This window comes from Bos mutus, chromosome 8 (genome assembly GCF_027580195.1).
Source record: "Bos mutus isolate GX-2022 chromosome 8, NWIPB_WYAK_1.1, whole genome shotgun sequence".
NCBI lineage: Eukaryota > Metazoa > Chordata > Mammalia > Artiodactyla > Bovidae > Bos > Bos mutus.
The window spans coordinates 100,233,151-100,305,239 of NC_091624.1; the positions used below are offsets into that span (position 1 = coordinate 100,233,151).

General features: G+C 41.6%; 3 protein-coding genes across 4 annotated transcripts; 1 reads left to right on the plus strand and 2 right to left on the minus strand.

Moving 5' to 3' along the window:
* Positions 1-13,276: 13,276 nt before the first annotated feature.
* Positions 13,277-24,281, minus strand: TOPORS (TOP1 binding arginine/serine rich protein, E3 ubiquitin ligase). 2 transcript variants are annotated; one of them, XM_005909141.2, is made up of 3 exons: positions 23,966-24,281; positions 22,125-22,319; positions 13,277-16,811 (listed from the first exon to the last, which is right to left on the minus strand). In XM_005909141.2, the coding sequence occupies exons 1-3, from the start codon at positions 23,966-23,968 to the stop codon at positions 13,896-13,898; spliced, it is 3,114 nt and encodes a 1,037-aa protein (XP_005909203.1). In that variant the 5' UTR covers positions 23,969-24,281; the 3' UTR covers positions 13,277-13,895. The 2 variants fall into 2 exon arrangements, with proteins under 2 accessions (XP_005909203.1, XP_070232084.1); XM_070375983.1 differs by lacking the exon at positions 23,966-24,281 and adding an exon at positions 23,620-23,752.
* On the plus strand, positions 23,833-24,559 carry SMIM27 (small integral membrane protein 27). Its single transcript, XM_070375986.1, has 2 exons — positions 23,833-24,011; positions 24,338-24,559. The coding sequence occupies exons 1-2, from the start codon at positions 23,967-23,969 to the stop codon at positions 24,458-24,460; spliced, it is 168 nt and encodes a 55-aa protein (XP_070232087.1). The 5' UTR covers positions 23,833-23,966; the 3' UTR covers positions 24,461-24,559.
* Positions 24,560-25,201: 642 nt separating this feature from the next.
* Positions 25,202-41,572, minus strand: NDUFB6 (NADH:ubiquinone oxidoreductase subunit B6). Its single transcript, XM_005909138.3, has 4 exons — positions 41,275-41,572; positions 37,251-37,343; positions 28,724-28,768; positions 25,202-25,372 (listed from the first exon to the last, which is right to left on the minus strand). Exons 1-4 carry the CDS (start codon positions 41,452-41,454, stop codon positions 25,304-25,306), a joined length of 387 nt encoding a protein of 128 aa, XP_005909200.1. The 5' UTR covers positions 41,455-41,572; the 3' UTR covers positions 25,202-25,303.
* Positions 41,573-72,089: the final 30,517 nt, after the last annotated feature.

Here is a 72,089-nt window from a genome sequence, read left to right on the forward strand (position 1 = left end):
TAGTCATGTATGGATGTGAGAGTTGGACTATAAAGAAAGCTGAGTGCCAAAGAATTGATGTTTTCAAACTGTGGTGTTGGAGAAGGCTCTTGAGACTCCCTTGGACTTCAAGGAGATCAAACCAGTCAATCCTAAAGGAAATCAGTCCTGAATATTCATTGGAAGGACTGACGCTGAAGCTGAAGCTCCAATACTTTGGCCACATGATACAAAGAACAGATTCACTGGAAAAAGACCCTGATGCTGGGAAAGACTGAAGGCGGGAGGAGAAGGAGACAATCAAAGGATGAGATGGTTGGATGGCATCACCAACTCGATGGAAATGAATTTCAGCAAGCTCCGGGAGTTGGTGATGGACAGGGAAGCCTGGCATGCTGCAGTCCATGGAGTCGCAAAGAGTTGGACACGACTGAACAACTGAACTGAACTGAATGTGTATCATACGAAGTTTGGGCTGGTGACTGGTTTTATGTTAACAATCTATAGGGTTATCGATTTCCTTCAGGAACACTTAGCAGGATGTATGTAGGGACAAGTCTAGAGATGGGTTCACCCAGATTGAGATCTTGCTAGATAACAGGTTAATAAGCTATTACTTGCAGGACAAATCTAGCATGTGGCTTGGTTTTTACAGGCTGCAAGCTAAAAAATGCTATAACATTTTTAAAGTGCTATAGGAAAAAACTATAGATCATACTATTAAAAACTATACAACAGAGGCTACATATGGCCCCTAAAGCTGAAAATATTTACTATTTGACCCTTTACAGGAAACAACTGCCAACCCCTAAATGATATGAATGAGGACAGAAAGTTGGAGGGTATTGCAATGAACTGATTTAAGTATAATCCAGAAAATCATAGCTGGGTATGAAGGAAAGTGTAGCAAAGGGTGACTTAGTAAGGTCAAAAGATGGTCACTCCTAGTCCTGAATTCTGTCTAAGTCATATTAGATATCCTCAGAGGCATTCTAACTTGATCTACCCAGAGCAGTAGTTTCTGATATAATGATCACATGAAGGTACAGTGAGGTACTCTCAAGAACTTGAAAATAAAAGACACTTCTTGTGTTGTACCGTGTGTAGGACACTGTATTTATTTGTCACAGGGGGTACCATATAAAATTGGAAACAAAGTATACGAAACTAGAGGAAACACTTCTTAGTCTCTTTGGAAAGCATCTCCTTTTATCAGCCTCCTTTAGTGTGTATTCTCCAATACTTTGGCCACATAATGCAAAGAACTGACTCATTTGAAAAGACCCTGATGCTGGGAAAGATTGAAGGCGGGAGGAGAAGGGGCCTACAGAGGATGAGATGGTTGGATGGCATCACTGACTCAATGGACATGTTTGAGTAAACTCAGGGAGTTGGTGGACAGGGAGGCCTGGCGTGCTTCAGTCCATGGGGTCACCAAGAGTTGAACATGACTGAGCACCTGAACTGAACTTTAGGTTGTATTCTCTAGATTTCTCACTGATCTCTCTTCTTGCTCTGCCTCTCCTCTCTGGGAGGTCTCATCCATCCCCACAGCCTCATTACTACTCTATTACCAGTGACTCTTCAATCCTGTCTCTAGCCCCAGTTGTTCTTCCAAGATGCACACTCCTACTTCCAGCTACCCACTGGAAATCTTCATCTGCATCAGATCAGATCAGATCAGTCACTCAGTCGTGTCCGACTCTTTGTGACCCCATGAATCGCAGCACTCCAGGCCTTCCTGTCCATCACCAACTCCCAGAGTTCACTGAGACTCACGTCCATCGAGTCAGTGATGCCATCCAGCCATCTCATCCTCTGTCGTCCCCTTCTCCTCCTGCCCCCAATCCCTCCCAGCATCAGGGTCTTTTCCAATGAGTCAACTCTTCACATGAGGTGGCCAAAGTACTGGAGTTTCAGCTTTAGCATCATTCCTTCCAAAGAAATCCCAGGGCTCATCTCCTTCAGAATGGACTGGTTGGATCTTGCAGCCCAAGGGACTCTCAAGAGTCTTCTCCAACACCACAGTTCAAAAGCATCAATTCTTCAGCACTCAGCCTTCTTCACAGTCCAACTCTCACATCCATACATGACCACAGGAAAAACCATAGCCTTGACTAGACGAACCTTTGTTGGCAAAGTAATATCTCTGCTTTTCAATATGCTATCTAGGTTGGTCATAACTTTCCTTCCAAGGAGTAAGCGTCTTTTAATTTCATGGCTGCAGTCACCATCTGTAGTGATTTTGGAGCCCAGAAAAATAAAGTCTGACACTGTTTACACTGTTTTCCCATCTATTTCCCATGAAGTGGTGGGACTGGATGCCATGATCTTCGTTTTCTGAATGTTGAGCTTTAAACCAACTTTTTCACTCTCCACTTTCACTTTCATCAAGAGGCTTTTGAGTTCCTCCTCACGTTCTGCCATAAGGGTGGTGTCATCTGCATATCTGAGGTTATTGATATTTCTCCCGGCAATCTTGATTCCAATTTGTGCTTCTTCCAGTCCAGCGTTTCTCATGATGTACTCTGCATAGAAGTTAAATAAGCAGGGTGACAATATACAGCCTTGACGTACTCCTTTTCCTATTTGGTACCAGTCTGTTGTTCCATGTCCAGTTCTAACTGTTGCTTCCTGACCTGCATACAAATTTCTCAAGAGGCAGATCAGGTAGTCTGGTATTCCCATCTCTTTCAGAATTTTCCATAGTTTATTGTGATCCACAGTCAAAGGCTTTGGCATAGTCAGTAAAGCAGAAATAGATGTTTTTCTGGAACTCTCTTGCTTTCCCTATGATCCAGCGGATGTTGGTAATTTGATCTCTGGTTCCTCTGCCTTTTCTAAAACCGGCTTGAACATCAGGAAGTTCATGGTTCACATACTGCTGAAGCCTGGCTTGGAGAATTTTGAGCATTACTTTACTAGCGTGTGAGATGAGTGCAATTGTGCAGTAGTTTGAGCATTCTTTGGCATTGCCTTTCTTTGGGATTGGAATGAAAACTGACCTTTTCCAGTCCTGTGGCCACTGCTGTTTTCCAAATTTGCTGACATATTGAGTGCAGCACTTTAACAGCATCATCTTTCAGGATTTGGAATAGCTTCACTGGAATTCTATCACCTCCACTAGCTTTGTTCGTAGTGATGCTTTCTAAGGCCCACTTGACTTCACATTCCAGGATGTCTGGCTCTAGGTCAATGATCACACCATCGTGATTACCTGGGTCGTGAAGATCTTTTTTGTACAGTTCTTCTGTGTATTCTTGCCATCTCTTCTTAATATCTTCTGCTCCTGTTAGGTCCATACCATTTCTATCCTTTATCAAGCTCATATTTGCATGAAATGTTCCCTTGGTATCTCTGATTTTCTTGAAGAGATCTCTAGTCTTTCCCATTCTGTTGTTTTCTATTTCTTTGCATTGATCGCTGAAGAAGGCTTTCTTCATCTGCATAGGTAGCCTCTATTCCATGTTGTGCAAAGAATTTTTGTGGACATGCTTTCTACTTGTACTGGCCAATATGATAGCCTTAAGCCTTGTGTGATTACTAAAGAAAATTCAAAAGTCCTCTAGTTTTTTGACTTATTATTTATTTTTGGCTGCTCTGGGTCTTCGTTGCTGCTCCAGGGTCTTCAAGTGGGCCTTCTCTAGTTGCAGAGAGCGGGGGCCACTCTCTAGCTGTGGTGCCCGGGCTTCTCACTGCGGTGGCTTCTCTTGTTGCAGAGTGCCAAGCATGGGCTTTAGGCGCACGGGTTACAGTAGCTGCAGCACGCATGCCCAGTAGTTGTGGCACACAGGTTTAGTTGCCCTGTGGCATGTGAAATCTTTCTGGACCAGGGATCGAACCTATGTCCCCTCCCTGCACTGGACGACCACCAGGGAAATTCAAAAGTCCCTCAGTTTTACTAATCACATTTCAAGTGGTCAATACCCACATGTAGCCAGTGGTGAGTTTATTGGATAGCATAGCTCTAGGCAACTCAAACATCTCAAACTGAACTCGTTTTTCTCCCACAACTGTCGCTAATTCCTATTTCTTACCTTGAATATTGTCAGTATTCTCTCTCACATGGAAAAAAAAAAAAAATACCTGGTCCTACCAGACTCTTCCCTATCCCTCACAGCCCAGCCTCATCGAAATGCTGCCCACATCTTGTCTGTTCTACCTCAGAAATCTATTGACTCCAGCCTCTCCTCTGGGTCACTGCTGTCCTACAGGTCCTTTTGATTGAACTGCTGCAAAGAGCTTCTCAAACATTTTTTTTGGCCACCCCAAGAGACACTGACATTAGTGATGTCCTTGGAGATGGCAGCAGCCTTGATTGATAGCTCAGTTTGAAAAGAAGACATACTGGGCTGGTTTTCCAAATGAGAGGCATGAGGAATCTTAGTTCCCTGACCAAAGATCGAACCACACTCCTTGCATTGGAAGCACGGATTTCCAACCACTGGACCACCAGGGGAGTTCTCAAATTTTTTTTTACTGAGATTCTCCCTACTCTAAACCTTCTTCATTATTTCTAGTTTTTTTTTTTAACAACTTGATTGTTCCATTCCCACTTTCTTTAAAACTCTTGTCTTCCCAACCCAGAGATGGAACCCAGATCCCCCGCATTGCAGGTGGATTCTTTACTGTCTGAGCCACCAGGGAAGCCCGAAATTCTTCTCAGTACCATCTTTTTCATCCTTATTACCCTAGCACTTAGCATAATCTTGGACGAGAGGTACACAGTATCTGATGCAGAAACGAATTTTGCAGATAGGAAAGCAGAGACATAGCCTCCTGCCTAGGAGAGAACTGTTACCTATTTGAAGTACAGACAACCTTGCAGGGAAACAGAAGCCAGCCTACTCCAGGCAATTACTGGAGGCTTTAATTTTGTCCCATGTCCCTATGAAAGCATACAACTAGCGTTCTAGCAAACATCACAGCCACAGTTTCTACTGGGGTGAATGTGGACTCAGACCTTGGTCTAAGTTGAATTCTCTCTTACCTCCTGCTTTTCTCAGGTACAGATCCAATGGTACTTCTCATCCCCCAAGTAAAGTAGGAAAAAATTTCCTAATTTCTGTGACGTTGTAACACTGAACATTACTGTACTTTTTAAAACACCCATATACCACTTACTGCGACCAGCGCGCTAAGCGCAGGCTGGTGCAACCGGCACGCTAAGCGCCGCCGAGAGGAGCTACCCCACGTCCGAGGTGAGGGGCAGAAGCCGGGAGGACCGCATGCCTGAAGGGCGGTGGCCAAGAGGAGTTACCCCACGTCCGAGGTCAGGGGCAGGGGCCGAGAGTGCCAGACTGCGACAGCGCAGGAACTGCTGAGAGGAGCTACCCCGCGTCCGAGGTCGGGGGCGGGGGGGGAGCGGCTGAGAGGAGCTACCCAGCGTCCAAGGTCAGGGGCGGCGACGAGAGGAGTTACCCCGCATCCGAGGTCAGGGGCGGCAGCCGGGAGGAGCAACCCCATGTCCGAGGCCAGGGGCGGTGGCCAGGAGGACCAACCCCACGTCCAAGGAGCCGTGGCTGCGCGGGTGCAGGAGGGCCTAGAGGAGCTATCCCACGTTGAAGGTCAGGAAGGGCAGCGGTGAGGAGATACCCCTCGTCCAAGGTAAGGAGCAATGGCTGCGCTTTGCTGGAGCAGCCATGAAGAGATACCCCACGCCCAAGGTAAGAGAAACCCAAGTAAGACGGTAGGTGTTGCAAGAGGGCATCAGAAGGCAGACACACTGAAACCATACTCACAGAAAACTAGTCAATCTAATCACACTAGGACCACAGCCTTGTCTAACTCAATGAAACTAAGCCATGCCCTTGGGGCAACCCAAGATGGGCGAGTCATGGTGGAGAGATCTGACAGAATGTGGTCCACTGGAGAAGGGAATGGCAAAAAACTTCAGTATTCTTGCCTTGAGAACCCCATGAACGTATGAAAAGGCAAAATGATAGGATACTGAAAGAGAAACTCCCCAGGTCAGTAGGTGCCCAATATGCTTCTGGAGATCAGTGGAGAAATAATTGCAGAAAGAATGAAGGGATGGAGCCAAAGCAAAAAGAATGCCCAGCTGTGGATGGGACTGGTGATAGAAGCAAGGTCCAATGCTGTAAAGAGCAATATTGCATAGGAACCTGGAATGTCAGGTCCATGAATCAAGGCAAATTGGAAGTGGTCAAACAAGAGATGGCAAGAGTGAATATCGACATTCTAGGAATCAGCGAACTGAAATGGACTGGAATGGGTGAATTTAACTCAGATGACCATTATATCTACTACTGCGGGCAGGAATCCCTCAGAAGAAATGGAGTGGCCATCATGGTCAACAAAAGAGTCCGAAATGCAGTACTTGGATGCAATCTCAAAAACGACAGAATGATCTTTGTTCGTTTCCAAGGCAAACCATTCAATATCACAGTAATCCAAGTCTATGCCCCAACCAGTAACGCTGAAGAAGCTGAAGTTGAACGGTTCTATGAAGACCTACAAGACCTTTTAGAACTAACACCCAAAAAAGATGTCCTTTTCATTATAGGGGACTGGAATGCAAAAGTAGGAAGTCAAGAAACACCTGGAGTAACAGGCAAATTTGGCCTTGGAATATGGAATGAAGCAGGGCAAAGACTAATCGAGTTTTGCCAAGAAAATGCACTCGTCATAACAAACACCCTCTTCCAACAACACAAGAGAAGACTCTATACATAGACATCACCAGATGGTCAACACCAAAATCAGATTGATTATATTCTTTGCAGCCAAAGATGGAGAAGCTCTATACAGTCAGCAAAAACAAGACCAGGAGCTGACTGTGGCTCAGATCATGAACTCCTTATTGCCAAATTCAGACTTAAATTGAAGAAAGTAGGGAAAACCACTAGACCATTCAGGTATGACCTAAATCAAATCCCTTATGATTATACAGTGGAAGTGAGAAATAGATTTAAGGGCCTAGATCTGATAGAGTGCCTGATGAACTATGGAATGAGGTTCCTGACATTGTACAGGAGACAGGGATCAAGACCATCCCCATGGAAAAGAAGTGCAAAAAAGCAAAATGGCCATCTGGGGAGGCCTTACAAATAGCTGTGAAAAGAAGAGAAGCGAAAAGCAAAGGAGAAAAGCAAAGATATAAACATCTGAATGCAGAGTTCCAAAGAATAGCAAGAAGAGATAAGAAAGCCTTCTTCAGCAATCAATGCAAAGAAATAGAGGAAAACAACAGAATGGGAAAGACAGAGATCTCTTCAAGAAAATCAGATACCAAAGGAACATTTCATGCAAAGATGGGCTTGATAAAGGACAGAAATGGTATGGACCTAACAGAAGCAGAAGATATTAAGGAGAGATGGCAAGAATACACAGAACTGTACAAAAAAGATCTTCACGACACAGATAATCATGATGGTGTGATCATTGACCTAGAGCCAGACATTCTGGAATGTGATGTCAAGTGGGCCTTAGAAAGCATCACTACGAACAAAGCTAGTGGAGGTGATAGAATTCCAGTGAAGCTATTTCAAATCCTGAAAGATGATGCTGTGAAAGTGCTGCACTCAAGATGCCAGCAAATTTGGAAAACTCAGCAGTGGCCACAGGACTGGAAAAGGGCAGTTTTTGTTCCAATCCCAACGAAAGGCAATGCCAAAGAATGCTCAAACTACCGCACAATTGCACTCATCTCACACGCTAGTAAAGTAATGCTCAAAATTCTCCAAGCCAGGCTTCAGCAGTATGTGAACCATGAACTTCCTGATGTTCAAGCCGGTTTTAGAAAAGGCAGAGGAACCAGAGATCAAATTACCAACATCCGCTGGATCATAGGGAAAGCAAGAGAGTTCCAGAAAAACATCTATTTCTGCTTTATTGACTATGCCAAAGCCTTTGACTGTGTGGATCACAATAAACTGTGGAAAATTCTGAAAGAGATGGGAATACCAGACTACCTGATCTGCCTCTTGAGAAATTTGTATGCAGGTCAGGAAGCAACAGTTAGAACTGGACATGGAACAACAGACTGGTTCCAAATAGGAAAAGGAGTTCGTCAAGACTGTATATTGTCACCCTGCTTATTTAACTTCTATGCAGAGTACATCATGAGAAACGCTGGACTGGAAGAAGCACAAATTGGAATCAAGATTGCCGGGAGAAATATCAATAACCTCAGATATGCAGATGACACCACCCTTATGGCAGAAAGTGAAGAGGAACTAAAAAGCCTCTTGATGAAAGTGAAAGTGGAGAGTGAAAAAGTTGGCTTAAAGCTCAACATTCAGAAAACGAAGATCATGGCATCTGGGCCCACCACTTCATGGGAAATAGATGGGGAAACAGTGGAAACAGTGTCAGACTGTATTTTTCTGGGCTCCAAAATCACTACAGATGGTGACTGCAGCCATGAAAGTAAGACGCTTACTCCTTGGAAGGAAAGTTATGACCAACCTAGATAGCATATTCAAAAGCAGAGACATTACTTTACCAACAAAGGTTCGTCTAGTCAAGGCTATGGTTTTTCCTGTGGTCATGTATGGATGTGAGAGTTGGACTGTGAAGAAGGCTGAGCGCCGAAGAATTGATGCTTTTGAACTGTGGTGTTGGAGAACTCTTGAGAGTCCCTTGGACTGCAAGGAGATCCAACCAGTCCATTCTGAAGATCAGCCCTGGGATTTCTTTGGAAGGAATGATGCTAAAGCTGAAACTCCAGTACTTTGGCCACCTCATGCGAAGAGTTGACTCATTGGAAAAGACGCTGATGCTGGGAGGGATTGGGGTCAAGAGGAGAGGGGGACGACCGAGGATGAGATGGCTGGATGGCATCACTGACTCGATGGACGTGAGTCTCAGTAAACTCTGGGAGTTGGTGATGGACAGGGAGGCCTGGCGAGCTGCGATTCATGGGGTCGCAAAGAGTCGGACACGACTGAGCGACTGATCTGATGTGATCTGATACCACTTACTGTTTCCCAACACCTAAAAGATTCAGTTATTGACTGAAAACTCAAAATAAGGAAATTAATCATCTCCCAAGGTTTGGTTACCTCCGGTGCAAGAGTCAGCTGCTGCAGCAGAAATGAGTGTAGTTTAAAGGACAAGATGTAATTAATATCGTTTTCTTCTCCATCCGGTTATATCCCAGCATCACCCAGTGTTCTTCCATGTAGACAATAGCCTCACAGATGACTGTCCTCAAATCCAATCACCTTCACCTCCAGTCACGTTGGGTACTTTAAATGATGGCTAGAAATTAGGCATTCTCTAAAACATTTTTCAGTCTTCTGAAAAAGGCATAACCCCACACATACATACTTGAACCTCACTGGAAAACGAATCCCTTGACAATCAATTCTCTAACAGTCATCTCATAGCTTCACTTCCTTCCCTACCCAGCCCAGATGCCAGAATACACAAATTTAACTACACTTATCTCACTCAGCCCCCTAGGCCACCCTTTCTTTTGCTACTTACATTCAGCGATACTTTAACCGTGGATAAATCCATTTGTTCATTTGCTGTATAAACACTGAATGCATACTCCATGTCCAACTTTAATTTCTGCTTCTATTTCCATACTGTTGAATGCTACCAGAGCAAAACCACAAGTTTCAGGGCCCCATAGACATTCCATTATCACCATGCCTCAACATTCGCCAGCAATTTGTGGCTAATCCCTTCACACCCCTTAAAAAGCATTTTTCCACTCCTCTCCTGAAGCCCAATCCTATTGACCATCCATCTTTCTCAGAGGATGGCACTGCTTCCTACTTCATGGGGGAAGAGAGGCTTTAGATAATGAACTACTTCATCATAACCATCTACCCACCAATGTCTCTGTGCATTTTTACTTCCTTCTGCTGCTGCTAGCTCATGTACCTCCACTCTGCAACCACCCCTCTCCATTTTGCTTCGCCAGCTGTCCCTCTCCTTTAGTCTCAACTCTTCCTATTCTAGGAGTATGTGTGCACGTCCCCAGTTGTGTCTTGCCTCTGCGACCCCATGGACTATAAACTGCCAGGCTCCTGTGTCCATAGAATTTTCCAGGCAAGAATACTGGAGTGGGCTGCCATTTCCTTCTAGGAGCTCCTTCCCCAAAATCTTGTCTCCCTCCCATTCAAAATTTTAAAAATTAAGCAAACTCTCCTTTGGTTTTATACCCTCACAAGCTTGCTTCTGAGCACAGAACCAAGAGTAGTTAACTGTGTATCTCAGGCAAGACCCTCATCCTCAACAGGTCTAGCCTTATAAACGGTCTAATGAGTTCTATTTTCCTGAAGAGAAAATGGCTTTAATAGTTAATTTCCTTTATCATTTTTGCCCCCTTTTGGAAAATATTCAAGGCTGGTAACTAATATATTCTCATATGCAGGCAACCCTGAAGGCCTGGAGGCACTTTTGTTTTGAAATTACTTCATCCTTATATAAAAATTACCAAAAAAAAAGGTACAGAGAATTCCTGTATTTTACCCTCGTTCACCAATTTTTAAATTTTGCCACAATTTATCATTATTCCTCTCCAACTATATTTTTTTTCTGAACCATTTGAGGGTAGGTTACATAATGATTATGATTCAGATGCCCAAGTGGGTTTTCCTAAAGGCACCAATCACCAGACAGACCTATACAAATTCTGGTCTCTGTATTATCATAGTAATTAATCAGTCACCATTTCAGTCGTACAAAGGTCTATTTAGCTTAATGTTAGAAATGGATCCACGCTCTGAATACTGATGAAATCTGTTTTCTGTGAAGAACCCCTTCCCATTTCTCACCCCCTGACATCACTGGTAGGGACAATGGGTGGTGGTGGTTTCCAGCACCCAAAAGCACCTTCTGAAAAAAACTTTCCAAGTTCACAGACACATTACCAGCTAGCTCAAGTGTCCACAGCCTATGCTAGAGGGGACTGAAATTATTCTCCATGATGGAAGAATAATTCCCAATAAGCAGAGGCCATCTAACGGCCTTGTATAAACCCTCGCCCCTTTGTACACACCACCCTTTGTTATTACAGACTAGATGGGTTAGGAAAGCCCTTGGATTACCTTCCCCAAGAGCTAAGGCTGAATTTAACTATTTAGACTAAGAAGCAGTTAAGTTTTCCTGTTTATCAGAGGATAAGTACAAGCACAAATGCTTGCATTTCCTTTACACAAATAAGTCACAAAAACTAAAATCCTGAGGTAAAAGAAAATGACTCGTTGACAATAGATTTGGATGAATAAGCTAAGTGAATGTAATGTTTGGTTGAAAGTTTATTATGTAGCTTCATGAAAGCAGGTCTCAGGCAATTTTTAAAACCTCTAGCACCTATACCTCCACCCAGTAAGGGTTTTAAGCATATCTTATGTGAAAGAGAAGGAATACAGCAGAACACACAGAGTTGCCAAAGAACTTTCAGACTGGTGAGAGAGAAAAAAAGTCAAAGTCACTCAGTTGTGTCTGACTCTCGGCAACCCCATGGACTATACAGTCCGTGGAATTCTCCAAGCCAGAATACTGGAATGGGTAGCCTTTCCCTTCTCCAGGGATTTTCCCAACCCAGGTATCGAACCCAGGTCTCCTGCACTGCAGGTGGATTCTTTATGAGCTGAGCCACAAGGGAAGCGGTGAGAAAGAGGACATTAGTAACCAATTGCAACCAGTGATGCATGCTCTAAAGGAATCCAGGGTTGTTAAAGAGCAAATGATTGACAGGAATGGAGTGGAAGGGCACATTAACACTAACCTAGTTTAGCTACAGAGTTTAGTTTCCAGTAGAAGAAAAATGCTATGCATGAAGGCTGTGAATTAGTGGGGAGCACCATGCACACAGACCCAAAGCATGTCAGTGAGGCCCAGGCACAAATGAAGTGAGAGAAAAGCTGAAGATGGGCTAGAGTCTCTAATTAAGCAGGTGTTTGTAATTCATATTATTTTGGACTTTTGTTTCCTTTTAATAAATATCCTAAGAATAACAGGAAGCTACTGAAGGATTTTAAGTAGAATGAAAGGATAAAAAATGTTTGTAAAGGTCTTTTGAAAGCTGTATCAAGAAACGATGGAGGCAAATAGTGGATGCAGGCAGACCCATTATGGTAGCACAAGTGAAGAGATCATGGCTGTCTAGACTGGATGATGGTACAGACACATTAGAAATATTAGAAAAATATCTAATAACCAGGATTTACTGATTGGATGAGAAGGCTGAAGGAGAAAAAAGAATCAAAGACTTGGAAATTTGGGGCTGGAACACCTAGAATGATGTAATGGAGCCATGTATGAAGATGGCTTTTCACTAGTGCTTTGAGCTTTTTCATTAAAATACTATGCAAAAGCAGAATGTGCAATAAAACAGCACTCTTACATTTTTCCGCACTCTTACATACTTCAGAAACACTAGTCATTTCATAATTTCAAAGTATATTTCTTGATTAACTATAATCATCCCACAACTTCTCAATGTCTGAGCTTACCAAAATTGTCAATATCAACTTTAGATTTTCGTCACTTTAAACCAGTTTCCTACTGCCCGTAGGCTAAACACAGACTACAAAGCTTGGTCCCACACTCTTGTCCCTTAACGAAACCTGCCTTTAGTTCCCGGAATATACCAGACTCCTTTTCACCCCTGGATTTCTGTACATCTCCTTTACTAACAACTCTGCTCCTGCTTAATAGCTACTTGTCTCAACCATCACTTCCACCTAAGATTAGGCCCCCACTGTACGCTCTTACAGAAAATTATACTCTCGAGAGAACTTATAGTCTGCAATATTCATAAATACATATACATAAATGTCCCATGAGGACAGGGAACATACCTGCTTTGTTCTGTCACCGAATCTCTAAAAACCTAAAACAGAACGTGCCACACAGCAGGCATTCTAATTTCTGTTGAACAATGAACGAACATTGCAGCCAGACAAAGTGACACCTAAATTTAGACCTAATCCAAGTTCCACTGTTCATTGGCAATCAATCCTACATCAATCAGGCTACCAATATTGAGCAGTTTTTATCACCTCTGAAACAGAAGAACACAAACACAGCCCTCTTTTGTATAAAAGAACTATTTAAGTAAAAGAAGTCAGAGAAGGGTTTTGTTTTTAGTAAGCTGTAACTGCACTTTGCTGAAGACAGAAAACAAGAAAGATACTCTTCATAATCAGATTAAAAAACTAAAATAATCATTAAAACTGTTTGAGGTTAAATGCAGTTCACATTAAAACTGTGAAATTCAGTATTTATAACACAAGGATAGCCTTAACTATTTACAAGATTTTAGCTCCACTAAAATGATTTTTAAAAAATACTGCATAAAAAAATTTATGGATTGTTTTTAAGTGTTACTGTTTTATTTTTTTTCTTTTGTTGAATACACATTTGCTTTACTGGCAGTCCAGATAAACAAGTATATAAAGGAAATATTTAAATTTTTCTTTTGGCAGATGTCAAGATAAGCTGTGCGGATTAAAATGCCTCAATTTAACCTGAAGAAATGGTTGTGAATCATACAAATTTTTAAGAAGAAAAATAAAGACTGTCCAAAGGGATTCTTCTAGCTTATAACACGTTTCCAGAATAACTCTCAAAAAGAAATTCAAAAATACTCATTGGCTACTTTAAAAATATGTCAATACCATATGGCTTTACGAAATAACTTCTAAAATTTTTATTTTTTATTTAAAAAGGATCCCAAGTTTTAAATAAACTGCTAGCAATATCATTTTCTTCACTTAAAAGTGCATATCTCTGAGGGTGGAACATACATACTTTTTGAACAAATAATGATTTTTACAAATTTTTAACAAAAAAAAAAAAATCACAAAATATTTTTAAGGGGGAAAAGAGTTTTCACCAAGTGTCATCTCTAAACAGACTGCAATAGATGACACTGATCTTTTTTCTTCTTTTTATACCATCAGAATTCTCAAAGAGATGCTTTGGCAGTTTTAAGACACATCATGGTCTCTACCAAGAGACACTGACATTAATGATGATGTCCTTGATGGCTCAGTCTGAAAAGAGACAGTACTGGGTTGGTTCTCCAAATCAGAGGCCAGAGTGCTCTCTTCTCTTACATCAAGAGTTTGTCCAATTGAAGCTGCCTGGGGTGATATATTATCCACAGTTTTATTGGCATTATTCAAGTTGTTATTAAGTATGGTAATATCACACTCCTTGCTCAGGACACCAAATTCATCTTCTATTGTAACTACATCTTTAGATTCAAACGGAGCCAAAACTTCACTTTGGAGAGGGCCTTGAGGACCACTAAGGTCACATTCTATATCCTCCTTTACTTCACAGTCTTTATCACTGTCACTGTCAATGGTAATCACAACTGGGGAATGTGAAGCATTATCACCATGGTGTCTCTTATGCTTCCTCTTATGTTTCTTCTTTTTCTTTTTATGGTGTCTGGTTGTATCGGTAGCTTTCCCTTCATAAACTATCTCTACACTCAGGCTGCGGGTCCTCCTTTTTCTCCTCTTGTGCTTTGTCTCTCTGTCTGATGACCGGCTATCTGAAAAGCTATCACTCTCATTTTTGTAGCCTCCATCCAATTTTGATGAAGATTTTGAATAATGACCTTCCTTTACTTTAGAAGCAAATTCATGACATGGTTGAGCAACATCATTAGTACCCTCCAGATGCCTTGTTTTGTATTTTCGTTTCCCACCAGGCTTTTCATTTCTCACCCGGTCAGGCCCTGTAGATGCAGTCTTTGATCTACTACTAGATAGGCTCCTTGATCTATGCCTTTCATAGTAGTAGTACTTCCTTTCACTGTGATTGTTTTTCTTCCGAGCATTTGTTCTTTCAGAAAAGGACTGAATTCTAAGTTCTGGACTTGATGATTGTCTGGAATAGTGAGCTCTGGACAGAGTCCTTCTCCTGTAAGATGACTCGTAGCCATCCCTGTCCTTATTTCTACTATAGTAAGTATATTCCCACTTATATCTGCTGCCATAATTATTTCTCAAGTAGTAACGATCTCGATTTCTGCTCCGTGATCTTCTTTTACCACGATCACTGCTACGAGATCTTGATCTGCTAGAGCTTTCACTACTTAGAGACAGAGTTTGGCTTCTTCTTGACCAACTGCTATCTCTGGTTCTTGATCTCTTTTTATCTCTTCTACCTCTAGGTCTACTACTCTCCCTGCTTCTGGATCGCTTGCCTTTCATTCTTTTCTTCCCATGATGCTTTCTACGATTCTTCTGATCATGCCCACTTCTACTCTGGGAATATGAATCTGAACTTCTCGATCTTCCCCTCTTTCTGTGTCTGCGGGTATATGGCGAATATACTCTGTCTCCTCTGAGGGATGAGCTCAGGTCTCTGAGAGAGGACAATGATATAGATCGTTTCTCTTCCTTCTTTGAGTTGATTTTTGTACCAGAATCACAACGACCTTTATTTATTTGTTCATCTTTTCCAACGACAGAGTGGGGAGACGAACATCTACTAACATCACTATCACCAGAACTGTAAGACTGCTCTTGTTCTTGTGTCTTCATGGTCTCCATTTTCTCATAAGAACCTAACTCTACCTCAGAATCAGAGGACAGTTCAACAAGTTCTGGGGTCCTCTCAGCTAGTGGTTTAACAAATCCAACAATGACACAGTTATCTGAAGAAGAATCACTGTCATTATTTAGGTCCTCATTGGTCTGTACTCCTTGTATCTGAGATGTAGCTCTTGCTGTTACAAGTTCTTCATCTGAACTGTCAGAAGTATTTAAAAGGGAAGACATGGCAGCATGCACCTGCTCTGAGCTTGAGTAAGAAGGTCCTGGAGTCTCATCATCCCATGGTGCTTGACTAACAGTGGCTACATTAACATCCAGCTCTTGGGTCTCAGTTTCATCGGGAGATATTGTTATGACTGAAGAATCAGAATGGCTACCTTCTTCATATGAAGGAGCAGGGCAATCATAATTAGCATGCTGATCAAAGGCTGCCATATTAAATGGAGAGCGAGCAAAACTGATAAATTCATGTATAAAATGCTCAGTCCGATTAAGCAAAAATGGCCTCAAATCAGACACAAATGCCTGACTCTCCAAGTCATAGCGAGTAACATTACTCATGATGATATGCTGGACGATATTTACTAAAGATCCGTGAGCTCCAAAGAGAACTGTCAGTTCACGTTTTAACCAGGGGACTAATCTGTGAAGGCAAGCTGGATTTCTACGGAAAAATTCAGCTGAAATGTCCCTGTAGCGACCACCATCTTCAATATTTCTAACTCGAGCACCAGCACGATAGAGAGTTCGCCTAAAATTAATGATATCCTGTTCTTGAATTTTCCGCAAAGATCTCTCATCTGTAGTAGTTGGCCTTCTTATTGAAATCTGTCTCATAAATGGAGGAATTTCACCATCTCTATGTCTTGCTGAAATGCTTAACCCTTCAAATAATACTCCACTGTCTGGTGGAGTTGTTGTTCTTCTATTCACGGTACTACTAGGTGAATGAACAGAAGCACTTCGTTCCCTTGTCATAGTTGTGCGATAGCGGAATCGTCGGACCTCAGGAGTAGCAAAAGAGCCATTGTACGAAGGTCTTAGGACATATTCCTTGAAGTCATCTTCTGCCCTCACAGAATGAAAAATAGAATCAAAGGGCTGCTTACACAGTGGGCATTCAGCTTTGTTTTTTGACCACTCCTGTACACAGCGAAAACAGAACTTATGTAAACAGCGATCTAAGTAAGACACATTATCAAATCTATCCAAGCATATAGGACACTTAGAATCGGGAGATGCATCAGCTGGTACTGTCTGTTGCAATTTGCTAGTGCCAGCTTTAGGTGAAAAGTTGTCCATTTTAAATTCCTTAGCGGCTGATGCCATTATCTGTAAAAGGGAAAAAAATACATCAGTAACCTGATAAAAGTGAAATGACTAAATCTGAAAAAAATGCAAATGACTGAAACATACTTCAGTGAAAAGTAGTACATGTCTGTAACATAAAGGGACAGCATAGCATAGTAATATAGTACTTAAAGCACAAGCTCTAAAGTCAGATTTCCTGGTTCATATCCTGGTTCCACACTACCAGTGTGATTATAGACTAGTTATTATCCTTATACTTCAATTTCATCTGATGAGCACTAATACTAGAACCTACCTCACAGGATTTGTGAAGCTGTTTAAAAAAAGGAAAAGGTCTTAGAAAAAGTGCCTGGTACATAGTAAGCTCTCAAATATTCTATACTATGCATCATTCCTTTTTAAAAGATAATTTGAGGAAAATTTGATATATACAAAAAAGTGCAAAAGAAAATATACCAAGTAGCCAAATATCCACCACTCAGATTTAGCGACTTACATTTTCTCATGGTTATTTGAGATTTTTTAAACCGTCCCTTTATGTGCCCCTCCCCCAAGCCCATCCTTCTCCAGAAAACAAAAACCCAAAATATCACAATTCTCAGTTATTTCTATGTATGGTTTTATATCTTTCATACATACACCCCAAACAATATGGACTACTTGTTTTGTTTGTGGTATTATGTATGTACCTTTAAAAATAGCTTTAGTGAGAAAATTTGTATACCATAAAGTTCCCCTATTTCAAACAGTTCTGTGGATGATTCTTTCAAACACAAAAAAGGATATTAGTGAAGATTATTAAATGTAATAATTGTAAAAGCATTCAAGGCCAGTCCCTGGCTTACAGCAACTGCTAAGTAAATGTTAACTAGTTACTCTTATTATTGTTACTATTCAGTTCATCACTGACTCCTTCCAATATCCCTAAGAAGCTTTTCTTCGCCTTCCGGTTTAATCTAGTCACTCACAAAGTATCTTGAAATCATGCTTTCAGCCTCCTCCCCTTATCTATTCTCACTAGGATCACTAGAATCTTAAAAATTCGTTGTTTTCTTGAAATTTATCAGTTTACATTGGCCCATAACTTACTAAATGAATTTTCAAGAGCTGAAATCTAGTTGCATTACATCTGGGCCTTGTTCCCTGTTTAGTTGCTTTCTATCCTAATCATTTTATAAATATTAAATGTTAGTTTCTTCTTCTATGTTTTCCTGGGCCTATTATCCATCTTTCTCCACCTCCTCTATCACAGGAAGTCTCATGACCAGTCAACTGCTATCTAGTCAAATAATAAAACTAATTTTCTAAACAAGAGACTCACTGGCCATATCTAGCTCTAACAAAATACAAATAAAACCCACAACAAAAATCTGTGATTGCAGAATGTAAGTATTTCACCACAGACTTCAAATTAACTTGCTCATCTAGTGCATCTTAGCTTTCTCAGAGCTGTATCTTAATAGGAAATCAATTAATGCTGAACAAGTTTCTTCAAGGGGGTCCAAATACCTCCAGTCCTCTGTCTTCTACAGTGGGATGCAAAAATTACCACTGTTCTTAACTAGAAGAGAATTATAAATATATTAATACTAGCTGCATTTTTGCAAATGTATTTAAACTCTGAAAACAATATGACATAAATTTCTCGGCATTTCCCCCTACTTCTCATATTTTTAAATTCTCCGACTCAGGGGGGAAAATCTTTTAAAAATAAAAACTGTTAAGATACTCTGTGGGCATTAGGGAAAACAGTGGAGAGGGCATCAGATCTGGACTAATGACCAAGTTTCACCAAAAACTAACTGTCAACTGGAGAAATCCACATTAACTCTGGACTTTAGTTTGCCTCTCTATTTAAGAAATCACTAGACTTTTTAAAACGACTGGAGAATTTCTAGGTAATACAGTTTACCTTAATTTGTTTTTCTGGAATACAGAATTTTGGTGTTTACTAAACATTTCCAGGTCACACAAAGATTTATAACCCAGAATAAATTTATTAAAGAGAATTACTAGATAATTTCAAGTTCAAATAAAACAAAATTTCACTAATTATAAATTTTTTAAGATGGAATTCTAGTCCTCCTTTCAGCACAAGTGTATAAAGAATGATGAGTAACATTAATGTATAGTAGGTAAAAAGAAAAAATTCTTAGTTCTGTTTCATATTTCCACACAGGAGTTTCTTTAGCTATAAAGAATGGTATTCCTGAGAAACATCATACAATGGCAATGAATGTAAATCATAAGGGATTTACTCTTTTGAAATCACCACTAAATACTAAAAATATGTGCTAATTCAAATAAAGTAGAATTACCACATGACCCAGCAATCCACATCTATTTATCCAAAAGAAACAAAACCACATGCCCACACAAAAACTTTTAAAAGAATAGCCGTTGTTGCTAAGTTGCTTAAGTTCTGTCTGACTCTCTGTGACCCAAGGGACTGTAGCCTGCCAGGTTCCTCTATCCATGGGATTCTCCAAGCAAGAATACTGGAGTGGGTTGCCGTGCCCTCCTCCAGGGGATCTTCCTGACCCAGGGAAAGAACCCACGTCCCTTAAATCTCCAACATTTACCACTAATGCCACTTGGGAAGCTAAAAAGTGTTTTAATAGCTAAAAAGTGTCAAATGCTCATCAACAGATGAATTCTAAAATTTATCATATTTAGAATTGGGGGTGGAAGGGAGGGTGGTAGTGCTGGCAGGTGGAGGCTGCCTCTACCTGTGGTATACCCATACAATGTGGTATATCCATGTAATGGAATATTTGACAATAAAAAGGAACAAAGTTCTGATGTATGCTGCAACATGGACAAATCTTTTCATTATCAATCACAAAATATCACATTATATGCTATTTTATATGAAATGTACAGAACAGGAGAACTGATAGAAATTAGACTAGTGATTCGGAGAAGGCAATGGCACCCCACTCCAGTACTCTTGCCTGGAAAATCCCATGGACAGAGGAGCCTGGTGGGCTGCAGTCCATGGGGTCACTAAGATTCAGACACGAATGGGCACTTTCACTTTCACGCACTGGAGAAGGAAATGGCAACGCACTCCAGTGTTCTTGCCTGGAGAATCTCAGGGACGGTGGAGCCTTGGTGGACTACCGTCTATGGGGTCGCACAGAGTCGGACACGACTGAAGCGACTTAGCAGCAGCAACAGCAGACTAGTGATTGCTGGGTGTGTGTAGGGGAAGCCTGGGTACGGATTATCAAGGTTTCTTTCTAGGATGATGAAAATGTTCAATTATAACTGCAGAAATATACTCCATAAACACATTAAAAACCACTGTATTATAAATTTTAAAGAAGTGAACTTTATAGATGAAATACAAATTATATCTCAACAAAGCTGTTTCAAAAATACAAATTAAGGCATAAAACAGAGACAGCAAGGTGACAGATTTGAAGGTCTGGGGGACTTCTCTGGTGGTCCAGGGGCTAAGACTCTGCGCTCCCAATGAGTAAGGGGCCTGGGTTCAATACCAAACCAGCCAACTATATCCCAAATGCAACTAAGATCCAGCACAGCCAAACAAATATATATTAAAAAAAAAAAAAAAAGATTTGTTTTGCTGGAAGAATTCTGGGTTAGGCAGCAAAGGCAGACCTGATGACAGATTTAGTGCTTCAGATTCTAGAAGCACCCTATGATAAAAGTTTCTCTATCCTAGTACTCTAGGAATTAGGACTTCAAATTAATTTCCCCATGAAGAGAAGATTAATCAATTCTTCTGAACCCTTCCCCTTAACTGCCTCCCAAATTCTAATAAAATGTATCATCTTCAGAATTGAGGGGAGGGGTGACAGGTGGAGGCTGATAAAAAGAGTCGGGAGGCTGGAAATCTAAATTAGACCTTAGACTGGACATTTAAAAACACCTCACATTTAAAAAATTTGACAGAGTGATGTTTTCATGGAGTGATGTTAATTCTAACGCAAAGTCAGGGCTGAGAATCAAAACACTTATTAGGGGTGTGATCTGCAGAAAAGTCAATTTCTCAAAACCTTACATTTTTCTCAATTCTAAAATGTGTTAAGTAACAGTATCCACCTGAAAAGTGGTTGTGTGAAGAGAGAGATTCCACATAAACCCTTGGCATAGTGCTTGGTGGGGAGTAAGAATTTAATAGTTATCTCATGTTATGTGAAGATAAAATTAATTTCTGTAATTTCCATCACCCATAACTGATTATAAATGCCCAGGAGGATGACAAGCGAATGATCCTCATATTTGTATCATTATCTTATTTATTATATCTAAGAAAAATGGTTAAAAAGGGTTCACAGGTGGATCAACTAAACAGTCCCAACTATTATAAACAATCTGGGCCCTTATCTCTTGTGACCTTAAAGAAACCGTGTCCCTCTCTGCACTGCAATCTAATCAATACCAAGAAATCAAACAGAATTTAAACGATCAATTAACCAGACCCTAAAAAATTTAAACACTGACCAGACCCAATGAAATTTAATTCCAGTTCCAGCAATAAAAGGAACTGCTTGGGAACCATTACCCTCTAAAGCCGCTCTTTCCAGGTAAGCATGACTGCTTTGGCTGACTGTATAGCTTTCAAAGCCAGAGACTAAAAGCAAACAAAACCCCCAACTCTCACCGTTATTAACTTAAATCTTCGGTAACTCTTTCTGCATTTATCTTCAATTAACTTCAAAATTACCTACCAAAAATTCTATTCACTTTTCCTCGCAAAGCACTATTTGCCTCCTCTCAGTACTGCCCCCTTCCAGTCTAACAAAGTAGCCCGTGAAGAGAGATGCACTGAGTCGACGGATGAAGTCACAGGCTCAAGGGGTGTAACAGACAACTACAAGAGTTACAGAGACAGTCGCTTCCTTTGGTTGAGAACTGCCACCTGCCAGGATCTAAGGTAGGCATTACATAATCACGTGTCCAACACTGTTACTCCCATTTTACAGACATGCTCAGAGATTAGGGGGCCATCCAAGGTCACAACTCTGGCAGCAGCGATGCCACGACTCAAGACTCGAACGTTTCGTGCTTTGTGTCAGGTTCCCCCCACCAACCCCCCCACCCAGAGACCAAGCGCCTTCCAGTACGCGGCTGGGCTCGCGCTTTCGGGAGCGCCTCTCGGAAAGCAGCCCTCCCCCGCCCACCGGCACGGATCCACAGGTGCTCCGCAGAAGCCGCTCGCCCGGAGCCTGGCCCGCCGGCTGACCGCGGCGCCTCAGGCCCGGACCGCAGCTCTCTCGCCCTTGGGCCTCGCTGCAGGCTGGAGTTCCTGCTCTCCCGGCCCCCTGCCGACCCCCGCGCCCCATTGTTCCCGACCTCACTCACCTCAGAGGATGCCGGCGCAGGCCGGACTGGAGCGCTCGTGGCCAGTTCGCGGCGGCCCAGAAGGCTGGGTCGGTGACGGCAGGATCCACGAAGGCGAACTCTACGACTTCTCCGCCGTCCCTCCGGAGCGGGAGTAGGCCGGGGCGCTTCACCCTCCTCGCGAGACAGCGGAGACCCCGGCGGTTGCTGCGACCCCTGTGACGTAAAGCGCCCGTCACCAATGGCAGACAAGGGGCGGGGGCAGAAACCAAAACCCACTTCCCGGCCCCCAGCGCGTCAAAACACAGCACCCGCCCGCGTGACGCATGCGCGGTACAGGACGCCGGCGCTGAGGGCGGGCCTTAGCGCTCTCGGCCTGAGCCCAGCCCTTCCCCCACTTGCCTCCGCTCCCGGAAGCAGAGCGACGTGACCCCCTGAGGACGAAATCGCTAACGTACCGTCAACTCGAATAAATACCAGGGGATTACAAACTATCTTAAAGTTCGCTTCTAACTTACCCGGAAGACACAATAACTAGCTTGGTCTCATTTGAAAGTTAAAGTCACTCAGTCGTGTCCGACTCTGCGAGACCCCATGGACTATACAGTCCAGGGAATTCCTCAGGCCAGAATACTGGAGTGGGCAGCCTTCCCCTTCTCCAGCGGATCTTCCCAACCCAAGGATCGAACCCAGGTCTCCCGCATTGCAGGCAGATTCTTTACCAGCCGAGCCACAAGGGTTGTGGTCTCATTTAAACCTTGCCAAATTCTGCGAGAAGTTCCTCAAACTATCTCTGGTGTTCGATAAAGGAACCAAGTTATCCGGAAGGAAATGGACTTGGGCTGAAAAGTTAAGAACCACCACCAGGATTCCAATGGAATCCCAAATCAATCTTGAGAGATCAACTCCAGTCCGGATGAACTATCATCTGACGTAAAATCAGTGGGAATTGAAATCTTCCCGAAACAGATAACGTCTTTTCCTTACCCGCTCTCCGAAATATGCATTAAAACCCTGTTTAGGTGATAGCTGAGATTACAGAAACAAAACGTCTGGAGCCTAACGCGGCCCCGTTGTCCCATTCTTCACTTCAAATATAAGCATCCCGAACATTCTAGAGCTGAACTTGGTACAAGGGCCCGCGTGCCAAACCCCATCCTTTGGCTTGGTATTTGATCGTGCTACAGTTCTAAGCATACAAATGCTCGATGAGCACTTGCTAATTGGCAGCTACATTATGCCGGGTAATTCGTGCCACGTTATTTCTTCTTAAAAGTAGCTGATATCAAGCCACTGCATTCTCAAAAACTTTTAAGAAAAGCTCCAGTAACTGGGAGTCCCACAACTACTCATCAGTTATACAAAAGCAGGTTGTACTCTAAAAGGTGAATACACGAACTACCTATACCGTGGTAACAGATCCGGTTAGAAACATTCTTTCAGTGCTAGACGTCGGCGTAATACTTAAACCGTGGATTATTTTTCCAAATAAACTTTTAAATGCACATGACGGTACCTTATCTCGCATTAATACTGCTCTACAACTGAAAGACCGGTTGACGAGTCAAGCCTCTCCCTCACAGCGGCAAAATAAACCCATTTCCAACGTTATTTTCTCGTTTCTCTCACTTCCTCCCCTAAAGGCGGGATAGGCCCCCGGACACGTGACACCGCACCCCCCCGCCCCCAACTCCGGGCGGAAGAGGCCGGCCAGGCTGATGGGAAACGCGCGTGGAGGCGAGTGGGCGGGCGCTCGCGCCCGGCTGAAAGATGGCTGCCGCCGCCCGGCAGCCACCGCCCCGGAGGTTACTGTAGGGCCTGCGGCTTCCGCCCGTGCTCGCGGACCACCGCCACCGCCTTACCATGAAGCCAGTGAGTCGCCGCACCCTAGACCGGATTTATTCCGCGGTAGGTCCTGGGCTCGGCCGGCCTCCACGGGCTCTACGCTCGAGGCCCGCGGGTGGAAGATCCCCTATATCTTCAGCGCCCAGAAACTCTAAAATCCATTCTTGAATTAAAGCCTTTCACTCCCTAACCTCGACTCCGCCTCTTCCTGGAGGACACGGTCTTCCGCTTCTTACGTAAGGGCTACTGGGTGAACTCGCTTCCGGAACTACATGTATTCGAGTTTGTCACTAAAATCCCCACCTTAGCAACGTGCACGGCAACCTGATGGGGGCCGGGAGGACGTGCCACTCACAGGTTGTTTTTACGCCTACTCTTGCATTTCCTAGTTGCTCCTCGCGGTCGTATTGCTCTCCTGGGGATACGTCATCTATGCATCAACTGTAGCTGCACGACGACAACTAAGCAAGGAATACCCAGACAAAATCTTCGGGATGAACGAAAATGTGTAATTCCTCTGGATTTGACTTCATGCATATACAGTTCTTTACCTCTGTCTGGTACATGTCTCGATTTGAAGTAAAATCTTTAATACAATGATTCCAAATTCACTTTTGTATACCGTCCGTTATAGTAACCATTAATTCTCGATTTTTCATATACCAAGAGGTTTGTCTTTTTTAGGTTTTCATATAACAAAGCATAAGGATCTTAGGTGATGCAGTTGTAAAGAATCTGTCTGCTAATGCATGAGACACCAGTTCCATCCTTTGGTGGGGAGGATCCCCTGGAGCAGGAAACGGCAACTCGGTCCAATATACTTGCCTGGAGAATTCCAGGGACAGAGGAGCCTGGCGAGCTACAGTTCAAAAAGAGTTGAAGGAAAAGAACACGGGGAAGGATAACAAAGCAAAGTAAATCTGACAGTCTTTTGCTCTAGAGTTTCTAAAATACTTCTGAAATGTCTCCAGAAAGCCTTTAAAGCAAAGTGTGCTGTAATTTCTGTACTTATTTTTATTGCAGCATTTCATTCCGTTGTATACTTTCACATCAACTAAAGTACAGTGTAAGAAAAAACTATCATGTGACTAAACAATTTTCTACGTTCTGTTTTCCAGATTAAAAATGGCCAGAAAAAGTAGGTGACTGACCATATTATTATTTAGCCTGTCCAGTTTTTACTTATTGTTAGATAATTCAGTCTCAAATTGTACGGAGAGAATGGCACAGGTTGGGAAGAAACAGACAACACATATGTGAGTAAATTTTATTACTTTTCCAGAAAATACTTTAAATAAGTTGGTAATGTAGCAACAAACTTAGGCCCATACACTTTTGAAATTTTAAAGTAATCTTCAATGATGTTGATCAGGAAATTCTTTCATGGGTGGGATTACTTCTCCAGTCTCCAGAATTGTATCACCCTAGAAAAACAAAGGTGCATTAGTGATAAATCTTGTCAGCAGAGGTAACAGTTCGCCTTCGAGCTCATCTGGAAAACCTAGCTCAGTTCTGGCATTCAAACTTTAAAAATGACATAGGTAAAATAGAAGCTGTCTAAAGATAAGAAACCAGTATCCAAAATCTTAAGGAATAAGGAACAAATAGGGGAAGTTTTACTCGAACCAAACAACCACAAAGAACATGAAAGTTGTGTTTACAAAGTGACAGAAGGATGATCTTTATTTGCTTGGCCCCCCAAAATAGGAGAAGCCCTAGAAAGAAGTTGTGGGAAACAGCTTCACTTCAATACAAGGTGGTATATATTCCCAGCAACTAAATATGGTAGGCAGCCGCCAGTTACTGTTTGGCTCGGAACAGATATTAGAGACAGACCTGCAGACTTTGCCCAGGCAGCTGGTCCAGCTGTCTTTCCAGCTTTCCAAACCTAGATACAGTGTGTGTTGCAGAACAGGAGGGGACTTTAAAGCTAGAACCAAGTAGTGTGAATCTTGGAACCCTCCACTGACAAGCTGTATAATTTTAGGCAAAGTACTTAGTTTTCACTTCAGCTCTCTCTTTAAGACAGCAGATTCCATAAGCCTCACAGTCCATGAATTGACTGAGTGGGGCAGAATTATCCATCACCACCTGCCATTCCCTGTCCTGGTTGCTCAGGACTATAAACTTGTATTAGTGTAAGCCACTAAACATTTTGGGGAAAACCTGTTTCCACAGCTAGCTTTACCCTGACACAGAAATTAATAACCTGAACTGGTATGAATGCTGCTGTAATAAAAATTGAACTATATGGCACTGGCTTAGCAAATCTGGCTTCAAGCCACTGGCACTGGAGGCTAAGAGATGGAAACAAAAGGCACTAATCACTTAGAAGCACCAATAACTTAGAGGTTCTAGGAGAAGTACCTGGAAAAAAGTTAGAGTATGGGTTTAACTACTACACTAATGGCCACCTTAGGAATGTACTTTAAGAAACGTAAGCCCAGGTTAAGAAGTGGCTGATTTGAGAAGAGAAATAAAAATAAGAATCTAAAAATTCAGGACCATGCAATATTAGAAAATCAGATGAATTGTTTCTGAATCTCTAAAGAGTAGGAGCTAACACTGAGAAGATTCTGAGAAGCCCATAAAGCTGAGTAAACACAGGGACCCAGCACCATGCAAAGATCAGACTGAAGCCAAGGTAGCCCTTGAGCCAGAGTATGTCTCAGTGGCTTCCACACAGCTGCCACTGAGTAGACAGCAGCAGGGTGAGGACAATGGAATGAAAGAACTTGGTAGCTATGTACAAACCACAGATACTGGCAGGTGGGGCTGACTAGAAGCACAAAGATTAGACTCCTACCAAGTTTTTCTTTCCATGCCTGCCAAATGTGAGAACTAGATGGTCCAAGAACCCAAACATACAGAAACAAAAGCCTGTGATTGTTTTCTCTGGCCCTCAACCTTCTGTGAACCTGAGGTGGACTTTAAAGGCTGTACAACCCTAAGAAGGGCATGTTTCACAGTCCTCATTTTAGATGTGGTCTAGATCGATAAAGAAAAACAAAGGATGCGCCCCCGTGACGCTCCCCCCCAGGAGTCAGGAAGAACAATGAACAAAGGTGTTTCCTCCAGAAGCAAAATCAGTCCCATTCAAATAACTTCCCACACACAGGGGTTAGGAGTCTTCACAGTGTTTGACCAGTGGGGTTTCAGAACCAAGTGACTGCTATGCTGTCCACAGCATAGCATAATAATGGCCGTGGTTGGGGGGACAAGGGATACAGTTCACTTGTCATTGATCCTCAAATCTCTAAGAGAAGAATCTCCAAAATTAACCCTGACAGATATTACTGTGCATCATCTGGCAGTCTAAGGTTGCATTGATGGAATGGGATCTTGGGGTTTCTCCCAAGGAAAAGGTCTTGTGTTACATGTGTGGGAAGAAGGAAGCAGAGAGCCATTTGTTGACTAGAAAGATAGACTGTGGCAGAGACTCCAGGTATGGGAGGCTGGGAAATATAAAAAAGCACAAAGATATCTGGGTCCATAAGAATAAGTCCTGGCCAATAGGACTTGAAGTGATGTAAGCTACATCCAAGCTTAGACCTTAAAATCATCCTCTGAGATATTCAACCCTGTGATCTTGGAGCTACATATTCTCAATGGCCTAACTATAATTGTCTGATCTATACTAGTCTGTGATATCAACAGGAAATAAACTTTTGGTAAGCCATTGAGATCTGGGGGTTTATTTCTTACTGTCTATCCTATTCCAAGGTATGTACAGATGAGCACTCTTCAGGTCCTCAAAGGAGCAACTTCTCAAATGGGTCAATGGTACAGAAACAGGAAAGAACCACAGTAGCAAAAAATACTGGTCTTCTAAAGAGATCCTCCCCTTTTCCTTCAAACAGTAATGGCAAAATAAATAACAAACATATAAATGGAAGAATAAATAAATTACCTAACTGGTTGAAACCAGCAAGATAAATGAGGCTAACTGGGCCCTGACAAACACCAATTATACACAAATACAGAAGAAATCTCCTTTTTCCTAAAGCAGAATTCCAACTGGAAGAGTTAGCCAATTTTGGTGGTTCTCCCTAAAATTCCCTTCTGCTGCAGTTGTCAATGGATTATTGTGACTATGTCATTTGATGGAAGCAAGAATCTACAGTTTTGTCTTCTAGAAGTACATAAGTTAGAGATTGATGGTAATTCATTATCTGTGACTAGAAATGGGAAAAGAACATAACATGTATTTGACTCTGCTAAACAATAACCTCATGAACAGCCAGCAAAATACCAACTGACTAATAAGTAACCTTTTAATGGTAAAAAAAAAAATCATTTTAAATTAGGTTAATAGCCTACATATCCATAGTGTACAATTTAAAGCACACAATAACATTTTAAATTCACATATGGAGAGATTATGGTCAAACTGTCACAGGAAATGATAATAAGTCTGAAAATAATAAAAGAATTCAGTTGCTCTTGTAATGCCCAGGTGTCTGCTCAGGACAGTGCCCTAAATCCTTAACCCACATGAAACAGGGCACCAGTGAAAAACTATTGGGACTTTCAATTCACTTTAGGACTACAAAAGTCACACAAGTTTTACAGCCAGGGTGAAAAGAATGTGCCCATGTCCTAGGTTTAACTCCAGTTGCTACATCACACTATTTCCTCCCTTTTTTTTTTTTTTTTTTTAAAGAGTATGCAATAGGTACTTAAAACTTTCAGCAAGAAGAATTTTAGTCTAATGATCATTTGGGAAGGGAGAGAGAAATATAAGCAAAAGAAAAAGTAGATGTTTTAAGACTTACTGGAAATATTCTGGGCTTCTTTTCAACGATGGTATATGGTTTTGTCTGCAATAAAAGTAATTCTGTTAATTATGGTTTTAGAGTTTTTTCTAAAATACATTGATCATATCCCAAATTTTTACTAAGCTTCAGGCTCATATATTCAATTATTTACTCAAGACTACTTGATCAAACAGGCATTGCAAACTTAGCCAGGCCCAACACTTAACATCCCTCAGCCCCAAACTATTCCCAATCTCTGCAACAGTACTTTCATTCTCCTAGTTACAAAGGCCGAAACCCCGGGCTTGGTAGATCCTGCTGACTCCACCTTGAGGATTTATCCTGAATCTCAGTGCTTCTCACCACTTCTAATATACTACTACCCTTGTCCAAGCTGCTCCCATTTTTTCACCTACTAGTCTCTTGACTTCTGCATGTGCCCTCCTACAGTCTATTCTCCACACTGCAGAAAGAGTGATTTTTTTTTTATATTTATTTACTTGGCTGCACTGGGTCTTAGTTGCAGCATGCAGGATCTTTAGTTGTGGCATGCGGGCTCTTAGCTGCAGCATATGGGATCTAGCTCCCTGACCAAGGATCGAACCTAGGCCCTCTGAATCGGGAGCTCAGAGTCTTAACCACTGGACCACCACGGAAGTTCCTACAGTGATTAAGATGCATCACTCCTCTGCTCAAAGTTGCATAATTCTTAAGAAAAAATAAAAAAGCCAACGTCCTTGGCCAACTCTCCGATCTCATACTACCTCCCCCCACCGCACCGCCTGCACTGTAGTCGCAGTGGCTCCTCTGCGTTAGTACAACCTGTAAGGCCTGCCTGTGCCTCAGAACCCTCCCACCTCATGATTCTTCTGCCTGAAGCGCTTTTCTCCATATCCTCAGTTCATTAACGTTTTTCAAAGAGCATTTCCTCAAAGAAGCTTAATTAGAATAGCAGTGCCTGTCATTCTCTAGTCTTTTACCCTTAAGTTTTTCTTCTACAGACTTAACCACCTCCGGTAACATTATCTTGCAACATTTGCTTATCTATTTACTGCCAGTCTCCAAGACTAGAACAAACATTACATGAAGACAGGGACTCAATCTGCCTTGTTCAGTGCTGTATCCCTACAGTGTTTAGAACAGTGCCTTGTACACAGGAAGTGCTAAATAAATGTACTTATTAAGCACACACATCTGTACAAGATACCACACCAGAAATTTAAAAGATTATTGGCATGATGTAAGACTTAGGCAAATTGGAATCAAAAGCAGGAGAGAAGCTCATAAAACAATGTGAGGACATTCAAATGTCTCTAAAAACTGCCACCAGAGGCAAGAAGATACTGAAATATCTTCACAGAGAATGTTCAATTTAATGCAGCATAAAGGTATTAGCTGAAGTGAACTGGCTATAACAGTACTGAGGATGCAGGCCTACCCAAACCAAGAGAAAGAGTAAGGTAAAGGAGAGGCCTGTGGACATCTACTGACCCCAAACCTGTACTTATGTCCATCTGTCCAGGAAAAATCATCTAGAAGTATGAATTCCTCAGATAAGCCACCATATCAATGGCTCAAATTGTCAACCCAGCAACTGCAGGTAGTTAAAATCTTTTTCTCTGAGGAGATAAGTATTTTTTCCATCCTAGAAATATTCAGTTAAATATAGCTATGACAAGGTAAATTAAGCCAGGGTATAAACAGGTGAATGTCAAATTTAATAAGGATTCTAGTTAAAATGCATTTAAATGTGTGAATTTTAAATTTAAAAAGATTTTCCTTTGAGTCTCAGTGAACTCCGGAAGTTAGTGATGGACAGGGAGGCCTGGCGTGCTGCGATTCATGGGGTTGCAAAGAGTCAGTCACGACTGAGCGACTGATCTGATCTGAACTGTTTTTCGCGATTCATGGGGTCGCAAAGAGTCGGACATGACTGAGTGACTGATCTGATCTGATCTGAATGTGTCCTGTAAAATTCAGCAGTCCCCAACATTTTTTTGGCACCAGGGGTCAGTTTCCTGGAAGATAATTCTTCCATGGGGGTGAGGCAGGGAGTGGTTTCAGGATGATTCAAGCACATTACATTTACTGTCACTTTATTTCTATTATTATTACATCAGCTCCATCTCAGATCATTATTTCTATTATTATTACATCAGCTCCATCTCAGATCATTAGGCATTAGAACCTGGAGGTTGGTCCTGAGGTTGGGACCCCTGTCATAAATACTTAAAGATAAAACTGAATATATAAAATATATAAATGCAGCTTAAAACATTTAAGAGAATTTGATGATGTTTGTAAGTGGAATTGTTTTATGGAAATTCAATTTGAATTATCCAAAGATAATAAGAACAAAGAAAAAAGACTGTTCATATTTTACTAGATGTATTATCTAGTTAACAGAATTTTAAAATTGAATTAAAAAAATCAAAAGTTTTTAAATTTGAAACTAAGAAATTGAATATTAATTTCTATTTCAGGTAACTGGAACAGTTATTCCTGCACATAAAAACCACTCTTAGATGTTTAAAAAAAATTTCACAGACAGTAACATTTTTTCTTCTCTAGGGTCCTGCATGTTAAGACATTGAAAAAAATAAGAGGTATAATTATACAAGGCTACCCTCATAGCTCAGTCAGTAAAGAATCTGCCTGCAGTGCAGAAGACCCAGGTTTGATTCTTGGGTTGGGAAGATCCCCTGGAGAAGGAAATGGCAACCCACCCCAGTAATCTTGCCTGGAGAATCCTATGGACAGAGGAGCCTGGCGGGCTGCAGTCCATAGTGTCGCAAGAGTTGGACACAACTTAGTGACTAAACCACCACCACCAGGATACAAAGCCGGCTGTGGACGTGTAGGTGAACATGGATACAAAACTTTGTTTAAGCTCGTCAACGACAGAAATGTAAACCACACTCTGACCCTTAGCCATGCACTGTTCGCCCCCTTTCCATGGCTGAAGAACGATTTTCTGTTGGTTTATAAAATGAAACACTAACCCCCAGTTCTTCATCCCCCTGGCCTCCACTAATTTCATGTTTCTACCATGTGAGACAGCCCACGTCCACTCAGACTTCCACAGAAACTGACCGGGCAGCACACGCGCCTAAGCACGTTTACCTCTTCCCCGTCTCCAGAAAGCCTTCCTTCACAAAGTCCTACTTATAACTTAAGTTGTGGAGGAAGAAATTTTCCTCTACCTTTCTAGGCTCTTCTGGTTGGTCTAAGAATTAAGTTGACATGAGACAGATTAATAGGAGAAAAGCAAACAAAATTCAGTAACATGTACACATGGGAGAGACCCAGGAGAACCAAATAACTCCCCAAATGAGTTAAATACCATCTTAGGCTAAAGACAAAAAAGGACGCTGGGAGTAAGTGTTTGGGACTTCATTGGAGAGGAAGGCAATTCACATGGAGATGGAAAAGCAAAAGTTCGGGAAACAAACGTCTGCTGGACCATGAGAGACGATGGAACACAGTAGGGAATTTCAACAGCCTTTGCTAGGTTCCTTCCTGTCTACCACATCTAGAGTTCATATTATAGTTATCTATGGTGATAGTTCCCTTCTTGGAACAGGTCTTCTAATCTACATTATTTTAAGAAGTTAGTGAAAGTGTTAGTGGCTCAATCTTGACCAATTCTTGTGACCTAATAGACTGTAGCCCGCCAGGCTTCTCTGTCCATGGAATTTCTCCAGACAAGAACACTGGAGTGGGTAGCCATTCCCTTCTCCAGGGGATGGTCCTGACCCAGGGACTAAACCGGGGTCTCTTGCATTGCAGGCAGATTCTTCACCATCTGAACCACCAGGGAAGCTCTATCTCTTGTCTAACACTGACCAATAGAAACATAATGGGAGTGGCTTATGTCATTTTAATCTGCATGCCAAAGAGACATTGTGGAGTGGCAAATTTTGCTACCCTGAACTTTCAAGGCTAAAAATTTTAGAGTCAAAATGACTGTGAAATTTTATTTCATCCCCACCTTGCATTATTTCTTTAAAAAGTATCTTCTGGCTCACTACTACCTAATCAGATTCTCATCAACTAACATCCAGTAAACTGAAACAGCCTCTGCTGATTTGCTTGACATCAGTACTTTCCTCCCTCCAACTCGCCCTACAGTTCTATGTTTTTATGTTTTCCTAAATAGATGACTTCAGTTCAGTAGCTCAGTTGTGTCCGACTCTTTGCGACCCCATGGACTGCAGCATGCCAGGCTTCCCTGTCCATTACCAACTCCCAAGCTGCTCAAACTCTTGTCCATTGAGTCGGTGATGCCATCCAACCATCTCATCCTCTGTTATCCCCTTCTCCTCCTGTCTTCAATCTTTCCCAGCATCAGGGTCTTTTCAAATGAATCAGTTCTTTGCATCAGGTGGCCAAAGTACTGGAGCTCAAGATCCAACCAGTCCAGGGGACTCTCAAGAGTCTTCTCCAACACCACAGTTCAGAAGCATCAATTCTTCAGTGCTCAGCTTTCTTTATGGTCCAACTCTCACATCCATACGTGACTACTGAAAAAACCATAGCCTTGACTAGACGGACCTTTGTTGGCAAAGTAATGTCTCTGCTTTTTAATATGCTGTCTAGGTTGGTCACAGCTTTTCTTCTAAGGAGTGTCTTTGACTGCAGCATGGCTGCAGTCAAAATCTGCAGTGATTTTTGATCCCAAGAAAATAAAGTCACTGTTTCCAAAATAGATCAAGCCCCCTACACACAAACCTTCAAGTTACAAACTTTCAAAGATGTAAATGTGTCTGCATACCCAATCATGTAAGGCCTGAGTGAAATTGCAGCTTGCCCTCCATCTCCTATTGCTGATAATCCTTCAGCTCTATCATCTTCCACCCCCTCTCCCTCCTCCAGTTAGTAACTCTTTTTACTCATTCACCTGATGCCAGCCCCTGTATGTCAGCTGTTGTACTGTACTCCTGTACTTTTCAAGGTACTGTTGTTGTTCACTGTCACTTTTATGTATTATTTGTGTGAAAAATACTATACTGTACTGTTGTACTGTATATTACAGTAGCTCTTTCAAATCCTGAAAGATGATGCTGTGAAAGTGCTGCACTCAAGATGCCAGCAAATTTGGAAAACTCAGCAGTGGCCACAGGACTGGAAAAGGTCAGTTTTCATTCCAATCCCAAAGAAAGGCAATGCCAAAGAATGCTCAAACTACCGCACAATTGCACTCATCTCACACGCTAGTAAAGTAATGCTCAAAATTCTCCAAGCCAGGCTTCAGCAATATGTGAACTGTGAACTTCCTGATGTTCAAGCTGGTTTTAGAAAAGGCAGAGGAACCAGAGATCAAATTGCCAACATCCGCTGGATCATGGAAAAAGCAAGAGAGTTCCAGAAAAACATCTATTTCTGCTTTATTGACTATGCCAAAGCCTTTGACTGTGTGGATCACAATAAACTGTGGGAAATTCTGACTACCTGACCTGCCTCTTGAGAAATCCATATGCAGGTCAGGAAGCAACAGTTAGAACTGGACATGGAACAACAGACTGGTTCCAAATAGGAAAAGGAGTATGTCAAGGCTGTATATTGTCACCCTGCTTATTTAACTTATATGCAGAGTACATCATGAGAAATGCTGGGCTGGAAGAAGCACAAGCTGGAATCAAGATTGCCAGGAGAAATATCAAGAACCTCAGATATGCAGATGACACCACCCTTATGGCAGAAAATGAGGAGGAACTCAAAAGCCTCTTGACGAAAGTGAAAGAGGAGAGTGAAAAAGTTGGCTTAAAGCTCAACATTCAGAAAATGAAGATCATGGCATCTGGTCCCATCACTTCATGGGAAATAGATGGGGAAACAGTGGAAACAGTGTCAGACTTTATTTTTCTGGGCTCCAAAATCACTGCAGATGGTGACTGCAGCCATGAAATTAAAAGACGCTTACTCCTTGGAAGGAAAGTTATGACCAACCTAGATAGCATATTCAAAAGCAGAGACATTACTTTGCCAACAAAGGTCCATCTAGTCAAGGCTATGGTTTTTCCAGTGGTCATGTACGGATGTGAGAGTTGGACTGTGAGGAAGGCTGAGCGCCGAAGAATCGATGCTTTTGAACTGTGGTGTTGGAGAAGACTCTTGAGAGTCCCTTGGACTGCAAGGAGATCCAACCAGTCCATTCTGAAGGAGATCAGCCATGGGATTTCTTTGGAAGGAATGATGCTAAAGCTGAAACTCCAGTACTTTGGCCACCTCATGCAAAGAGTTGACTCATTGGAAAAGACTCTGATGCTGGGAGGGATTGAGGGCAGGAGGAGAAGGGGACAACAGAGGGTGAGATGGCTGGATGGCATCACTGACTCGATGGACGTGAGTCTGAGTGAACTCTGGGAGTTGGTGATGGACAGGGAGGCCTGGCGTGCTGCGATTCATGGGGTTGCAAAGAGTCGGACACGACTGAGCAACTGAACTGAACTGAACTGTATATACAGTATTATACAGTATATATAACAGTATATAAAACTGCATATACAGTATTATACTATAAAAATACTGTACTATTATACAGTATATATACTGTATAATACTGTGCTATTACAGTACAGTACTTCATAGACCACTGTGTTAGTTGGGTACCTAGGCTAACTTGGTTGGACTTAAAAAAAAAAAAAACTGGATTTAATGAATGTGCTCTCAGAATGGAATTCATTCATATGTAGGAGATTTACTGTATATCACTTTATCAACTCACTCCCCTATTTAAAATGGAAAGCTTCTCACTGCCTGCCACACAGAATTCAACATGCATAAAACCAACCTCCTATCATCATCACCACCACACTCCAGTATAAATAACCTCCTCACCTCATTCAGGTTCTGACACTTTACTCTGGCTTGCCAATTCCATCACTGCCCCAAACCACACTTCTCCCTGATGTCCTCCTCCCCAGGCTTAGGTTCCAATCTCCTACCCCAGGTTGCTGCCGCTGCAGCTCTCCAAACAGGTACACTCATCAACTCGCCACCCCCCCCCACCCATTCAGGACCTAACACTCATCACTGGGTACGAGAATATCCTCCTCAGTCTCTGGGTTATAAAACTCCACGCTGGGCAGGCAACTATCACCACTCTTCTTCCATTCCACTCCCTGAAATGTACTCTTTCCTCACCGTGCCTGGGATCTAACACCCTACACCAAGGTATGCTGGGCTAAGTCGCTTCAGTCGTGTCTGACTCTTTGCAACCCTATGGACTGTAGCCCACACCAGGCTCCTCTGTCCATGGGATTCTCCAGGCAAGAATATTGGAGTGGGCTGCCGTGCCCTCCTCCAGGGGATCCTCCCGACCCAGGGATCAAACCCGTGTCTCATGTCTCCAGCATTGGCAGGCAGGTTCTTTACCACTAGTGCCACCGGGAGAGCCCCCACCAAGGTATCCCGAGCCTTTAAAATAAGGCAACAGGCTGAGTTCCATCATCACATGCAGATGTTCTGGACACACTGAATTCTAAAGAAAGTAAGTTGTGAAAAACCAGATAGAACAAAGGAAAAGGAAATGATGACAAAGACCTTTATCCATTTTGAATTCTATCTTATATCAGATCTGTGCTCAATAAAAAAGGAGCAGAAATTCTGTTCTCTTTTCCAGACTCAGGACCCCAATTCTGCACCAGTATTATTAGATCAACTACATTCCTGATCATTAAAACATCATTTCTACAAGGAAATACGATTCAAGTTGTAACCAACTAATATAAAGATTAAATTTTCTGGGACATTCCTGGTGGCTCTGTGTTAAGTGCATCAGGCTGCCAGTGCAGGAGACATGGCTTCGATCCCAGATCTGCGAAGACCCTACATGCTGCGGGGATGCCCGTGCATCACAAATACTGAAGCATGCGCACCCTCAAGGCTGTGCTCTGCAACAAGAGAAGTCACTGCAGTGAGAAGCCTGCATGCTGCAACTAGAAAAAGCCCCCGCGAGAAAAGTCCGTGTAGCAATGAAGACCCAGCACAGCCAAAAATAATACATAAATAAACTTATTTTTAAAAATTAACTTTCTGAAAAACCATGCATTAGTTAAGTTTCATTAAACCATCTACTGAAAAGGATTCAAAGTAATTCAAGATCAGTTATAAGGTCTTGAACTTATAACTTATAAGTTATAAGATCAGAGGAGGGTAAGGCAAACCCATAGAGGAAATAATTTTGTACAATATTAACAATATATTCTGGGATTTCCCTGGTGGTCCAGTAGTTAAGAATTTGCCTGTCAATGCCGTGGACACAAGTTCCAACCCTGGTCGGGGAAGATCCCACATGCCATGGGGCAACTTAGCCTATGTGCCACAACTATTGAGCCCACTGCCCTAGAGCCTGTCCTTCGCAACAAGAGAAGCCACCACAATGAGAAGCCAGTGCCCTGCAACGTAGAGCGGCTCCCACTCGCTGCACCTAGAGAAAGCCTGCCCACAGCAACAAAGACCCAGCACAGTCAAGTATACTCAAATAAATAAATATTTTTAAAATAAATAAATTCTGGAAAACACATACTTAAAGCATACTTACAGTCACGTGATACTTGAGATAATAATGAATAATCCAGACAGGAATAAGTACATGAGTAAAAGCAAAGATACTGTGTCGATATGTCTTATAGATCTGGAGGAGAAAACAAATACATGAGATAAATAGATTTCTCACTTTTTTTTGGCCAAACTACAGTAATATATGCATAGATGCATGCCTTTAAAAAGACTTCTAAAAATATCCTTAATATAAATTTATGATAAAATATGGCATTAAAAAATGAGAGTAAGTTTCACTGATTTAACCAGAGTAACCAAAACTATAGAATTTTCAGGTAAACTCATGTCCCTGATTTATCAACGTCAGATACGCACGATCAACACCAATATGCACGATCAACACAACACATTGCACGTGTAGGGTGGACAACCTTGAGCACACTAATGCTAGAAAAAGAATGTTTTACCTACTGGGATAAGGGTGGCCCAAGCTCACTTTGAGGTGCCTTTACACATGCTGTTTTTAAAAAGAAAGGCAAAAGACAGCTAAAAATGGAGTTTTTCCATGGCAGCCAATTTCAGTGAAAGAGACCTATCCTTTCAGGGAATGGATAACCTAGATTATAAGTGCTATAATGATATGATATATCACATATGATATATCATATAAAGATATGATTATGGAAGAGAACGTTAACTCTTAAGTAAGGCAAGACAGATTTCAACAAATGATTATTTCCTTAAATCACTGGCTGTCAATTTTCAATCAGTGGCTGCCAGTGAGTAATATCAGAGATACAAAGTGGGAGAGGGGAGGAGAGTTGAATTTTACCACCATAAATTAGCATTGAATACGTTCTTTGACAGACTTTGTAGCACAGTAAGAAAGTAGATACACATGGATTTCAAAGTGAACTCCTTCTATTACTAGCCCTGTGACCATGGGTAAATCACTGAATTTTTGTAGGTCTCCATTCCCACACACTTACAATAAGGATGAGGAAAGTTTCTACATTACAGCAGTAAAAACTTAAGTTTTTTATTTATTTTTAATTTAATTTAATTTTACTTTTTAACTTTACAATATTGTATTGGTTTTGGCATATATCAAAATGAACCCGCCACAGGTATACATGTGTTCCCCATCCTGAACACACATAAAAGTGCCAGGCACAAAGTAAGCACCCAAGTGTTATTTATTACCACTATTATTAGCCAAAGTCCCAAGGAATTCTGAGATACAGTATTCATCACCCATAACTGATGTGACTTAACAACGGCTTTAAGAAAATGTGAAGAGACCCCGAAAATAAAGACAACACTTGAATGATCTTCTGCAGAGTAAAGCCCAGGAATGACACCCTTAAACAAAAGAATGCGTTAAATGTACATGGTGGTTAAGGAAGTTCAGTTCAGTTCAGCTCAGTCGTGTCTGACTCTTTGCAACCCTATGGACTGCAGCACGCCAGGCCTCCCTGTCCATCACCGACTCCCAGAGTTTACTCAAACTCATGTCCATCGAATCGGTGATGCCATCCAACCATCTCATCCTCTGTCGTCCCCTTCTCCTCCCGCCTTCAATCTTTCCCAGCATCAGGGTCTCTTCAAATGAGTCAGATCTTCGAATCAGGTGGCCAAAGTATTGGAGTTTCAGCTTCAACATCAGTCCTTCCAATAAACACTCAGGACTGATCTCTTTTAGGATGGACTGGTTGGATCTCCTTGCAGTCCAAGGGACTCTCAAGAGTCTTCTCCAACACCACAGTTTAAAAACATCAATTCTTTGGCACTCAGCTTTCTTTATAGTCCAACTCTCACATCCATACATCACTACCAGAAAAACCGTAGCCTTGACTAGACGGACCTTTGTTGGCAAAGTAATGTCTCTGCTTTTGAATATGTCTGCTGCTGCTGCTGCTGCTGAGTCGCCTCAGTTGTATCCGACTCTATGCGACCCCAGAGACGGCAGCCCACCAGGCTCCCCGGTCCTTCGGATTCTCCAGGCAAGAACACTGGAGTAGGCTGCCATTTCCTTCTCCAATGCATGAAAATGAAAAGTGAAAGTGAAGTCGCTCAGTCGTGTTCGACTCCTAGCGACTCCATGGACTGCAGCCTACCAGGCTCCTCCGTCCATGGGATTCTCCAGGCAAGAGTACTGGAGTGCGGTGCCATTGCCCTCTCCATTGAGTATGTCTAGGTTGGTCCTAACTTTCCTTCCAAGGAGTAAGTGTCTTTTAATTTCATGGCTGCAGTCACCATCTGCAGTGATTTTGGAGCCCAAAAAAATAAAGTCTGACACTGTTTCCACTGTTTCCCCATTTATTTCCCATGAAGTGACGGGACCGGATGCCATGATCTTAGTTTTCTGAATGTTGAGCTTTAAGCCAACGTTTTCACTCTCCTCTTTCACTTTCATCAAGAGGCTCTTTAGTTCTTCTTCACTTTCTGCCACATAGGTGGTGTCATCTGCATATCTGAGGTTACTGATATTTCTCCCAGCAATCTCGAATACAGCTTGTGCTTCATCCAGCCCAGCATTTCTCATGATGTACTCTGCATAGAAGTTAAATAAGCAGGGTGACAATATACAGCCTTGATGTACTACTTTCCCGATTTGGAACCAGTCTGTTGTTCCACGCCCAGTTCTAACTGTTGCTTCCTGACCTGCATACAGATTTCTCAAGAAGCATGTCGGGTGGTCTGGTATTCCCATCTCTTTCAGAATTTCCCACAGTTTATTGTGATCCACACAGTCAAAGGCTTTGGCATAGTCAATAAAGCAGAAGTAGATGATTCTCTGGAACTCTCTTGCTTTTTCGATGATCCAGCGGATGTTGGCAATTTGATCTCTGGTTCTTCTGCCTTTTCTAAAACCAGCTTGAACATCTGGAAGTTCATGGTTCCCGTATTGTTGAAGCCTGGCTTGGAGAATTTTGAGCATTACTTTACTAGCGAGTGAGATGAGTGCAATTGTGCAGTAGTTTGAGTATTCTTTGACATTGCCTTTCTTAGGGACTGGAATGAAAACTGACCTTTTCCAGTCCTGTGGCCACTGCTGAGTTTTCCAAATTTGCTGGCACAGCATCATCTTTTAGGATTCGAAATAGTTCAAATGGAATTCCATCACCTCCACTAGCTTTGTTTGTAGTGATGCTTCCTAAGGCCCACTTGATTTCACATTCTAGGATGTCTGGCTCTAGGTGAATGATCACACCATCGTGATCATCTGGGTCGTGAAGATCCCTTTTGTACAGTTCCTCTGTGTATTCTTGACACCTTTTCTTAATATTTTCTGCTTTTGTTAGGTCTATACTATTTCCGTAGTTTATTGAGCCCATCTTTGCATGAAATGTTCCCTTGGTATCTCTAATTTTCTTGAAGAGCTCTCTAGTCTTTCCCATTCTATTGTTTTCCTCTATTTCTTTGCACAGACCACTGAGGAAGGCTTTCTTATCTCTCCTTGCTATTCTTTGGAACTCTGCATTCAAATGAGTATATCTTTCCTTTTCTACTTTGCTTTTCGCTTCTCTTCTTTTCACAGCTATCAACAGCATATCAACAGAACCTCTTCTTTTACAGTAATTAACATGGAGCTGCATTACCAGCTAGAGGATTATCCTGCTTTCGGGTAGTCGAGTGTAGTGTTGGTCTGTGTAATCTCAACCTCAAAAATCACACAAGTGTCCTTGGATACTAAAATCATTGAATTTTAACTCTAGTGAATCCTTGGCCATCCTTCTGAGGAAAGGTTTCCTCAGTCAAAAGAAAGGCAAACCTGTACGTCCTGTATGATCTAGGCAGAGATTCGCCTCCTTCTTATCACACTTGAGAGCCAAAGGGCAAGACAATCCCAAAGCCATACAAGCTCCGAACTCCTGACTTCCAGTGCATGACTCTTGGGACCAAACGGAGTCCCAGACAAGCCTCAGTCTCGACTGAACCTGACTCTCCCTTGGGGAACTTCCGGGGGCAACGCGGCTATAGCGAACAGGTTGTCTCAGCAGCCAGGCCGTGGACTGCGATGGGACGAGAGTAGGTTGGGGTTGGGAAGGGCGGTCACTCACCACGTTCTTCCAGAGAGCTCCGTCTTGCAAAAATTTATTCCAGAATCGCTCCACAGGCGACACCCTCTGCGGAGGCAGCACGGGTTCCCGGGGGCTCAGCTCCTGATCTTTCAGCCATCGCCTTCTTAGCTCTCGAAGCTGCTGCAGCCGCAGTTTCTCCTCGGGCGTATACCCCGACATGTCGCTGCTGATACCAAGGCAGCAAGAGACGGCGCGCACCCGAACCAGGGTCTTGTCACTTACGCGCGCTCCCGCTCTGCAAAGCGACCTTGCGAGGACGCCTGGGAGCGGCGCGCCGTTATAACGTCACTCTGCTCCTGCCTCCGAGCGACTCCAACCTGCACGTAGTGGCTGGGCATGCGCAAAGCCCCGCACACCTCGCCGGCTGTACTGGTCTAAATTACCAGAAGGGGCGGCGGCGGGGATTCTCATTCTTCCAATATCCAGCACACCAGTTCTTCCTTAACAGAACCTCTAGTCTTTCGACCTCTCATACTCTTCAGGTAACTAAGCGGCCCCCGCCCCCGCCCTACGGACCTACAGAGTCTGTGGAGACGTTAAGTCTTTTGTCAGTGACTGGAAAAGTGACCCTGAGCAGCTGTCTCAGTCTGTTCCTTCATCTGTTGCTGTTATTGTTTAGTTGCTAAGTCGTGTCTGACTCTTTTGCGACCCCTTGGACTGTAGCCGGCCAGGCTCCTCTGTCCATGGGATTTCCCAGGCAAGAATACTGGAATGAGTTGCCATACCCTTATCCAGGGGAATCTTCCTGACCCAGGGGTCTGCATTGCAGGCGGATTCTTTACAGCTGAGCTACTGGGGGAAGCCCTTCCTTCATCTGTACTGTAGAAGTAAAAGAATCTCAATATATAGCAGAGTTGTACACATTCACCCTTTGATCCGGTATTCTCACTTCTAGAATTCTATCCTAAAGATATAGTAGTAAAAGTACATGCAAGATTGTTCACTGCAGCACCATATATATAATAAAATATGGAAATTCCTCAACAAATGGCTAGTTGAATAAATTGTAAACGAACGTAATGAAGTGAGTGCCTGAAAACATAATATTGTTCAGTGAAAAAAAAGCTACGTGGAGAGAAGTGTACATACTACCTTTTATCCAAAAAAGGGAGGACAGTAGTAATGTTATATATAAATTTGCCTATGAAACGCCCTACGGACTATGGCCAACCCAGTAACCATGAATATCTCTAGCTCCTAGATTGTGATCTCTAAATACCATCTTCAATTAAAAGGAGCCAAGACTCCTTAGAGTAGTTGTTCTCGAAACATTTTGTTCCCTAAATCTCTTTAAATTCTTAAAATTGTGAGAGGGTCCCAAAGAGTTTGTTGATGTGGGTTATATCTATTGATGTTTAGTGCATTAGAAATTAAAACATGTAAAAACAAAAAAAATCTGTTAACAAAAACTACTTAGAAGAGTGCCATTGTAAATTTTTCTAATGTCTGGCTTAATAAATGACAGCAGAATTCTTAAAACTGCTTCTACATTCAATCATAATATCATACATCATGTAACCTTGGGGAACTCTGTATATATTTATGAGACAAAAAGAGTTTAAAAGAGCAAATAGCATCTTAGTATTTTTATGAAAATAATTGTGACCACGCAAACCCCATGATAGGATTACAGGGATGCCCAGGGGCTCCCCAGTCACACTTTGAAAACCATCACTTTGGAGAAATAACTAATTTCACATTGGGGTTGGAAATGTAAAATAAGCCTGGAACATCTTATCTTAGCTGAAGGCAGGGAGGTTTTTAAAGACTAGTAGGGTGGTGTCAAAATGATTGAGGAGACAACTTGAATAGACTTACACTGGTCAAAGATGGAATGATTTGAGCATCAGTGAGTATTGTGACTTCAGTGGGTGAATGAAAAATATCAGATACGTTTACATACATGATTTTTAAAATGATTTATGATTTTTAAAAATCATGATTTTTTTTCACTATGATTTAAAAAAAAAAAAAACCTTATTGGTCACTTTTTGATGGTGTTAGGGAAAGTGAAAGTGAAAGTGAAGTCGCTCAGTCGTGTAGGACTCTTTGTGACCCCAGTCCATGGGGTGTTAGGGAACCAACTCATTATTTTGAAAACTAAAAAGCAGAGGGAAAAATCAAGCGTTTTTCTGGCCTCATTATATAAATCATAAAGTAACAAAATAGTTGATAAGGAGAAATTTATTCAAAAAATCTAAAACCCTAATAAGAATAGATGGCATATTTAGAATATTTCTATTGCGCAAACATTAGTTTGTTAATGAATCAATGTCCAGATCACGAGGTTGAGATCCTTGACAGAGAGCAACTGCGCCCCCTGGTGGAAGACTACCTCACTGCCTGTGAATAAGCCTTGCTAAACAAAAAACTGAACCTGAATCTGATCAAGTTTCTAGATCTAACCACTCATTTACAGGAAACATAGGAATAACATCAGAATGATATTAATACATTATGAAAAATCTAACTTGTAGAAACTTCAGACAAGCATCTCAGATTCTTTAAAAGAATATATGGAGGCGAGAGAGAGAACCTATAGATTAAGAGAAACAACAATAAGAAAACAAACAACCCAATTTAAAAACTGGCCAAAGATCTTAGCAGACACCTCACCAAAGAAGATATACAGATGGAAAGTAGGCATACGAAAAGATGCTCCACATCATATGTCATCAGGGAAATGCAAATTTAAACAATGCCACTACACACCCATTAGAAGTGCAAAAATTTGGAACACTGACAACATGAAATGCTGTGGGAGAGGGTTGTGGAGTAACAGGAACTCTCATCCAATGCTGGCAGAAATGCAAAATGGTATCACCACTCTGGAAGGCTGGAGGTTTCTTACAAAATGAAAATTTCTCTTACCTTAAAATCCTACAATTTTGTTCTTTGGTATTTACTAAAGGAGTCAGAAACTTACATCCACACAAAAACCTACCCACAAATGTTTACAGTACCTTTATTTATACCTGCCCAAACTTGGAAGCAACCAAGATGTCCTTCAGTAGGTGAATGTTTAAATAAACTGTGGTACATCCAGACAGGGCTTCCCTAGTGGCTCAGATGGAGAGAATCTGCCTGCAACGTGGGAGACCTGGGATTCAGTTCCTGAGTTGGGAATATCTCCAGGGAGATACTCCTGGAGAAGGAAATGACAACTAACTCCAGTATTATTGCCTGGAGAATTCCATGAACTGAGGGATCTGGTGGGCTACAACCCATGGGGTCACAAAGAAAGAGTCAAACACAACTGAGAGAATTAAGTGTGCAATAGCATTATATCTTTAAAAACAAAAAAGGAAATACGTTAGCTTTAAAATACTTTATTGGGCTTTCCTGGTAGCTCAGCTGCTAAAGAATCCACCTGTAATGCAGGAGACCCTGGTCTGATTCCTAGGTTAGGAAGATGCCCTGGAGAAGGGACAGGCTACCCACTCCAGTATTCTTGGGCTTCCCTGGTGACTCAGACGGTAAAGAATCCACCTGTAACGCAGGAGATCTGGATTGGGAAGGTCCTCTGGAGTAGGGCATGGCAACCCGCTCTAGTATTCTTGCCTGGAGAATCCCCATGGACAGAGGAGCCTGCCGGGCTACAGTCCATGGGATCGCCAAGAGTCGGACACGACTAAGCAACTAAGCACAGTACAGCACATCCAGAAAATGGCATATTATTCAGTGCTGAAAAGAACTGAGCTATCAAGCCGATGAAAATACATGGAGGAATCTTACTGGCATATAGCTAAGGGAAAGAAGCCAAACTGAGAAAGTTACATGCTGTATGATTCCAACTACATGATGTTCTCTAAAAGACAAAACTATGGAGACAATAAAAGATGAGTGGTTGCTGGAGGGGTTGGGGGAGATAAACAGGAAGAGCACAGAGGATTTTAGGGGAGTAAAAATATTCTGCATGATACTATTATAATGATGGATGTGTTATCATACATTTGTCCAAACCCACTGAACTCACACCACCAAGAGAAAACACCATGGACTTTGTGTGATGTGATGTATCCATGTAGGTTCCATGTAGGTTCATCATTGGTTTAAAATAAAAGCACTATTCTGGTGAGAGATGTTGATAATGGGGGAGGCTACACATGTGTGAGAATAGGCCATATACCTCCGTACTTTTCTCTCAATTTTATTATAAACCTAAAACTTGTCTAAATATTTTTTTAAAAGAGAGATAGTGAGGGAAATTTGGACCCTTTCTCAATCTTTTATGATAATAAGAAATTACTTTTCATTCTATATGTTATGATTTTGTGGTTGTATTTTTAAAGGGGCATTCTTATCTTTTAAATTTAACTTCTGAAATACTTATGAATGAAAGGACAGTAGCCTGCCAGGCCCCTCTGTCCATGGGATTCTCCAAGCAAGAATACTGGAGCGGATTGCCATGCTCTCCTCCAGGGGACCTTCCAGACCCAGGGACCAAATCCAAGTCTCTTATGTCCTGCATTGGCAGGCGGATTCTTTGCCACTAGTGCCCCTGGAAAACCTGCAATTTACTTCTAAATAATGAAAAATTAGTAATGAGTTGGTAATGCTTGAAGCTGACTAATAGGTAAGTAGGGGTTAATTATACTCCTCTCATATACTATTTTGTATATGAAATATTTTAAAAGATTTATGCCTTGAAGTAGTAAGCAAATTGTGTCTTTAAGCTCTTATTAACCCTCATTCTGTCTTATAACAGCTTAGGTGAGAGCTCTCATCTCTCTTATGATGAGATACAATCATTTGATAGTCATATTTGTGTAAGTCCCTGAGTGTTTAACTACCCCCAGAGGGGTTGTATAAAGCATTGATAGCCTAAATAAGTGTTTTCTTTGTGAGTAAAAACAGGGCTTCCCTGGTGATTCAGTGGTAAGGAATCCACCTGCCAAGCAGGAGCTGCAGGAGATGCGGGTTCGATCCCTGGTTTGGGAAGATCCCCTGGAAAATAAAATGGCAACCCACTCCAGTATTCTCGCCTGGGAAATCCCTTGGACAGAGAACCCTGGCTTGTTACAGTCCATGGGGGTCACAAAAGATTTGGACACAACTTAGCAACTAAACAACCAACCAAGAATTAAAGACATCTAGGAGAAGACAATGGCACCCCACTCCACTACTCTTGCCTGGAAAATCCCATGGGTGGAGGAGCCTGGTGGGCTGCAGTCCATGGGGTCGCAAAGAGTCGCACACAACTAAGCGACTTCACTTTCACCTTTCACTTTCATGCATTGGAGAAGGAAATGGCAATCCACTCCAGTGTTCTTGCCTAGAGAATCCCAGGGACGGGGGAGCCTGGTGGGCTGCCGTCTATGGGGTCGCACAGAGTCGGACACGACTGCAGTGACTTAGCAGCAGCAGTCGTTTCTTGAATAGAGGGTCCTTATTCTGACTTGCTCTGGAAATTTACCACACTTTTCCCCACTTCCCACCACCACCACATTTAAAAAGGGGGGGGGGGAGAAATCAGTATTGTTTTGGAAAATATGATCTTATTCCACTGGTTAATGCCTAGCACATTTCCACCCCTTTCCATTTACCTATAGCTGTGAAATCCATCGAGATTAGTTAAATAAAAACAAAGCACAATTAAGGAGCCTGTCCCTCTCAACACACCTGGGAAAGAGATGGTTGAAATTGACATGGTTGGCCGCACTTGGATAACTACCTGATATTCCCACAAGAGGGCACTCTAAGCTTCTGAAAAATCATAAAATCTAACAAATGGAGTTTTATATAAGGTCTCATTAACAAGCCCATAAGGCTGGGAAAGAGCTAAGGAACAGTGAGCAGGGAAAATAAGGGGTCAGGAGATAAAGTAAGAAGTTGTCTTCTGTTAACAAACTTACCTCTTCAACTTTGAATCCATCTAATAAGGGTCTGTGGGCATCCCAGGTGGTTCTAGTGGTAAAGAACCCATCGGGCTGTGAAGGAGACATAAGAGATGTGGGTTCGATCCCTGGGTTGGGACTATCCCTTGGAGGAGGGCATGGCAACCTGCTCCAGTATTCTTGCCTGGAGAATCCCGTGGCGGGCTACAGTTCATGGGGTTGCCAAGAGCCAGACAGAACTGAAGCAACTTAGCACACAATTATAAGGGTCTGTATTTCCAGCTATGGTTTTAAAACCCAGTTCAGTTTGGCTGCTCCAAGTGCACTAGCTGGGACAGACATGAAATGGAGGCTGTGGATTTTAGATGGTGGGGGACAGAGGCTGAAATGCGTGCAGCAAACCACCTCCCCCACAACACCCCTGCGCCTGTCTGAGTCTGCCAGCAGGAACTGAGATGAGAGTTCCCCATCAACGTTCCCTTTCCTTCCTTCAATCAAAATTTTAAAACCTTTGTGTTGTCTTCATTTTAGGTACTGCTTAAGACTACTGTTGAAAAAAATATTTATTTTCCCTGTAAATTCCTTTATATCCTAGTAAGATTCATTCATCTTGTGCTTCCGCTTTAAAGAACATTGTATCATCCTACTATACCAGACATCATTATTTCTAAAAGAGGGAAGGGGAAAATGATGCTTGCTTATGTTGATCAGAAAAATCTGTGAAGGTGCTTAAAGGGCGCAGTTCAGTTCAGTCACTTAGTCGTGTCCAACTCTTTGTGACACCATGGACTTCAGCACACCAGGCTTCCCTGTCCATCACCAACTCCTGGAGCCTACTCAAACTCATGTCCATCGAGGTGGTGATGCCATCCAACCATCTCATCCTCTGTCATCCCCTTCTTCTCCCACCTTCAATCTTTCCTAGCATCAGTGTCTTTTCCAATGAGTCAGTTCTTTGCATCAGGTGGCCAAAGTATTGGAGTTTCAGCTTCAGCGTCAGTCCTCCCAATGAATACTCGGGACTGATTTCCTTTAGGATGAATTGGTTGGATCTCCTTGCAGTTCAAGGGACTCTCAAGAGTCTTCTCCAACACCACAGTTCAAAAGCATCAATTCTTCAGCACTCAGCTTTCTTTACATTTGCCTACAAATTTCTAACTACTGTTTCAGAGGTGTACAGAAACTAATACAGTGAGCAACTTCATGGGGAAGTTCATTACTAACAGAGGGAGAGGGAGAAGGGTGTGCCAGAAACAGAGCATTGAGCTGAACCATCTATGGAGCCTAGTTGGCATGACTACAGGTGTCTTAATTTCCTTCTGAGATGAGTAGAGCAGACTAAGTTGTATGACATATTAGGCATTTAGTGGTCCTGGACAACAATGTCCAGTAGTAGTAGACAGCAGTGTCCATTGATCAAGTTTTTACATCTGTTTGGATGCCTGCACTTTCAGTGGCAAGTGATGCCAATCAGAAATCAGCCTAGAAAGAGTGATTGATAAAAAACATTATCTCTGTAACACAGAAGGTATCCTCCAAGTCCCTGTAAGAGTTTCTAAATTTTATGTTTTCATTTCAATGATCATTTTAAAAATATAATGTGAGCATACTCTCCATCGCCTCAATGACTACCTTATAACCATATACCCAAATGTGCACGTGTGTTTACAATTGTATGGGAGCCACGTGAAGGCCATGTGATGTTACAGACACTCTTTGTAAACAAGGCTTCACAGTCAGGAGGGGTAGCAAAGTAGCAAATAGAGCCACCTAACAGCATATGGCACCTCATGGTAAAGATCCTATCTTTGTATATTTTGACTAGCAACAGTTTATTCAGTAGATGAGGTAATAGACTAAAGAAAAGGTTTTCATTATGCCTTCTTGTTGTTAGAATATTATGTTATTATTGCAATTTGGTGGATGCTATTGAGCAGATCAGCCCAACAAAACAACAAATTGGTTAAAATTAGTATCATTGTTTAAAAGGAAAAATAAAAAGCAATGCTCAATGATGCAATATTCCAGCATGTTCAAAACCAAGGCAATATGCAATGAAGCAGAAAACTCCAAATACATCTCTCCATTATTCAACCCAGTATCACTGGGTTTTTTTTAATTACAACATATCCATTATTTGAATTTTATTAATTTTTGTTATTGTTTAATTTGTAAGTTAATTTATGTTTTATAGTTGAAACACAATATAGACAGGTTTATGTAATTCTTGGTTGTGAATATTTAAGGAAAGTTGTCATGAAAATTACTTTAATCTAGGAATAGGAAATAATGTGCTTTCCCTTCTTTAAAAGAGATTATTATATTACTCACATTTGAAAAACACTATTGTAATACCATATAGGTTTATTTCTTAAAATAATAACTGTGTTATAGGCATATATGAATTAAAAATAACTATATGCTATTAATATATGTAAACTATAAAGTTAATAATGACCAACAGGAAATAAAGTAAGGAGAAAAACACAGTAAGCTTGTAGTCATAAGAGCAGTTGTGTGCTTTTGGGGGACTAGAGTGAAAACTAACTTCTTTTTCCTTTGGCTGTACCTCATGGGCTGTGGGATCTTAGTTCCCCAACCCGGGATGGAAGCCGGGCCCCCTGCAATGGAAACATGGAGTCTCACCCGCTGGACAGCCAGGGAAGTCCCTGTCTTCACTTTTTACTTAAATAGATCTGATATGGGTCTTTACGTCCCATTAGTAATAAAAAAGGGAAATACTGTTTAAAATTTTAATTAACATTAAAATTCTTCATCATTATACAGCTCTATTGTGTTTGAGGTTTTGAAATAACATTTTATTTCTTGGTTTTGCCTGAGTTATCTTTGATCTCCCACACCTGCTCTGGTGTATTCATGGGTTTCTGTAATGAGATGAGTGGTGGGAATAGTCAGATGGCTTCTTTGTTCTCTTTTCTGTACTTGTGCATTTCATGAGCATGAAGATGCAGTGGTCATAATCCCAAAGAGTTATTGCTATTCTCCACACTTTCTCATTCACGCAGCATGGCCCATCAAGCATTTGCTTACTAAACTTTTGCTTTTCCATCTCCGTGTGGACAGCTCTCCTTCTCTTTGAAGTCTCAAATCTTTTTTGTCTTCAGGTAAACATGGTATTTAAGGTGGGCTTCCCTAGTGGTTCAGATGGTAAAGAATCTGCCAGTAAAGAATCTGCCTGCAATGCAAGAGACCCGGGTTCAATCCCTGGGTCAGTATTTAAGGTGAGGTCTTCACTTACATTGGGAGTTATTCAATTTTCCTGGGTCTCTGGCATGCATGCATGTGTGCTAAGTCGCTTCAGTCATGTCCAGCTCTGTGTGACACTATGGACTGTAGCCTGCCAGGCTCCTCTGTCCATGGGATTCTCCAGGCAAGAATACTAGAGTGGGCTGCCATGCCCTCCTCCAGGGGATCATCTCGACCCAGGGATCGAACCTGCATCTCTTATGTCTCCTCCATTGGCAGGAGGCACTAACACCACCTGGGAAACCCCTCTCCATGTACACATGTTATTAAATTTTGTTTGCTTTTCTCCTGTTAATCTACTTCATGTCAATTTAATTCTTAGACCAGCCAGAAGAACCTAGAAGAATAGAGAACAATTTCTTCCTTCCCAAAATATGCCAGATACTGAAATGTGCTGAGAATAAATTTGTGAATAAGGAGCCTTACAATCTAATACAGGAAGACAGTTGTGTATACAAATAAGTGTATGTAATGGCTGCATGTGTGAGTGAAGTCTCCAACCTTGGGGAAACAAACCTTCATACTTTTCATTCATCCATCCATCTGTGCATTTATCATATATTCATCTTGAGCACCCAAGAAATGGCAGGGCTTGCTCTCAGAGTCAAGAATAGAGAGTGAAATGAGACACAGATCCTGCCTTCAAGGAATCCACAGTTAGTACGGGAGCCAGGTAAGTAATAAAAACATGCAATAAGCAAGAGATAGAATTGATATGGGTTTCCCAGGTGGCTCATTGGTAAAGAACCTGCCTACAATGCAAGAAATATAAGGAACACAGATTGGATCCCTGGGTTAGGAATATCCCCTGGAGGAAGAAATGGCAACCCACTCCAGTATTCTTGCCTGGTAAATCCCATGGACAGAGGAGCCTGGCGGGCTACAGCCTATGGGGTCACAGAGTCAGACATAACTGGGCATGCATGCAGCTAAATAAATAAGAATAAATATTTTAAAAAATGAAGTACTTTACATGCATTTAATCCTCCTCAGAGGTGATTTATATCTGGTACTGTGGCTGCACAAGGGAAGGAGTGATCAGCTTCCTGGACAAAGCTTCAGGCAGGCTTTGCAGGGCAGAAGGTGATAGAATAGGATCTAGAAGGCTGACATGGCATCATCAGGCAGTCGGGGAGAGAGGGTACTCAAGGAAGAAGCACAGTCTAGGACTTCTCATTATCTCTGAGTGTTTAGATTTAGGAGCAGGGTATCTTGTCAGACCCTCTCTCAGTCTGAAATGCTCATGAGTGTGCCTTGGGGAAAACATGAATGATGGCAGACACCAGAACAAATGACTGGGCAAGGACAGTATTTGATTGGCCTGGGACCTCGGGCTCATCCAATCTGGCTTCAAATACAAAACTCAGTGATGGTTTTCAAGGCTCTTAGTCACCTGCCTTCATCTTCTCTTTGCTGCTTAATTTCACCCTCTTCCTCTACCTCAATCCCATAAGACCCATTGCCTTTCTATTTATTCCTCCGTATTTATTCCTCTCTCTTTTCTGCCACCACGCATGCTTCTCTCCTTCTCTGCCAGCCCACGGTTCAGTTCAGTCCCAGCTCCTCTGCAAAACTTTGACCTCTGGGACTCAGTGGTTTCTATTTCTTTTGCTCACTTAAAAGACTTTTTATGTGTTAAAACTTGTGCCCAGTATTGCTTCCATCAGTGGCTCAGGTGAAGGATTTGGGGGATAACCCACTCTGCTTAGCCTGAATATACCTGGAACGCCGATTACTATATGGAGGCAGGCATAGAACCAAATCTTGCAGGACATCTTGAAAAGAGTTAATTGAAAAGTTTAATTAGCCTGATATGATGCATAATCCCGTAAGAGTCTGGGGGCTAAAGCTGACAAATCTTGCTCCCGCATTTCCCATATTGTAAACACTTCACACTGCAGTCACCATGTCTCAAGCTGTGGGAAGCATCTTGAGCCCACCTTCATCATTTCCACCCACAGCCTGCCTTCCTGACCTCGTCAGCTCTAACCCTACCTGGAGGCACTCTGTGGTTCTACGTCCAGCTGATCTGCTAAGTGTTTGCAGAACTCATTGACCATGTGCTTACTCTGAAACCTGGAGAAAAGAGAACGCTCCTCAATGTATCTGAAGGAAATTTGGACCTTATTGTCCTTCCCTCAGTTCATATTCTTTTTTTCCCCTCCATTGTTTTTTTCTCTCCAGTATTTATCAGGGTAAATAATCATCAAGTCTCATTGGCTTAAAATAATGAAAGCATATCCCATGCCCTTGTCTCTGTCGTTATAGGTTGTGGGGATCAGGGGGCAGGGGCAGGCTCCATTGAAAAGGCAGAGGTTGAAAGACTCAACATGATAAAAGCACTCACGTTCTGTGTGGGCAATGACACCCGCCAGATGACGGTGGTGAGGGTGGGGCAGGGGAGACTAAAAGAAAATGGAGGGTGGTGCAAAGTATTTTAAGAGTCAGGCCAGGAAGGGAGGGGTAGGGGTATATGTCTCATGTATCCACATTTAATTTGCCAGAACTATATCAAAGGACTCCACCTGAAGGAAAGCTGCAAAATGTAATTTAGCTAAGTTTCCAGGAAGAGGATAAAATGCATTTGGTGAACAAGCCCTCCATCTCATTTGGAGGGGAGGCCTGTTCTCTTCAAACAGTCCAAGGAAACACTCTCTGACACCTTCTGCAATTTCAACACTGTGTTTGATGGTTCATCTCCAGTCCCACTTGTAGCAAATATTTCTTAATTCTATATCATACCCTGTCTTGTTTAATTCTCAGATTGTCCAACATATACATTTCTTCATTCTTCAGTGACGTTTCATGGTGGAAGGTGTGGCGGTATGAGAGAAGGCAGGCTAGAAGGGACTATTTTTCACAGGAAGGGAAAAAAGTAAACAAATTAGAACTGTCAGAAACTTAACTGAATGTGTTTCCATAGATTATAAGAAATTAATTAGAACAGGGATTTGAGTGGACAGATATTTATTTCTGTCAGATTATTTATATAAAGAACAGTTAATTGGGGTTTAAAGGGACTAAAAGGATTTTTAAATTTTTAAGAGAAAATTTTATTTTTATTTTTATTTAAAAAACGTGAACGTAAGGTTTTAGAGGATGCATTCACAGTTTCATAGTTCCGCTAGATGGCCCTCTTTCAAAATATTACAAAACTGGAGATGAACGGCTTTCTAATGCATTACAACTCTCATGTCTTTTCAAGCATTTAGGGTGCTTCATTATTGATTGTAGCTGATTTTCCTAAAATACTATTGATGTAGCAAATCTCATCTTGTAGTATGACATAGAAACAGTTTTGGTAAAAGAGTTTAGCCCAGAGTTTTCTTAACAGGGCATATTTTGTTCTGAACAGACCATTTAAAACAAACAACCTGACGACACTGAGATGACAACCTGTCCCCCAAAGTGCAAAATCAGCAACGATGCTGGAGAGTCCAGAAAGCGGCCTGCTCTGTAAGTTTCCCCTGCTCCAAGTGGATTTTAAAACCAACACAGATTCTACTCCTCCTTTTTTCCCAGCTCTATTTTGAGACACAGATTTCAAAATCCCTAAGGTTATTCTGCAAGGTTATGTGGATTCTGACAACCCCAAATAAGTCAAAGCCAACCAATTAAAATATGCTCTGAAACTAAAAATGGGATGGTTATAGTAAAAAGCTGCAAGGCCAGTGTTTAGCAACCAGAAGCTGGTCGTTGCCATTATAAGGCATCTCTGGAACTGCTGACAAGACACAACTAGTGTCTCTCTTTTCTATCTGAGCATCTATTAAACCCAGCATCATTTGTATTAGGAGCCACCTCTCAATGCAAGAAGCGAGTGCATCTGATTAAAAATAAAAAGTCAGGGAAATGGATAGTGGCTTTTGACTTTCTCCTTCCTTCCCCTCCCCAACCTTCAGTCTTGCTCAAAGGACACCATTGATGGGGTCTCCTACCACTTCAGCTCTCATAATCCCTCTAGCGAATCTGGTAATAGCAACATTAGTGTGTTCCCAGAAACAAAGGAAGTGAAGATCAGAGCCTTCTTACTCCACTCCCACCGTTCTTCAGGGTGCTTCTTATACTTTAATGGAGCCATCACACTATGTTCAACATTTCTAAACCATTCTAATATATATTCACAGTTGTAGACAAGAAATCAGAGCAGTAAACTCAGGCTAGAATAATTTCCCACCAGCAGTGTGGTCATCCGAGTTATCTTAAATATTATGTTGAAATCATTTCTGATCCTGGTTCTTCCAAATTTATGGTACCCGTATATATCCTTAATCATTAAATTCTAGACCACAAAAATTACACATTTGTGTGTACAGAGAGTTGAAGGATTAAATTTGGCCAAAATAATGTGTATGTAACCCTACCTGTGGCCATGATGAAGTAACAGGGACTGGATTTACTTTTCTGCCTTAAAAAATTAGAAAATCAGATAACATGTATCAAGTAGCAGTGTCAGACATTGGATGCTAAGCAACCCAAGAGGAAGGAAATAAATGAGGCGAGCCCTACAATTGTCCCATTTCCCATTTTTCTGCCTGGAAGTTTCTAGGTTGTAGTATATGCGTGTGTGCTAAGTTGCTTCAGTCGTGTCCAACTCTGTGTGACCCTAAGGACCTGACTGTCGCCTGCAAGGCTCCTCTGTCCATGAAATTCTCCAGGCAAGAATACTGGAGCAGTTTGCTCTGCCCTCCTCCAGGGGATCTTCCCGACCCAGGGATGGAACCTGTGTCTCTTATGTCTTCTGCATTGGCAGGTGGGTTCTTTACCACTAGCGCCACCTGGGAAGCCCCAGGTTGTAGTATAGGAAGTGATAACCCAGAGAGCAGCAGTCTCACTGAGCTGAGGACACCGAGGTTAAAGTCTGAGGAGGCCGAGGTAGCTAGTCTCCTCTCCAAGAGGAGGAGACTAACCGAGAGAGAGCTCTGGAGTAATGGAATAATGATCTATGCATGTGTGAGGGAAACCATCTGAGTCCAGATAAAGAAGTCCAAGGAAGTCATATACCGAGCACTGCCTGCAGTTTACACAGAGTTGGGAATGGTTCATGTTCCTACCAGCGATGGTGAAAACATCTCAAAACACAAAAGACATCAGATGGTGACCTGAGGAGGGTATTGACTTCTTGGTAGTGGGCTACTCTGGATCCTGGCTAATGAGGCTCTTTTTTTAAAAAAAATTATTTATTTTAATAGAAGGGTGATTGTTTTACAGTATGGTCAGCCTGACAAAGTTTTAAAGCAAGCCTTGAAACAATCAGGAAGAAAGCCAACATTATGTAAGGCATACAACAAAATGCATCATCTAAGAAAGTAAACAACATGATATCCAGGATTCAATTTAAAAAAATACCAAGTATATGAAGGAGAAGAAAAAATAAGATCCATAACCAAAGGGGAAAATTACCTCAAATGACAGAGATAGTGGAATTAGCAGACAAGGATGTTTTTAAAAGCTGTTATAAAAACGCTTCGTATATTAAAGAAGATAGAAGAAATGTAAGAATGAACAGGGGAAAACTGAATGATATATAAAAAGAGAACCATGGAACTTCTAGAAAATAAGACTACAATCTCTGAAGTGAAAAATTCAGCAGATGACACTGGCAACAGCTTAAGCATGGTAGAGTAAGAGATCAGTAAACCTGAAACATAGTAATAGAAACTACCATAAATGAGTAACACAGAAAAATATTGAGAGAAATAAACAGAGCACCAGTGTCCTGGGAGACAGTACCAGTGTGTGAAAGTGGAGCCCGCATATGCTGTAATGGTAGGAACACAAATGCACAGATTAAAAGTAAAAGGGTGGAAAAGACATGCCACGCAAACACCAATATTTTCAGACAAAGCACATTTCAGAACAAGGAGTGTTATCTGGGACAAAGAGAGACACTTGATACTGACAAATGTGTATGTATCTAATAACAAAGCTTCAAGTACATGTAGATAATATTCAGAGAAACAGAAGAAAGACTGCAGCATGCCAGGCCTCCCTGTCCATCACCAGCTCCTGGAGTCTGCTCAAACTGATGTCCATCAAGTCGATGATGCCATCCAACCATCTCATCCCTTCTCCTCTTGCCTTCAATCTTTTCCAGCATCAGGGTCTTTTCCAATGAGTCAGTTCTTTGCATCAGGTGTCTAGCTTGGTCATAGCTTTTCTTCCAAGGAGCAAGCGTCTTTTAATTTCATGGCTGCAGTCTCCATCTGCAATGATTTTGGAACCCCTCAAAATAAAATCTGTCACTGTTTCCACTGTTTCCTCATCTATTTGCCATGAAGTGATGGGACCAAATGCCATGATCTTCGTTTTTTGAATGTTGAGCTTTAAGCCAACTTTTTCACTCTCCTCTTTCACTTTCATCAAGAGGCTCTTTAGTTCTTCTTCACTTTCTGCCATAAGTGTGGTGTCATCTGAATGTTTGAGGTTATTGATATTTCTCCTGGCAATCTTGATTCCAGCTTGTGCTTCATCCAGCCCAGTATTTCTCATGTTGTACTCTGCATGTACTCTGAGAAAAATTACAGAGAGGTCCCAATTCACCAACATGAAATAGAGGACATCACTACAGATCCTGTACACATTAAAATGAAAATAACAGAGTGTTAAATAAGAACTAAAGATACACAATGGAGTGTTACTCAGCCATTAAAAAGAATACATTTGAATCAGTTCTAATGAGGTGGATGAAACTGGAGCCTATTATACAGAGTGAAATAAGCCAGAAAGAAAAACACCAATACAGTATACTAATGCATATATATGGAATTTAGAAAGATGGTAACGATAACCCTGTATGCGAGACAGCAAAAGAGACACAGATGTATAGAACAGTCTTTTGGACTATGTGGGAGAGGGAGAGGAGGGGATGATTTGGGAGAATGGCGTTGAAACATGTATAATATCATATGTGAAATGAATCGCCAGTCCAGGTTCGATGCATGATACTGGTTACTTGGGGCTGGTGCACTGGGGCGAGCCAGTGGGATGGTACAGGAGGGTGGAGGGAGGGGGTTCGGGATGCGGAACACGTATATACCTGTGGCGGATTCCTGTTGATGTATGGCAAAACCAATACAATATTGTAAAGTAATTAACCTCCAATTAAAATAAATAAATTTATATTAAAAAAAAGAGGAACTAAAGAGCCTCTTGATGAAGGTGAAAGAGGAGAGTGAAAAAGCAAATAGATGGGGAAACAATGGAAACAGTGACAGACTTTTTTTTTTCTTGGGCTCCAAAATCACTGCGAATGGTGACCGTGGCCATGAAATTAAAAGATGCTTGCTCCTTGGAAGTAAAGCTCTGACAAACCTCGAGAGCATATTAAGAAGCAGAGATATTACTTTGCCAATAAAAGTCCATGTAATCAAAGCTATGGTTTTTCCAGTAGTCATGTATGAATGTGAGAGTTGGACCATAAGGAAGGCTAAGTGCCGAAGAATTGATGCTTTCAAACTGTGGTGTTGGAGAAGACTCTTGAGGGTCCCTTGGACTGCAACCCTGAACATTCACTGGAAGGACTGATGCTAAAGCTGAAGCTCCAGTACTTTGGCTCCCTGATGTGAAGAGCTGACACATTGGAAAAGACCCTAATGCTGTGAAAAAATTGAAGGAAGGAGAAGAGGACAACAGAGAATGAAATGGTTGGATGGCATCACTGACTCAATGGACATGAGTTTGAGCAAGCTCTGGGAGATGGTGAAGGACAGGGAAGCCTGGTGTGCTGCAATCCATGGGGTTGCAAAGAGTCAGACATGACTGAGCAACAGAGCAACAACAATAAATGCAAAGTCATAGATAGCATGTTTACAGATAAGAAAACTAAATATTTTTTGATGACAATTTTCTGCTAATTGATCTATGGAGCCAACACAATTCCAGTCCAAATACCAGCAGTTTTTTTTTTAACACACATGGCAACGTTTATAACTCAATAATAACAAAAAAAATCTGATTTTAAAACTGAGTAAAATATTTGAAACAGACACTTCACCAAAGAAGACAAATGACAAAATGCTCAACATCATTAGGCATGAGGGAAATGCAAACCAACAAACAACCCAATGACAACTAAACACAGCACAATGCAATTGAAATGAATGACAAAGTGGAATGTTGCAAGGATGCCAATCAATCACAACTGTCATATGCTGGGGGTGGAAATGCCTACTGGGATAGCCACTTTGGAAAACAGTTTGGCAGTTTTTTAGAAAGTTAAACTGGCAATCCCACTCCTAGATTTACCCGAAAGAAATCAACATGTGTCCACACAAATATGTATAGCAGCTACATTCATAATAGTCCAGCCTTGAAAACAACCCCAATGAATCAGTTGGTAAATGGATAAGCAAATGGCCCTATGTCCAGTGATGGAATACGACTCAGCATTAAAGGAGCAACCTACTGATACAAGCATCAACCAGGATGGCTCTCAGAAGCATTATGCTACGTGAAAGAAGCCAGTCACAAAAAGACTACACGCTGCAGAAGTCCCTTGTCTGAATTTTGACAAAGGTAGAATTACAGGGATAGATAGGAAATCAGTGATTGTCAGGGGCTAAGAGGGGGAGGTGAGGACTGACTGCAGAGATGCATGATGAAATGTTCTGTATCACGACTGTGGTAGCAATTGCAGAGCAGCATGCCTCTGTTAGTACTCAGTAAAGTATACACTTTAAATTGCTGGATTTTACTGTGTATAAGTTATACCTCAATGAAGTTCTTTTTTTTTTTAATATAGAGGTGAGAAATCCACAAGGTCCATTGAGTAAGGACAGTGACAAAAATATACATACATTCTTTGGAATTCCAATGCTGAGCTCCCTAGACAATTGGAATCTTTAATCTGATCTATGCTGGTAGCTACCTTTTAATCAAGAAAAGTTAAAGTCAACTAAATAAGTACAAAGGGTACCCTGGTATATGACCTACTTCCAATGCTTGGGATAGGGTGGGGAGGGGAAGAAAGGGATGTGAATTTGGCATGTGACACTAAGATAATCATCTCCCAGCCGTCTGTTCAAAACAGTTAACCTGTGGTTCCCATTTAATCAACACACACACCTGGAACACCTATGTGTCAGGCAGAATCAGTCCCCGGGCAAAACGCGAAGATGAGTAAGACAAAGCCTGTGTCCTTGAAGGCAAAACCAGGATTACAACATAGTCAGTCAGTGCAAAGTGTTCCTGAAATATCGAGAGGAATCTGTTCATGTGAAAATCATTGGCTGAGTCCTAATTATATTCCAGGCATGTGCTGTCGGTCTTTGAATACAATGATGGGCAAAAGAACCAGAGAACACCCTCTTCTGCAGATAAGTCAGTCAGGCATTAATAAAGGAATCACACTGTTACTACTCATCAGGATTCTTGATTATAAAAATGATGCTGACTCTAGTTAAGTAGAAAAAAATAACCTACAAGGGGATCAGATGGCTCATAGAATTGACAGAAATGAGGAAATTCCCTGGCAGTCCAGGAAGCAAGCCCAGGCGTCCAGCAGTGGCCCAAGCCAGCCACACAGTGGCCAAAAACAAAGCAAAGCAAAATAAAACAAACAAAAAAACAATGAAATAGAATTGATAGAAATGTTAAAGAACCAGACTAAGGCAGGAACCATGGGAGTCAAGACTCTGCTACAGAAGCTGGTACCTGACCCCCTAATGACTGTCATCCCTGTCCTCATGACACTGAACTCTCCCTCTGCACAGCCAAGAATAATGTCTAATCAGCCCCGTGCTTTTTGCAACTTTCCCATAAGACTGATGTGCTTGTCCAGGCTTAGATCATGTGCCTGCCTAGAAGTGGGAAAAATGGTTTTTTCTCCTTTGAGTTTTTGTATTAGGAGGCCGTCTTAGTTAATTGAGTGAAAAGGATAGGAAAGAGTGTGTTAACAAAAAAAAAGAAGTACAACCTAAAAGTTGAAAATTATGTTTCATTTTGTGAACTCTCTGAGGGCTTCAAGCCCAGCAGGCAGCCTCTTAGGAGTCTCTCTGAAGAGGTAAGGGAGGACTCAGAATATATAAGAGTTTTTCAACAAAGACCAGGAATTAATAGTTGGAACATCAAAAGATGGTTGTTTAGTCGTTAGGTTGTGTCCAACACTTTTATGACCCTGTGTACTGCAGCCTGCCAGGCTCCTCTGTCCATGGGATTTCCCAGGCAAGAGTACTGGAGTGGGTTGCCATTTCCTTCTCCAGGGGATCTTTCTGATCCAGGGATTGAACCCACATCTCCTGTGTCTTCTGCAGTGGCGGCAGATTCTTTACCACTGAGCCACCAGGGAAGCCCATCAAAAGATTACTGTTAATTGAAGAAAACCAGACATCTAAAGTTAATGAATTTAGTGCTTCTCTATGTATGGGAACATGCAAGATTCTGGATTCACTGAAATAGTTCTTTGATGGGCACCTTAGCTATCTAGGACCAGCATCCTTTTCTTTCCCATCCTCAGCCTCCACAGGGTGCACCCCTGGGGGCAGCGGTAGCAGCTGACAGCTGAAATATACTTTGTTTATTGACATGGCAGGGAACATTTCTCATTTGCCAGTGTCTGGAGCGTGTACTGAGGAAACTGCGTGTACTGAGGTCCCACCGTAGGAGGGAGAATGATGCGTATCAAGCACTGAAAGGGTGAGGGACCATGCAGCACTTTGGGGCAGTGTTCAAAGGATTTGACCTTTCCACGAGCAATGAGAAGCCACTGTGGGATGTTAAGCAAGGAAGGAGATCACTGAATTCCTGTGTCTAAAAGGTTACTTTGCACTCTGGAGAACAAAATGGAAGGAACAAAAACGAAAGCAGAGCCACCAGTTACTTGGCTACTCCAACAATGCAGTCCAGAGGCTGACCCACGCAGTGCCAGTAGAAGTGGAGAGATAAGGATAGGCAAGAGCCCTGTAGAAGGTAGAATATAGGACTGGCTGTGATGGTAGCAAGGTGTGGGAAGTGAAAGAGGGATGAAGCCAGGATGACTCCTGAGTTTCTGACTGGCATAACCAGACTAATGGGGGTACAAATCATTGGAAAAGGGAACACCAGGAGAGGGCCTGCTTGGCAGAGCAAATGATGAATTTTAGTATTCAACCTGTTTACTATGCAATGGCTTGAGACACCTAAAATGCAGTATCAACTAAGTGAGAGAACCTCAATCCAAATGAATTTTAAAAAAGGGGAGAAACCAACAGAGGGTTCATAATTACAAGGTAAAAAAAAAAATCATGGATGCAGGTCATCAGACAGAACTGGAATCAGAAGTTGAAATAATATTAAGGTGGTTTACTTTCTCTCCTCATTGCTCAGAAAAAGCAGTATTAGTCCCTTTAAATGAAAAACATTTCTTAAAAAAATATACTATGACCTCAAAAATGTCCCAGAATCAAGTAAGAAAGAAAGATGGATGGACCAAATGACCTTCAAAATCCCATCCAACCCTAAGATTCTACTGTATTGTCTAAGTTTTGAATTGTCTAGAGTGTTGCTGTACTGTGTGGAGTCTCTCAGCTGTGTCTGACTCTTTGTGACCCTATGAACTGTAGCCCACCGGGCTCCTCTGCCCATGGGATTCTCCAGGCAAGAATACTGGAGTGGGTCACCATGCCCTCCTCCAGGGGATCTTTCCAACCCAGGGACTGAACCCAGGTCTCCCACATTGCAGGTGGATTCTCTACTGTCTGAGCCACAAGGGAAGCCCAAGAATACTGGACTGGGTAGCCTATTCCTTCTCCAGGGGAACTTCCCGACCCAGGAATTGAACCAAGGTCTCCTGCATTGCAGGCAGATTCTTTACCTGCTGAGCTACCAGGGAAGCCTCTAGAATGCTGATTTATTCCTATTCAAATACGCTGGTTCCATTTCTTAACAGTAATAACTATCATCATCATTATTATTACTTCAAGCAAGCTACCTCCATTCCTCTGATGTAAATTTTAAGAGGCAAATATGATATATTGAGTAAAAGCATGAAATTTGAGGACAGAGAGTTCTGGGTTTCAATTCCATCAAACATAAATCAGTTATGCAAATTTACAGAATGTATTTCACTTTTCTAGTTTTCAAAATGAGAGTAATAATAGTGCTTATGTCATGGTTTTTATGATGATTAAAAGGGTTCTTGAATATTAAAAAAGGCAATGTCACGTAGGCGGTTGGACATATGAGTCTGGAATGCAGAAGAAAATTTGTGTGAGAGATATACTATTAATCTATATTTATATTTAAAGTAGGTTTCTTTTCATGACAAGCCCACAGCTAACATCATACTCAATGGTGAAAAGCTGAAAGCATTCCCTCTAAGATTAGGAACAAGACAAGGATGCCTCACCACTTTTATTCAACATAGTATTGGAAATCCTAACCACAGCAATCAGACAAGACAAAGAAATAAAAAGAATTCAAATTGGAAAGAAAGAAGTGAAACTGTTTGCAGATGAAGTGATACTATACATGGAAAATACTAAAGATGTCACCAGAAAACTACTAGAGTTCATCAATGAATTTGATAAACTTTCAGGATATAAAATTAATACACAGAAATCTGTTGCATTTCTATACACTTAAGCTATCAGAAAGAGAGATTAAGGAAATAACCCCATTTACTATCATATCAAGAAGGATAAAATACCTAGGAATAAACTTACCTAAAAAGGTAAAAGACCTATACTAGGAAATCTATAAGGCTCTGTTGAAATCAATTGAAGATGGCATGAAGAGACAGACAAGATATACTGTGTTTTTGGACTGAAAGAATTAATATTGTTAAAATGACCATACTACTCAAGGCAATCTATAAATATAATGTGATCCTATAAAAAAAACCTATTTTTCACATTACTAGAACAAATAATTTTAAAATTGGTACAGAAACACAAAAGATCCCAAATAGTCAATACAATCTTAAGAAAGAAGAACAGAGCTGGTGGAATCATTCTCCCTCTTCAGACCATACTACACAGCAACAGTCATCAAAACAGCCACACACAGATCAATGCAACTGAATAGAGAGTCCAGAAATAGAACCATGAACTTAAACAGGCAATCAATGCATGGCGAAGAAAGCAGGAATATACAATGGAGAAAAGACAGTCTCTTTGATAAGTGGTATGGGGAACACCAAACAGCTACATGTAAAAGAATGAAATTAGAACATTTCCTAATGCAAATAAATAAACTCAAAATGGATTAAAGACCTAAATGTAAGGATGGAAACCACAACACTCCTAGAGGAAAACATGGGCAGAACAGTGTTTGACCTAAATCATAGCAATATTTTTTTGGATCTGTCTCCTAAAGCAAAGGAAATAAAAGCAAAAATAAACAAATGGGACCTAATTGAACTTAAAAGCTTTTGAACAGCAAAGAAACCATCAACAAAATAAAAAACAACTTATTGAATGGGAGAAAATACTTGCAAATATTAAAACTGATAAGGGATTAATATCCAAAATATATAAACAGTTCATACAACTCAACATCAAAAAAAAAAAAAACACACACAAACACAAACAACAGTCAAAAAGTGAGCAGAAGACCTGAATAGATATTTTTCCACAGAGGACATGCAAATGTCCAACAGGCGCATGAAAAGACACCCAATATAGCTAGTCATCAAGGAAATGCAAATCAAAACCAAAATGAGATGTCACTCCACACTTGTCAGAATGCTGCTGCTAAGTCACTTCAGTCGTGTCCAACTCTGTGGGACCCCATATACAGCAGCCCACCAGGCTCCCCCATCCCTGGGGTTCTCCAAGCAAGAACACTGGAGTGGGTTGCCATTGCCTTCTCCAATGCAGGAAAGTGAAAAGTGAAAGTGAAGTCGCTCAGTCGTGTCCGACTCTTAGCAACCCCATGGACTGCAGCCCACCAGGCTCCTCCATCCATGGGATTCTCCAGGCAAGAGTACTGGAGTGGGGTGCCATTGCTTGTCAGAATGGCTGTCATCAAAAAGAACAAAAATAAATGCCGGTGATAGTGTTCAGAAAAGTGAACCCTTGTACACTGTTGGTGAGAATGTAATTCGGTGCAGCCACTGTGGAAGCAGTATGGAGCTTTCTCAAAAAACTAAAAATAGGACTACCACACAACCCAGCAATTCCACTCCTGGGTATATATCTGGGAAAAAACAAAAACAATAATTCAAAACAACATATGAACCCCAGTGTTCACAGCAGCATTATTTACAATTGCCAAGATTATAACAACAATTGCCAAGATGGAAGTAACCTAAGTGTCCATCAACAGATGAATGGATGAAGAAGATGTGGTATATATACTTACATGCATGTATAAGTATGTAAGTATATATACATACACATATATACAATGGAATACTTTTGTTCATGCTCAGTATTCAACTCGTGTCCAACTCTTTGTGACCTTATGGACTGTAGCCCACCAGGCTTCTCTGTCTATGGGATTTTCCAGGCAAGAGCACTGGAGTGGATTGCCATTTCCTACTCCAGGGGATCTTCCTGACCCAGGTATTGAACCCACTTCTCCTGTGGCTCTTGCATTGTCAGGCAGATTCTTTACCACTTGAGCCCTAGAATTTGCAATATACATTGACAACTAATCCAAGTCTACTTTCAAGTAACACCATATCTCTTCGTGGGTAGTACAAATACCTACAGTAACACAATATTCTCAATTCTTCCCTCCCACCCCTTATATCATTGCTGTTATTCATTTCACTTATATATAAACTTTAATCACTGAATACATTGCTATTATTTTCCCAAACTGTTATCTACTAGATAAATTAAGAATTTAAAAAATGGAAGCTTTTCTTTTACCTTCACTTATTCCTTCTCTAATGCTCTTTCCTTCTTTTTGTAGACACCAGTTTCTGACCTGTTTCATTTTGCTTCTCTCTGAAGAACTTCTTGTAACATTTCTTGCAAGGCAGGTCTACTGGCAGCAAATTATCTCAATTTTTATTCATCTAAGAAAGTACTTCTCCATTTTTCAAGGGTAATTTCACAGGATACAGATTTCTAGGTTGGTGTTTGTTTCTTGTTTTTTCTCTTTCTCTCAAAACACTAAATATTTCACTCTATTCTTGATTGCCTGGTTTCTGAGAAGTCAGATGTTCCTCTATGGGAAAGTTGGTTTTTTTTTTTTTTTCCACTGTAGATTGATTTGCTGCAGTTTGAAAAAGATATGTTTAGGTGTTGCTTGAGGAGTGGGGCAGCAGGGTGGGGGGGCAGGCATTCATCCTGTTTAATACATTCTGAGTTTCCTGGATCTGTGGTTTTCTGTTGGATGTTAATTTGGGGGAAATTCTTAGTCATTATGGTTTCAAGTATTGCTTCTGTTCTTTTCTCTCTTATCCTCGAGATTTTCTCATTATATATATGAGAGAGGCAAACCAGGACTGAAATCTAGCTCTAATGCCAAAGCCCATGATTTTCTCCAGGCTGATTTGTGAAGAGTTTGCTAGCAAATATTTACATTAAGCCATAAATTACTCAACCTGAAAAACTACAGTGGCATAATGGAAAGTGAGCCTGAATGAACAAACACACACCAGCTTTTAGTGCTCTAGAAACAGATCAGGGTGGGAAAGAGACTTCAGTTACTGAGCACTTAGAACACAGAGGTCCTGTTGGTCTTTATATACCTCTTTTCTCTTACTCCTCTCAATAACCTTGCAAAGCAGAGCTAATTATTTTCATGTTACCCTATGAGGCTTTGAAGCACAGGCAGGGTTAGACTGATGCAAGACCTTAATAAAGACTGACTTTTTATGCTTTCGTTCCTTTTCACCCACTTCCCACTCCCCTATCCCCAACATTCCGATCCTCCTCCTCCTTGATGCCCTGAAATAGGTGAGGTTCCCTTTGAAAACTTAATCCGTGACAACTTCAGAAAAAAGTTGAAAGAAAAATTAGATGATTTCACCTTACCTCTTGACTGGCTTGATTTTATTGTCAAAGAAATGTGTGTGTGTGTGTGTGTGTGTGTGTGTATTTAAAATGGGCTCTATTTTCCTCATTCTTTCCTTTTTCTTCCCCCGCCCCTTCCTTTAGTTATTTTGTTTTGTATTTAGAAATGTCTGCCTTTTGGCTTAGTATAACATCACTGGCTCTTACACTGTTTCCTGCAGAAATTGTAGATACTGCTTACCCATCTTCTGTGGAAAAGTAGGGAGCCAGTTTGATCTTTGTGGACAACTAGCCTTTTCTGCTTGGATGCCTCAGGAAACCTCTCTTATCCCTGAAGTTAAATATCTTAATCAATGTCTATTGTTATACATCAAATAGTCTCTGGGTATATGGTGTACCATTATGATAGCAGATTTCATTCTTTCATTTCAGGGAAATTTTCCTTCATTGTATTTCTGAATAATTTTTATCTCCTATTGTTGAGTATGCTATTTCAGGGACAATAATTATCTTTGTTTTGTATCATCTAGAACTGAACACCTTATTTTGTCCCTAATTGTTTTAGCTTCTTGGTAGTCTTCTGTGTTCATAGTGATGGTTTTAAGGTGTTCTTCAGCACCAGTAACTCTTCTTTGATTTCTAATTTATTTGTTAGATAGTATTATTTTGGTTCTGATGGGTTTCCTTAGCCTTGCAAGTCTCTTTCATTTCTTCATGTTGTTTCAGCACTTCATCTTTGAGTTCTTATTTATTGATAGCATTATTTTAAAGTTTTTCTTTAGCACAAGACAATCTGGTGAGTTTTCTTCTGTTCTTTGGGTTTTGTTTTCTTCCAGGCTGTCTCCTTCATGTTTGGTTTTCTCTCTCTCTCCCCCTCTTTCTAGCGGATTAACACAGTTGACATGACTTTTTTTTTCTTTACATGCCATTTATTTTTATTTGCTCAAGCTATAATTGGGCAGTTCTGCTTCTCCTCAGTTCCTCTGACCTACTGTAGTTCTCCTTGACCTCCTTTGTACCTTCCCTGGAAACTATCAGACCAGTGGACGGCAACTTGGGGGCTGGATGTCATTTTCTATTTACTTTTCAGCGGCTCGAGTCTTGAGAGAGGAAGAACTCCTCTGGACCTGCCTGCAGCTCTTGCTGGGATCCTAAACCACATTCTCTGAGTTGCAGTGAATGTTTTTTCCCCGGGCAGTCTTCCCAGTGAGGGCCAGGGGTCTCCTAACCCCTGGGCTCTGGTTGGCTCCTCCAACTCAGCGATGACCTTGGAGAACAGCCAGGCCTGTCAGCCCCTCTAGCCTCAGCTGGGATCCACAGTGGTGCGGAGAGCAGCTCCTGTGCTCAGAGTTTCCACACTCACCTTTTGGCCACTTCTCTTCAAATCAAGGTGAATTCAGAGTATCAGAATTTTTTTTGACTCACCTGTTCTCACTTCTCTTTCTGGGGAGTGGGTGTCATGGTAAGCAAGGTTAAGAGCTACTTTTCAAACTTTATTACATGATGTTTTATCATTTTTCTATTTTGATTGCTGCTGATGAATTTTTGGCCTCCTAAAAAGCAATAATTTTGTTCATTTCCTTAGGTGCTGGGGGACAAACATTCTCTGATCTGATTTCCTTTACTCCAAAGTCTCAGAACAACTTTGCAATAAGCATTCTTGGTGATTCCAAGCAGATGGTTTGAATCAAATTCAGAAAAAAAGCCAAAGCATGAAATTCAGAGTCAAGGTAAAAATAAAACTAAGGATGGGGTGAAAAGCAGAGAGCCTTATTTTGTAATGGCTTTAAACAGTGAGATAGTTCCTAATTTCATATTTACTTAAAAAATATACTTGGGCTTCCCTGGTGGCTCAGATGGTAAAGAATTGCCTGCAATGCAGGAGACCCGGCTTCTATCCCTGGGTTGGGAAGATCCTCTGGAAAAGGGAATAGCAACCCTCTCCAGCATTCTTACCTGGAGAATTCCACAGATAGCAGAGGAGCCTGACAGGCCAGAGTCCATGGGGTCGCAAAGAGTCGGACACGACAGCAACTTTCACTAAAAAATATACTTATACTTCTAAGAGCTTAAAAAAAAAAAAAAAAACCAGCCAAGATACTTTGCTTTTCCTTTCCCAATGTTAAAAAGAATGGAAGGTGAATAGGGGCAAGTTAAAAAACCTCACATATTAAATACATGTAAAGAAAAAGAAACCCCAAGCATTTTTGCAATCATAGAAGGTACCAGAGTGGCATTAAAAATGTGACCCAAGAATATCCTTCCCCAAGATGTCTCCTTCTAAAAGCAGCTGCGCTGAACACCTCTGACTTTACCATACTCTGCATTTATTTATCTTACAGAGTGTAATGAATTCTTTCGTTACTTTCAGAGATTAATTCTGTGTGCTGACTCCAACAAGACTTGATGCTTCCTTCCATTGTGCTCAGCCGCATTTTAAGCAGCTCCCTGGGAGGTAGTCAGTGCTGTGTACGGGGATTTCACTGCATGGTTCACATTGAGATCAGCAAAAGGGTGGATAAATCCCTAGGTGCGGTTTTAATTTTGTTGCCAGGAAAAAAAAAAAAAAAAAACCGCAACCAGTGTTCAGAGTCCATCAGGCTTAGCTTCTCTGATGTACCTCTGCGAAGTGCATCGGGCAAGAAACAGCCCATCTTGGAGCCAGGCCCTCCTTGAATCACAGCTGCCAGCCAGACCCAGGAGGCTGTGTCCTTGGAGCCCAAGGACCCTGCCGCCCAGTGCTGCCGGTCATCGGCTCTTGAGAGCTGCTTATCCTCTTTTCAGCGTTTGGCAAATGTGCTTCACCATTAGCTCAAGTTCTCAATGTGTTCCTCAAATGATTCACAGTGACTCCTCCACATGTCACCTTAACCCAGTAGGCACATTTTTAAGAGCGGTTTATTCATTTTAAAGTATTCAAATGCCTCCCAGTCACAATGACTGAAGAGGCCAAGCTCTTCAGTGAATACCACTGATTTCCTGAAATGCTTCACAAGTACTAGTTAGGTATAATGACGGGGCAGGGTGGCAGTGGCTGAGCTCCTGCACTCTGATCCCAGGAGCCTAACTCCTGTCTCCAGCACTTCACTACCTGCATGACAGAGCTAGGTACTTACCCTCATGGGGCTCTTTATATGTGAAATGGGAATAATAATGGAAAGATTTTTAAAAAGCTCATCTACAGGGAATTCAGAGGTAAAGAATCCGCCTGTTAAAGCAGGAGACACGGGTTCAATCTCTAGGTTGGGAAGACACCCTGGAGAAGGAAATGACAACCCTCTCCAGTATTCTTGCCTGGAAAATCCAATGGACAGAGGAGACTGGCAGGCTACAATCCTTGGGATCACTAAGAGTTGGACACACTAAGCATGCAGGTTTGCAGAGTTTCTATATGGAATTCTTAGCCCTGTGCAAACGACATAGCCACTAAAGATGACTAGCATCTTATTTTATTAGAGAAAGCTAGCACCAAAGATTCAGTTTTATACATCTTAAAGTATTATTGAGTTGCTTTACCAATGGAAATGAATAGAGTGAAATACTCTTGTAACCGGACACTTTTCACTTGCAAGTTTTAATAATTTCTTTTTAACTGTATAAAAATCACCTGATTTTATGGACGAGGACACACACAAAAATATAGAGACCTTCTTGGGGTCACAAAGCTGACTAGAAGTAAAGTCAAGGCTAAACCTCTAGCAACATCATTTTTAAAAATTATCAATTTATTTATCCAGCTATGTCAGGTCTTAGTTGTAGCACACAGGCTCTCTTTTTCAGGTGTGCAGGCTCAGTAGTTGTGGCAGGAGAACTTAGTTGCCCTGCAGCACATGGCATCTTGGTTCTCTGACCAGAGATGGAACCCGCGTCTCCTGCGTTGGAAGGTGGATTCATAATCACTGAACCACCAGGGTCGTCCCTAGTCTCACTTTGAGTCCACTGCTCTTTTCCCTACATTACCTTGCCTTTCTTTGTGTGATCATCTTCATCAGCAAAGATGCTCGTGTCAGTGACTTCACATTTTAGCTGTTATAACAGAGAGCCTCAAAATAACCCCGGATTAAAGAAGGCATTTAGCTCTCTTGTTAAAGTTTGACTACGTAATCTGGGACTGCTGTGGTGGCCCTGTGATGGTCAGAGACCTGGCTTCTGTTCTGATACTCTGCCTGCTTCAGCACATGGTGTCCAAGACGGCACCTCCAGCCTTTGCCATCATTCCTACTTTCCAGTGAAGATGTGGAAAAGGGTGAAAGGCTCACTTCTTTGGTCTCAGAATACACGATATTTTCGCTCACATCCCGTTCACCTAGACTTAGTTATGTTTCTACATCCAGAGCTGCAAAGGAGGAAGGGAAATGTACTTTTGGTTCTGTCTATCCAATAATTATATTTCTATGTAAAAAGGGAAGAATGGATGTTGGGGTATAATTAACAGTCTCTGATACACACACACAATAAACTTTAAGTAGAGCACTATTATTTACAAAAGTACTAAAATTTCTAGAGTTAAATACAACAGCTGTCAGATACACACAGGTCCTAAGCTCCCACGAAGGGTTCAGTTCAATTCAGTTCAGTCACACAGTCATGTCCGACTTTTTGCAACCCCATGGACTGCAACATGCCAGGCTCCCCTGTCCATCATAAACTCCCAAAGCTTGCTCAAACTCATGCCCATTGAGTCGGTGATGTCATCCAACCATCTCATACTCTGTCATCCCCTTCTCTTCCTGACTTCAATCTTTCCCAGCATCAGGGTCGTTTCAAATGAGTCAGTTCTTCTCATCAAGTGGCCAAAGTATTGGAGTTTCAGCTTCAGCATCAGTCCTTCCAATGAATATTTAGAACTGATTTCCTTTAGGATGAACTAGTTGGATCTCCTTGCTGTCCAAAGGACTCTCAAGAGTCTTCTCCAACACCACAGTTCAAAAGCTTCAATTTTTTGGAGCTCAGCTTTCTTTACAGTCCAACTCTCACATCCATACATGACTACTGGAAAAACCATAGCTTTGACTAGATGGACCTTTGTTTGCAAAGTAATGTCTCTGTTATTTAATATGCTGTCTAGCTTGGTCATAGCTTTTCTTCAAAGGAGTAAGCATCTTTTAATTTCATGGCTACAATCACCATCTGCAGTGATTTTGGAGCCCCAAAAAATAAAGTCTGTCACTGTTTCCATTGTTTCCCCATCTATTTGCCATGAAGTGATGGGACCAGATGCCATGCTCTTAGTTTTCTGAATATTGAGTTTTAAGCTAGCTTTTTCACTCTCTCATTTTCATCAAGAGGCTCTTTAGTTCCTCACTTTCTGCCATAAGTGTGGTGTCATCTGCATATCTGAGGTTATTAATATTTATCCTGGAAATCTTGATTCCAGCTTCATCCAGCCCTGCATCTCACATGATGTACTCTGCATATAAGTATATGTGTATATATAAGTATATAATAGGTAATTAACCTATTTCTAAAAATGTAGTTCAGGACAGCAGCACCCACCTAAGGATCTAGGAAGGTGGTATGGGGTTTCCCAATGTATTTAAAATATCTAACAAAGCCAATGAATAAAAAGATAAATAATAAGCACTGGTGAGAGTATAAAGAAACTGTAACTCTTGTCCTTTGCTGGTAGGAGTGTAAAATGGTGTAGCCATTCTGTAAAACATTTGGCAGTTTCTTAAAATGTTAAACATAGAGTTACTGGATGAGCCAAGAATTCCACTCCTAGTCAACTGCCCAAGAGAAATGAAAAGCTACGTCCACACAAAGATTTGTATGTGAATGTTCATAGGAGCATTAACATAGG

Excerpts from the sequence above, each read along its gene's own strand:
- TOPORS (XM_070375983.1), bottom strand. Across the intron at positions 16,812-22,124 it reads CTGCGCCGGCATCCTCTGAG|ATAATGGCATCAGCCGCTAA; the intron begins GTGAGTGAGGTC and ends TCCCTTTTACAG.
- SMIM27 (XM_070375986.1), top strand. The coding sequence starts at position 23,967 with ATGAAGCCAGTGAGTCGCCGCACCCTAGACCGGATTTATTCCGCG. Across the intron at positions 24,012-24,337 it reads TAGACCGGATTTATTCCGCG|TTGCTCCTCGCGGTCGTATT; the intron begins GTAGGTCCTGGG and ends TGCATTTCCTAG.
- NDUFB6 (XM_005909138.3), bottom strand. The coding sequence starts at position 41,454 with ATGTCGGGGTATACGCCCGAGGAGAAACTGCGGCTGCAGCAGCTTCGA. Across the intron at positions 28,769-37,250 it reads ATCTCAAGTATCACGTGACT|ACAAAACCATATACCATCGT; the intron begins GTAAGTATGCTT and ends CTTTTATTGCAG. Across the intron at positions 25,373-28,723 it reads AGAAGCCCAGAATATTTCCA|GGTGATACAATTCTGGAGAC; the intron begins GTAAGTCTTAAA and ends TTGTTTTTCTAG.